Genomic DNA, 72,089 nt, shown 5'->3' with positions numbered 1-72,089 from the left:
ATACATGCACTTGTATAGTGGGTATATGTTTGTGTATATGCCATTAACCTGAACAACTCATTTTGCAATTAAACAGTGATGCTCTCAATTAAATTTAAAACTTATTTGTTTTCATGATTTTTTTTTCTTCCTTTTTCAATATTATTTTAAAAAAAAAAACAAGAACAAAAATTGTCCTTATGTTAAAATTAATGTTAATGTCCGATGCAGATTAAAAAATATTAATTTAATTTTTAATTTTAATAATTGAATTTTCTGTAAAAATAATTAAGGTTTCATTAATTTTTTTTTCTTGTTTTTCTGGGCGTTTTCAGAAATTTCTGTGTTCACATGGTGTTCTTACACTATACATTGTTAATAGGTCTTAAATTCATTTAACAAAAAAAAAAAGGTGAAAAATAAAGTGAACTGCTGCCATTAAATGAAAATGGAAATAAATAAATAAAATATTGGTTTTAATGTTATTAAACAATTTTTTTTTTATTTTGTATGAAAAGTAAAACCAAGAAAAATAAATACACAAAAAAAAATTATTTTAATTTTGATCCAATGAATTAATTGGAACGAACGTTAGGTGAATTTTAAATTGAGTTTTTGGTGAAAAACCAAATTATTAAAAAAAATTTTTTTTCTCTCTTGTTCTCTTACTTAAATTAAATGGGAAGAGTTAAAATTTAAGTGAAACGTTTTTGTTTATAATAATTAATACCATCGTTTAAGAATAATGAAGAAAAATTTTTTCTTTTTGTATATGAAAATTTTTTCGAGCACGAAATTAATATTAAAAAATTTAATTTGATTATTTTATTATTGCTTTTTTTTCTTAATAGTAACAAATTAAATAGATTAACTTTAATGGAAGAAGATGGTGGTGAAAACAATTGGGAAGAGATAGGTGAAAACCACAAATATTCTATTTGAGTGAAAACAGGGGAAAAACAAAAAACAACATTTTCAAGGATTATTTTTAAAAATTAAATTAATTTCATTTCGGTAATTATAAAAAGTTTTCTTGTGAAATATATTTCATTAAAAAATAATTAAAATTAAAATTTATATTATAATAAAGTTAGGTTTGTAAAGTAGCCCTCTTTCGTCTAACAGGTGCAAATACTGCTCTAAACTACACTGACATAGCAATCTTAAAAATGTACTATGTTGTACAAAAATATTTCGAAAATTGCATATATTTAGGATGAAGCAAAAAAAAGAAATTAAAAAATTAATAACATAATACCCGAAATTAAGGGTTAATTGTGTGAGTGAAGGATAGTAATTAGAATTTATGATTTTATGGCATTAAACGTCAGCTTTCTGCATTTTATAGAAATTCGAAACAGTTTGCAGTTTCGGGAATATAAAGTGCCGAATATTCAAATTTTTCGTATTTCAAGAGATGTTCCTTGAAACTTGAGGAACTTACAGTATAGAAGAAAAATAAATGATGGCAAAAATTTGGAAAAAACTTGCTTTAAAGAAGTACAAAAAATATCATCGACCTAGACATCAATTTGTAAGCATTTTATTTAAAAATTTTAGTTAAAACAGTGTTACTATACGAACTTAAAAATTAAATAAGAAAATTGTATTAAGAATTCCTTGTATAACTTTAGTAGGAATAAAAATATTAATTTTTATAACAATTTATATTTTAAATTAATTTTAAATTCAAATTTTCAATATTATTACTGTTATATTATTAATTAAAAATAAAATCATAAAATTTTAAATTAAGGTTCTCATATGATTGCCAAAGGATCCGATTAAAAAATTTAAATGTGTTTCTCATATACTCAAGTACTTTTTAAAATAATTTTACTTTTCAGTATTCGCCTTCATTTTCCTTTTAATTAATGTTAATTTTTTATTAATCAATTTCTTCATTTAATATTATACACTATTCTTTGTAAATAGTCCTTGTTAATGTCATGGAAAATAGTACGACTATTACTTTCATATAACTGAACTCAACAAGAAGTGAATTTTTATGTCACCATATTGATTTTGTTTATTTACTTTCACAGACATCGGTTTACTGGAATGAAAATAAAAGCAAAAATAGAGGCAAAAATAAAACAAAAATTGTTGAAATTAAAATTTTTGTTTTTCACCAATTTACCAATGGTTATTCACCCTTAGTAAAAATTTCGAAATCAATTTTAATAACAGAGAAATAAAATCAAGAAAAATAAAAATTATAATAATATAAAATTTATATAAAAGTTAAGGCAAAGAATTGAAATATTTACCATAATAATTTAATTATATAGAATTAAAAAGGACTCTATATTATGTACAGTGTTCATGCTCAGAATAATAAAATGTCCTCAATTTTTATAGTCGAATGAACTTTAATGAGATTTTAGGATTTTCATAATAGCAGACAATATTTGGTATTTTAAGACATTCTGTATATATGTGTATGTGTATATATTTACCTATGCAAAAGTCCAGATTGGAAATCATGCGATGGTGTTTTCATATATAATTGGTATGTATATATATCCTGAATATATAATATGCGTTAATAACAAGTCCTATCTTTTTATAAGTCCATTGTCACATATGGTGTTGTATAAATTTAGTCAGATGTGATCATATAATCAGAAAATCTCATATTTTATTATGATGATTTTTAATACAAAAATTATAAAGACACCAACTCTTTAAAGTATCATAATCTCCTTTTACATTTAAATTTTTAATTAGAAATTTTAAAGTTATAATATTCAATTAATTGATTTATTAGATCAGTAATTTAATTATTGTCAATGAAGGACACAAATTTAAAATTTAAAAAAGAAGTCATTATGGTTAGCATTAGTTATAATTCTTTTACCCTTAAATTTTAACATTTTAAATTTTAAATCTTGTATAGAATTGAGCATTAAGAAATAATATGGTTTAGTTTTAATTTTTGAAAAGTTGTAAATTCTAAAAATTTTAATTTGAAGCACGTTAGTTTCCGAAATTATACCGTTTACGAAACCGTTTATTGAAAAATGCATTAAGGAATGGGTTAAATCTATTCCATTATACCTAAGAATTTCCAAAACTTTAAGACTACCCAGTATTGTCCATATGAATTAAAATTAGTTGTAAAAGAAAACCTTACAAAATATTGTATAATAAATAAAAATGTAGAAAACTTTCAATTTTAAAAATGGGTCAAATAATATTTATTGTTGTAGATAAAATAAGTGCATGTACTAAAAGGATTTTTTAAAATTTATTTAAAAATTTATTATGTATACCAAATATAATATAAAAGGATGTTAATTTAAGGCAATATTTTCTTTCTATATCTGAAAAAGAACTATAAAAAAAATGCTGTTTCATTAGGATATATGAAGAAGAATTAAGGCAGTAAATGAATAACACGTTCTGGGAGAAAGTATAGGTATGCAAAATATAAACTGTACGAAATTTTGAAAGAAGACGTCCTTCAAAATCAAAAAAATTTACCATTTTTATTTTTATTCCCATTTATTCTTGTAATATTTACAATACGGCTATCATTGTTCTTAAAATGAATAATGTATGATCCTATATTCAAGAAAAAAGAAATCATCTATAATGAAATTTAAATTACATATTATAAAAATAATTCAAAATATGCTTGAAAGTATATTCTACTACTGAGTTCGAATATTTTGGACTGTAAAATGAATTCAAATATTAAAATATACATTTGAATAAATTTCATTTGAATTCTATGAATGAACTTGTATGTACAATATTATATAAAAAAAAGGAGTTAAAAATTTTTTAAGAAAACTTTTTAAAAATTTAAATAAAGAATTTAAATAACATATAGAAAATGGTTCCTAAGGAAATCTTGTATAGAACAAAGCATAACGTACATATACAGGATAATATTTATAACGTTACACAAAATCCATTAGAATTGCTAGAATAAGAAATTAACTAGAAAGAAAAAAGAAAATAATAGAAAAAATTAATGATATTTATTACACTACATATATTATAACATAAGAAGGCTTTACTTGTAACACACGATTGTTGGTCTTGCTGTTTCCAAAAAAAGAAACTATCAAAATATTCAGAACTGTGAATAGATTTGCTTTGGATTTCCTTTAAAATTTTGTGAATAATTTAGAAATATTACATATGATAAAAATTATTTATCATATACTCGACATTAATGGTAATCTTATACAAACAAAAATAAAAAATTTTCTAAAAAATCTGTAAGAATCTGAAAAAATATTCTTAGGTACGCAAATGTCTTGTGAAAATATTTTTCTTATATCATCAGTTGAAATATTTCATCCTAAACTTATGCAATTAAAAATTATTATTAAACATTTTTTGAATCAAACATGTTCAAGGTTAAATCAAACTGCATAATAAAAATTTTCTATTTGAAAGAATATTAATGACTAATATTATTTAAGTGTAAGTGGCATGTTAGGTCATTGACCTTAACACTATAAAACTGATATTTAAGATTAAAACAATTCTAATACAATAATTTAATAATAATTTTCGTATGAGAGAATTTAATTCTATAACTACATTATATTTTGTATTTCTAAATTTATTTAATAAAACTCAGAAATATCAAATTATAAGAACCATTATTCAATAATCCTTAAAAATGTGTATGAAATAATCCTTAAACAATAAGATGTTTTTAAAATTTTTCTTATACTTTCTATTAGAATATTTTTCTTTTTGCCATAATAATATTATATTGAACTAGTTCTGAGCCTTAAAACAAATTCTGCATAAAAATATAGCTACTCTTGTTTTAAAAACAAACAAGATAATTTATACATACATATGATTATTAACTGAACAGAACAATACTCAACTATATTATAGAAGAGTTAAAACAATTGGTATGATGACTTTGTAATTTATTGAATTTAAGTATCGTACTTTTTTTTTTTGTTATCCTTTTTAAAATTTTATTATTTTTGCCAACACAACATAAATTTTAAATTCCACTCCATGATAAATTGAACTCTTGTTTCGAATTTTAAAATGTGTTAAAAAATTTCTTAATATGTCATCTCATCACTTTATATTTGTTTAAAGGTTCTTAGCATATTTTTGAAAAAAATTTTTGGAAAAAATCTGAGTATTAGGTTTATTTTTGTATGTTCGTTGGTCCGTTTGTTTAAAAGAGGTCTACATTCTTCATGATATAAAGCTCAAATCCTGTAGAATTTTAGTTGTTATATTATTAATTTAGAAGAAAAATTTTTTGTGTACCTTTCTCCTCGTTGCTAGTCGTGATTAAAGCCAAACGAAGGGTAACCTTTAATGAAAAATTAAAATTTACTTCCTCTAACTTTTATGTTGAATTAAATTGACTGTTCCCTTTAACCTGTTTTTTGCTTATTTTACAATTAATGCATTCTTCTGCTGTAAATAATTGAGCCTTATACTTTTCATAATGCGAGAATAATATTAAAGCAAAAAAATTTGATGATAATTCGAAAATAATTCCAATTGAACATCGATTTCATTATTTAAACCTAAAGCTATATTTTAAAGCTATAAAATTCGAGTTCTATAAAACACAAATTGTTGCATGGAAATGTGCTTTTTTTCCCAAAATAAGGGTTTGACCGACTACAATGTTTTCTCTTCAAAAATTAATGCAAAAAATATTCAAATCTAATTTTCTATATATAAAAGTAGTTATAAATGTACCTATATTAAATTTTATTTTGAGAAAAAAAGGACATCAATATTAAGTTCTTTTATTGCATATAGTTATTTATTAAGGTTTTAAATTATTTGAGTTATTAAGGAGAGGATTGTTTTGTTATTCAAATTGTGTTTTATGTCCATATAATGTATAAGATCTTATATGTTGTATGTGTTGTCTAAATAAGATTACCGAAAAATCCTTTTTAAAAACTGATCACTTCTTTCTATGAATTTTTGTATTGTTGCATAAAAATAGGAATTTATCTATTGTTTTCTATATATTTGATATTATATAATATAGAATAATAATATTGTACATGTGTTATACATAAAATATACAAGAAAAAAATAGGTTTTTAATAGACAATGGAGAGATTTTGGTAAACAAAATTTCATTCAAAAATATTTTTATATATTTTAGACTTTTCTTTTATAATATTGAAAAAAAAACCATAAATATTCAAGGCAAAAAAAAAATATTAAAAAATAGAAATTGTAAAATATTTTCCTGAAAAAAAAAAATAAACTAAACATTAGGAAATCTTTAAAGTTCCAGATAAATCGCAAAATATTATTGTTCTGCAGTGTTTTGAATTGATGAATTCGTTTATTAAAGCAAGCAGGTTAAAATAGTTGGAATTATTACTTTTTTTGCACCAAGGAATAACTACTATACCAAGAACAATAAGAAGCAAAAGTCAGGAAGAAGAAAATTTTATTAAGTCTTCATTTTCATTCAGATTGGAAGACAATCTATAGTTCAAAGGATTTTCTGATGTTACAGAATTATTGTACAACTTATGCTTTTAGTATAATTAATATTAATACTTGGTAGACTGCACATAATTAAACAAATGGTCAATAATCAGAAAAATGAATGTCACAATAAATGGTCAAAATTCCGACAAAATTTCATGTTAATTTAATTTAAATGCTGCTGTTTTGTGATCTTGAGTCCTTGACTCCTGGCAAAGGATCGAAAATTTAGAATATAAATTTGTTTAATATCGATTATGGTAAGGGCTTATCAAAATTTAATTTGATATTATAGTATGTGATTATAGTATGTGAATAAATTAAAAGTTTTTGTATATTTTCCAAAGAGTCATTTGCTTTATACCCATTTTCTAAAAATTATGTGCTCAATTATTACAGTTGATGCCCTCTGATTGCCTTTAACTCGCCAATTTCAAAATTGTAGTAATACAGCAATAATGCAATGTTGCCACATAATAAAACAATTATAATTCATAACCTGAATAGGCCTAATACCCAGTACTATACTGTACTACAATTTAGAATTCTGAATATATTGCTATAAAAGAAAGGATGACCAAAGCAAAAATTATATTTTAACTGTGATCTATACATAAATTTTTAAGATTCATATATGATGCACTTAATAATATTTATAACACCGATACCAGTAACTAAATAAATGAAAGAAAAAAAATCATTTCTGAATGATGCCTTTGAATAATTACTGTGTTGAAAGATGCTGTACAGGAAAATAAACAAGGAATAAAAGAAAAAAAGAACAGAATTTATGAAATGTAAAAATGTTAAAAATTGCCCTAGTTTCAATGATTAGAATGATATGTGACAACAAGTTCTTTTTTTTTTTTTGTTTTCTGTTGAGAAAAAAACAAAAGTTTTATTACAATTTTAAATATTTTAGAAAATTTATGAAGGTAAGAAACATAAAAGATAGACTGACATAAGAGAATGTTTTTCTGTTGTTTTTCTTTTGATTTTTATTTCTGCAAGAATAATTTAAAATGTGTCATTTTTCATAAATCCCTTTTTGTTTTTATATCCTTATAATATATAATATAGGTTTTTGTACACACATACTTAAATGTCCTTTTTGTTTACTTGAGATGCACATATTATAGGTAAAATGAATGTGTAGACAAAACATTTTATTATTAAGAGCAAATATTATAAGAGTGAGTGTATATGTGTGCATGGATCGCCTTTCAACGCTTCCCCTTTTGTTGTACAAAAACAAGAAAAAAGAAAAGTTATCTTTCATCTATGCTTTTCTGCTTTTCTGCTCCTGCTTCCCTACTCTTTGTTTTTTTTGGTAAGCATTGAAATTTATGTCACCGTATAACGATAACTCTCGAATAAAATAAGAGAGGAAGACAATGTAATAAAATCGATAGCGAAGATAAATTCAAGTAAATTTGTCTTCTCTATTTTATTTATTTGATCATTATTACGATATGTCATTGTATGCGACAAAGTTAATTTTTTCTTAAATTCCTTGAAGATGTGAACAATTTTTTTTAAAGTTTTGAATAAAAAATTAGTATATATGACCATACTTGTGTATATGTTGGAAAAAGAAAATAATAGTTATGAAGAAACGAGAAATTTTATTATTTTTCTTTTGCGTATAATCGAAAAGTATTGATTGCTATTCGAAACTTTATTTAAAATTTTTCCATTTATCAAATAATAAAAGGTAATAATTTTTCGAAAGTTGAAGAATTTCATCAGGAATTTTAGATTTAATCCATAATGTTGAAAAGACTTCATAAAACTTTACCATAGATTAAGACAAAAGAAACGAGGGGGCCCAAAACCGCACTGTCACCTCCTAGTGGTGGGCCCCGGTAATGGCGGAGGATAAAGGGGTGATTCAAACGGTCAAAGTTACGCTCGTGTCGTGGTCATGTCTCGCGGCGAGCCTCTCACTTTGTGAGTTTCAGCCCTGTATCTATACATCAGCTGACGACAGGCGTCCCAAGTCAAGGTGAAGCATATGCCGATGACTGCGTGGCTAAGGGGGAGCTTAGTCGTTAGTATGCGGACTCTGGATACCAGGCCCCCTCCAGTTTAAACGAGTCTTCCCATGGTATGCCGGGCTCTGCCATGGGTGACTTTACTTTCCCGCGCTATTCGTGGGACCAAAAATGGAAAACATAAACAATAACAACAAAAACAACAACAACAAGAACAACAACTGTGACAAACACAACAACTGCAGCAACAACAACAACAATAACAACAACAATAACAACAGTGACAATTACAACAACAACAACAATACTAAGGACAACATTAATACAAACCCAGTTAGTGCTCAAGGGTCTTCGGAACCAGAGCTTCTCTCGACTGACTCGGAGGAGGAACTCCTTCTCACGCCAGTAGAGGAAAAGGCGGCGCCTCCGATGGAGACGGATAATCAGGATCCTCTTGGACTTATTATCCAACAAACTGAGGAGGACCTGAAAAGGTTGGACATCAGGGGAAGAAAACAATATTTCTCTGGTGCATCCAAGCGGCGTATCGCGGCTTATATCAGGGATGGCATGTCCCCAGAGGAAGCTCGCAGATATGAGAAGGAAAGGCTAGAAAAGCTAAGGGACTGCGGATCGGGTGTTGTGGCCGACCATCCCCAGAAGAGGGAAAGGTCGGAAAGCAACACCCCTGATGCAGGGCCCTCAAAAAAGAGGTCGATGAAGGGCAATGTTGAGGAAAAGGTCCCTGGGAACATTCCTCAACAAAACCCGAAAATGAATTCTTATCGGGATGCAGTAGCACAGGTCAAGGCGGCCATCACTCATAGACTGCATCCAGAGGAAAGGCTATCCGAAGTTCAGATGGGGAAAATCAAAGTAGCCATCATGGATGAAATGGATAAAGTTGTGGACTCTCATCCACAATTCACTGCAGCATTGCAAAGAGACGGATGGATATCCGTAACATGCAACAATCAACACACCAGGGAGTGGATAACCAGTGTCTGCAGGAAGATAAAGCCTTGGGACGGTTGCGACGTTGTGGTACTGGATGGCGACGACATGCCCAAACAGCATGTCTGCGTTACCTACGTACCAAAGGACGAGACAACCGTTAGTCTCTCCAGGGACAAATTTCTAAGTAGGATAGGGAAGCAAAATCCCGGCCTCAAGATAAGTTCTTGGAGGGTGCTGAGGACGGATAAGGAAAAGGACGGGGGCTGCTCCATTACCTTTTCCGTGGATGATTTCGGATTGGAAGATCTACGGAAAGCGGAGTTCCGACTTTTCCTGAATTTCATCCGTGTTACCGTTCGGGTTAAAGGAAGAAAATCCTCTCAAGGTGCTGGCGGCAGGGTAGGACGAAATAAAAAATCAATGCCCACCGCGACAACGACGAGCACTTCAGGCCAACCAAAAGAGCCAAAACTCATTGGAAAGTCTGAAGTCGCTCCGAAAATGGCGGCAACGGAAACGGAAGAACCATCGACCAGCACGCCAAATACAAGCGTCCCGGATGAACCAAAAGGGCTCAAGCCCATTGGGAAGCCCGGAACTGCTTCGGTATTTGCTGTTGGAGGGGCTAGCGTGGCACCTGGGACGGCAAAAGAAGCTGTGGCAGGGCAGGCGCCTACCAAGTTGTGTAAAAAGGCGGCATGGGAGGTAAGGCTCATGTAAAGCCTTTGTCTAAAGGACCAAAGCCCATAGACAAGAGCCGGAGGAAATGATATGGCTGTGAGGTGCATCCAAATAAATCTACAGTATGCTAGGGCATCTACTGATGTTCTAGCTCATAGATTTATGAAGGATCACCTCGATATTGCCCTTATCCAAGAGCCTTACATAGTCAAGGATCAGGTTAAGGGCCTAACAGGTGAGCTATTGTATGATAATACAATTGGGGCAGGCCTAGGGCTTGCATTTTGTTTAGTAAAAGGCTAACGTATTTTCCCATTCCAGATTACCGTCCTAAGGATCAGGTAGCTGCGTTGGTGAAGGTGAAGTCCTGCGGGGGCTGGACAGAGTTCATTGTGTGCTCATCCTACCTCCCGGGGGACTGTGCCCACCCGGACGAGCAACTGAAGGATGTAGTGGACTTTTGTGGAAGGAGGAACTTCCAACTTATAATAGGAAGTGATGCCAATGCCCACCACACCGTCTGGGGAAGCAGCAATATAAACAAAAGAGGTGAGTGCCTACTTGAATTTATATATAGCAATAAATTAATGATTGTGAATAAGGGCAATAGGCCGACATTCATAAATGCAATTAGGGAAGAGGTCCTTGACATCACCCTTTGCACTGAATTTATCGGCAGTAGGGTTGGTGGATGGCATGTCTCAAATGAGAAATCCATGTCCGATCATAGGCAGATTAGGTTTGATATCATGGTCTCCGGGGGCCTGGCAGAAGAAATATATCGGGTACCCCAATCCACAGATTGGAGTCAGTTCGAAACGCTCCTCATGGATGGAATTGGATCCGTTCCTGCTTCTGTCAGAACGGTGATGGATACCGAACTTGCCAGCGAGGCCCTGACGGCGGCTATTACTAATGCCTACCACGGGAGCTGCCGCGCTAAGCGAGGTGGAGCAATAGGAAGTGCCCGTGGTGGAATGAAGAGCTTTCAAGGCTTAGACTAAAGACCAGAAAGCTATCCAATAAGGCCAAGGCGTCGGGTTCTTGGGAAGAGTATAAAGACTCACTCACAAAATACAATAAAGGAATTAGGAAAGCGAAGAGAATCCCGTGGAGGATGTTCTGCAAGGGCATTGATGAACTCTCCAGGAGGGCGCGTCTTCACAGGGTGCTTTCCAAAAAGTATGCTAGCGGGTTGGGCCTAATGGAACGGCCTGATGGCTCCATGACTGAGAACGGAAAGCAGACATTGAAGCTTATGGCGTCAACGCACTTTCCTGACTCGGAGATTCTTCGGAATCACTCAATTGCGGTCATTGAACTGAGAGCATCTTGGCCCAGGAGGGATGTTTTCTCTTTCAGGTCCTTCAAATATCCAGGTGATGACGGTATATATCCTGCATTTTTGCAGAGGGGTTTCCAACATATCGCTAGAGCACTGTTGGAAATTTTTCGTGCCAGCTATGCGTGGGGTTACATCCCTCAGGCATGGAGGGTGGCTAAAGTGACGTATATTCCGAAGGTGGGTAAGCGACTAAGCAACCACCCAAGGTCTTTCCGTCCAATCAGCCTTACTTCTTTTCTATTGAAAGCAATGGAAAAAGTGATTGATAGATTTATACGGGACGATGCACTGGGAAGTAATCCCTTGCATGAATCTCAGTAAGCCTATCAGTCGAGAAGGTCTACTGTACTCGCTCTGCAGAGTCTGGTGGGGGTCCTTGAAAACTCGCTGGAGGTACGGGAGGTGGCAGTTGGCTGCTTTCTTGATATAGAGGGAGCTTTTGACAACATTCCATATCATGCCATCTGTGAGTCGTTGCACAAACGAGGGGTTGATGCGACGACTAGCAGATGGGTTAAAATGATGCTACAGGAAAGGATTATTAAGTCCACCATAGCTGGCGATATACTCATCTCCGCTGCAAAAGGATGTCCGCAGGGCGGGGTTCCTTCGCCCCTCCTGTGGTCCATTGTAGTGGATGATCTAATCGCTGCTCTCAGGGGCTCCGGGGCACGTGTCTGGGGATACACCCACGATGTGGTCTTCGTCGTACGGGAAAAATTTGAGAGCACTATTTCTGATCTTCTACAGCAAAATTTACGTGTTGTGGAAAGGTGGTGCAAAGGCGTTGAGTTAAATATAAATCCAAGCAAGAGCACTTTAGTCGCCTTCACCAGACGCAGAAGCAGGGATAGATTAACGAGCCCAATTCTGTTTGGTGAACGTATTAGTTACTCTAGGGAGGTGAAGTATCTGGGGGTAACCCTGGATGATCGTCTCTCTTGGAATACCCATATAGATACAGTTATCGGGAGAGCTACGGCGGCCTTGTGGACATGTAGGAGCCTCATCGGGGAGACCTGGGGAATTAGTCCCAGAATAGCACTGTGGCTATTTACGGCCCTTGCTAGGCCCTATGCGTCGATTGTATGCTGCCGTAAGGCTCAGCAGGCGGGTTTACGGGCCAGGCTGGAAAAGCTACAGAGGCTGTCCTGCCTGGAAGTGACCGGGGCAATGCGGACGGCTCCCACCGCTGCATTGGAGGTGATGATCGGATTGCCGCCACTGCACCTCCATATATTGAAGGAAGTTCGTCTAGTGACTTACCAACTTCTCTATGTTGAGGACAGGGCAGGGTTAAAGTTGGCCCACAGAATTCACAGAGACTTCATTGCGAGCGATCCGATTCTAAGAATAACCATGTCGGATACCTGTCTGCCGCGGTACAACTTCGACCACAGGTACAGGGTTCTGTTTCCCGATCGATGTGGTATGCAGATGGGTCCAAAACGGAGCCGGGTGTGGGTTCGGGCGTATACGGTGTCCGCCCGGACACGCGTGTATATGCAACTCTTGACCCGTATTGCACAGTGTTCCAGGCCGAAATACGTGCAATAGAGATCTGTCTGAGAATCAATTTGGAAAGGGGGTATATAAAGCACACCATCTATGTGTTCTCAGACAGCAGGGCTGCACTGCTGGCGCTTCGTTCAGCTCAGGTTACATCCAAGCTGGTCTGGAGCTGCCTTGCTGCACTTATGGAATTGGCATCGGAGAACAGAGCGACGCTCATTTGGGTGCCGGGCCATAGTGGCCATGCGGGCAACGAAGTTGTCGATGAGCTGGCGCGGAGGGGATCTGGGGCTGAATTTGTGCAGCCGCTGCCTTTCTGCGGTCTGCCTTTTTCCGCCGTGGGGGCCAGGCTTGCCTGCCTGCTCATCATGCGGAATGCGGCGGGACACGAAAGGGTGCCAACACGAAAGGGTTGCCATCATGCCGACGCTCATTTGGGTGCCGTGTTTTTTTCGGCGTGCTCCAGCGGATTCACCGCAGAGTTGCTGGGGATGAGCAGGAGCCGGGTTCGCACTATTGCAAATTTCTTCACCTGCATAGGCTGGGGAAGTCGGGCTCCCCCCTGTGCAGATTTTGTGGGGGTTGCGATGAGACCGCCGTGCTCATTCTCTGCGACTGCCCAGCACTGGCTGTTCGGCGCCGCAATTGTCTTGGACATGGGTCCCTAAGTGTTCGGGAACTGTTGTCCAACACCGGATATCTCCGGCTTTGTGATTGGGACGGGGATATTATAGACGGGAGAATGGGGGGGCTACAATAAGTCAAAAGTGGCTGCGGTGGCTTGGGGGGTTACTCCTGTTCCACTCGGTTCCCTTAGAATCTACGAGATCTACGAAGACAAAAGAAACAAATTAGCAAAAAAACTTAAAGCTGATCTTATTAACTATATGTGACATAGGTATGAATGATGCATTTTAAGCACTGCATGATTTAAATAGTTTCAAAGCAGCCCAATAGGCGGAACCAATTCAGCTATGGCATATATCAGAATGCATGTTTAGTCATGGTCTAAATATGACTGAAATAAGTTCAGATCACTTCTTCTGATATCTTAACGGATTATAGCCAATATGATAGCAGTTTATTTGTAGGCTGTGAACACGTTTTTGGTATGTAATTAAAAAAAAAATCGTTTTTTTCCCTATGCATCTGTGAATACCGGTCTCTGTATCAAGGGTCAGATTTCTCAGCTTTTATAAGACGAAACATAACTGAAGTTCAAATTCTTTCACAAAAAAACGTAGACAGGCTACAAATTTCTCAAAAAAAAACTAAGTTTGTATTATGGGTGACATCTAGTTGAATACAAATTCACCGTGATTCGTGAAGTAGTGGTAATAAAATATCACGTTTGTGCTAATTTGAGTACCCTTCAGTATAGGATGTCCTCGTTACATTAAACAATCAAAGATACTGCATACGGACTGCATAAATCTCAAACAGTTATTACTCCGGCATTACAAACACAATGTGAAATTTATAATATATTACGAAAATAGCTCCAAATAGAACTAAAACGAAGACAATGAGAAAAAGTTCGTAATAAACTTTAAATTTTTTTTTTAAAATATTGGAAAAATGTTTTTGGAAAATTAATTATACTGAAAAATTCTTGTTCGGAATTTGAAAGTATTTTGTTATAATTTAATTTATTAGAGAGCGTCATAATATTATAAAAGATGAGTAATTCAGTTTTTGTAAAAAATTTTAAAAGTTGAAGGTTTGTTTTTCGAGAAATACAAAAAGTTTTCATTCAAGAGTGTTAATTTCTTTGATAGTTCTAATGATTTTTGGAAAAGAAAGAGAGCAAAAGATAGAGAGATGAAGAGTGATTTTAGGCGGTAATAAACGACTATAAATTTCATTTTTGTGTTGTCAGTTTGATTGCAATCTAAACTTTGAAGTTTAAGGGCCCAAAAATGTCCATGCAGATTTTTCTCAAAAAAAATCATTAAAGTCAACATTTTAATATCAAATTTTTTAATAAGCTGAACGTGTTACTATTGATACTGAATAGAAACTTATTGTTAATAGAAACTCTAAAAAATTACAAAAAAAAAATATTACTCTTCAGGAAAATTAATCAAAAGTATTACGAAAATTGCAATTTTCAAAACTTATACAAAATCTTTTAATAAATTTCGAATTTATTTTGAATTCTGCATTAATTTTTAATAACATAAACTGTAAGTGAAAGTAAAAACTGTCCTCAATATTTTTTTCCATTTAAAGTTTTTCTATAATTATACCCGTACGAACGTATGTTCGAAGGGTATACTAAATTTGCCTTACCGTTTGTAACGCTAAGAAATAACGGTGTTAGATATAGACTCAAGTGTATGTTTTTGATCAGCGTCAAATTCTGAGATGATTTAGCTTTGTCTGTCCGTCCGTCCGTCCGTCCGTCCGTCCGTCCGTCCGTCCGTCCGAACGATAACTCAAAAACTAATTGAGCTAAGTTCACCAAATTTTCACAAATGATTTATTGTAGTAAGTGCCAGAACCCTATTTAAATTGGACATGATCGGGGTACCGGTTCGGGTAGCTGCCATACAACTTCAAAATTTATTTGGCTATATCTCAGAAACTATAAAAGTTATGGTATTGAAATTTCACACAAACGAATATATTAGTAGGGCCAATATGCCCCATAAAAGTCGTTGAAATTACTTGGCTCCTTCTGGTACCTGCCATACAACTTCAAAAATTATTTGGCTATATTTCAGAAACTATTAAAGCTATGGTATTGAAATTTCACTTAAACGAATATATCAGTAGGGCCAATGTGTCACATAAAAGTCGTTGAAATTACTTGGCTCCTTCTGGTACCTGCCATACAACTTCAAAAGTTATTTGGCTATATCTCAGAAACTATAAAAGCTGTGATATTGAGATTTCACACAAGTGAATATATTAGTAGGGCCGATGTGTCTGGTAAAAGTCGTTGAAATTACTTGGCTCCTTCTGGTACCTGCCATACAACTTCAAAAGTTATTTGACTATATTTCAGAAACTATTAAAGCTATGGTATTGAAATTTCACACAAACGAATATATTAGTAGGGCAAATGTGGCTCATAAAAGTCGTTGAAATTACTTGGTTCCTTCTGGTACCTGCCATACAACTTCAAAAGTTATTTGACCATATCTCAGAAACTATAAAAGCTGTGATATAGAGATTTCACACAAGTGAGTATATTAGTAGGGCCGATGTGCTTGATAAAATTCGCTAAAATTTCTTGGCTCTTTCTGGTAGCTGCCATACAACATCAATAGTAGTTTGGCACAACCAGTATTTTGAATAACACATAGTACTGAAATTTTGCATAAATTAATATGATAATACGGCAACTTAAAGTCATAGTCTGCCCCATAGTTAGTTATGGCACATTAGTTATTCGCACATAGGATAACAAATTCGTACGGGTATCACAGAGTTGACAAGGTCAACTCTATTTTTTTTCTCGTTTTTTTTTATTTTTCTAACATAATCCAGTTGTTATTTTCTAAAATTAAGTTATTTTATCCTACTTACTCCCACATGTTATCTATGTGTGTTTAAGTTTAAGAGTTTTAAAAACAAAAATTTTTTTCTCTTTTTTTTTCTTATTTTCTTTTTTAATTTAGTTTCATTAACTTTTACTAAACTTTGTTATCCTCAATTATAAATGAAACAAGGCAAACGTTTACTTTAAAGTCCTTGAAATGCCTAGTAACCTAAAAAAAAAAGAAAAAAAAAAGCATAAAAAAAAATAACGTAATTTTCTTTTTTTTTTCGTTTTATGTCTTTGGTTTTCCTATTTTTCCGGGAAAACAAAAAAAATTTACAAAAACAATGAAAGACAATAAAAAGCACTCTTGCAAATGTTAAAAAAACAAACCGAACGAAGAACATAACTGCAGCATGATGCTATGAAAAATTTATAAAACTTATAACGGGAACATTTCCCACATGGTCATCGTAGTCGTTACATTAATAATGTTAAAGCAAGTTGAAAAGAAAAATAATTTTATTTCTTTTTTTTGCATTTTTTTAGACTTCCTTACATTCATATTGTCCTTTTGTTTTAATTTTTTTTTATCTACGTACTCGTATATAATTTTGTTTATTTCTGAAATTTTATCTTAAATATTATTAACAAAATAAAATTTAAAAACGGTAATGAAACAAAAATGCAAACCTCAGTTCCCTACCCAAAGCTTCTGTACTTAAAATATTTTGTGGCTGAAAAATGAATAAAGTAAACAAGATTGAGTGCAATAAATTTTGAGTACTTATGTATGCATTTTATTATTGCATTCGATTATTAATTTTGGTTAAAGATTTGTGCTTTTGGATTTTGTGAAAATTGATTAATAGAAAAGTAGACAGTCATACGTTTGAGGAAAAGGCAACTGGCATCCATGACACATAATTACTTTATCACGCCTGAAATATGAAATTTGAAGCCACACTAATTATTTCGAATATTTTCGACCCCGAATCTTATTTTAACTCACAAAGTTAATCTTAGTTATTACCATCTAAGTTAACTGTTAGAATAATGTAGATCATATTATTTGTATTCTGTTGTTTGCTATGATAACAAAAGCCAATATAATATACATGCCCATATTCTGATTCAACATTTAGTCCTTAAAAACGATTATAATATGATTTATACCAATTATCTTGTTCTTTTCCATTCATCTAAAAGAAGAAGAAAATTTAACAAATATAACCAACTGAAAAACAAATTTTTTATCATGAATAAATGTAAAAAATTTCAATAATACCCGAAATAATGAAAGCACAACGGCCACAACAACACTAAAAATAATTTCAAATATACAACAAATTCTCAATGGTATTGTTATTTTTGTTGTTGTCATCATGATATTCGTCGGCTATATACCACATACAAAAATATACATTTTTGAAATACATATACCGAGAGGAAAGTACAAATCATATACACACCGACACCATTTATGTTACTTTATAATATATACATGTATATTGTATGACTCCTCTACTAACAGCGACACACCAAAGTTATACAACAAATAAACAGAATTTAGGGACTACAATATAAGAATTGTAATAATAATTGAGAAAATTTTATGCTTTCAAGATTATAATTTGTGAATTTTATGACTTTTTTGTTTCAAGTGTAAAAAAAAAAACACAAGTAAAATTGTTGGTGGGAAAAGTGGTATATTCATATAGGAACAAGTAAAAATACATATGAAACCAAAAAAAATTTACCGTGTTATAATTTGTGACCGGAAAGAAGGAAAATATTATATGAAAACAAAAAGGATGGCGAATAATTTGCGAAAAAAAAGGATATTTTTCATTTAATACAATGTTCGTTTTTGTCTAAAGGTGGGTATGCCATAAAAACTTGTATGATATGCAATATGCATGTATTATACATGTATGATAAAGCACTAAATGGGTATGATGAGGTAATGGAGTGCATGTACTCAATTTTTTTGTTTTTTAAATAGAAAACTTTAAAAAGTTCAACGTGTATGAAGAGTTCAAGTAACACTTTAATAGTAAGTATAACAATGTTGTGTAGCTGTCTATAAGTTCAGTGGATTTAAGCAATGAAAACTATTATTTTTTTTTTGCTTGCCATTTATTTTTCTATATTTTTTCACTTAAATTCATTACTTGTACCCTTTTTGTTTAAATGCATGACCTTTTCATTAAAATGAGGGAAAATTTTTATACTGCTATACACTGTAGAATTGTGGGTTACAATTGTGTTCATATATTGTTGGGGAGTTGTGGTGTTATTAACAATGCACTTAAATTTTCTGCATATGACATATTTTTTTGTTCAGAACTTGAACATTTGCCGTTATTGTTCATTTCTTTTTTTTGGAAGCATTTACGTTTATAGTTTTTATTCATTGTTATTTTCGGTCGGAAATTGTTTATTTTTCTTTATTTCTTACTTGCTTCCGTCTACGTAATTGTTATTACATAGGTATCTATATGCTGGAAATGATGGTCAGTTTAAAAAAAAAAAAACATGAATGTCCCTGGAACAATTGTTTTGTACTTTTTCAAAATAAAAAAATATAAGCAAATTTTTCGTAAAGTTCCTTTAAACTGTTATAAATTTGTTGAAAAATATTTGAATTTTGTAATCCAAATTTAAAATGTTCTTGTTATTAAAGCGAAAACAATCTTTTAACTGGATTAAGGGAATGGAGTCACAGAGAACGTTCAATATCAATGAAATACAAATACTTTGAATTATTTTGGAAATTATTTAATATGCGCATATTTAATTTTTAATATTTAAATGCTTAAAGTAAAATGTATTATAATATAATGCAAAATTATTAAATAGTTTGTTTTAACTTAAATTTTAAAATGACAATAAATCTAATTGCTACAGATACCTATATCTATATTATAATGACAAAACATTTTTATAATTTTAATACTCTAATATAGAGAATTAAATTTAAAATGATTCTTTTTTCTTGATTTGAAATGAAAACAAAAATGAGGAAAACTTTTTAATTCTACCATCCCTTTTGGCCTGTAATTGGAGCCCATCCACCATTTCCACTACCACTACTATGAATAGTATTACTATAACTTCCACTACTGATTGCATTACTGTATGCACCGGGAACACCAGCAACACCACCCGCACCACCACCGCCACCGTATGACGAGCTTTCAATAATTTTGTATACTGTAACTGGTGCATTTGAACCAGCACTATGTGTTGAACCAGTATAACCACCAGCATAAGAACCACCATGGGAGCCAACATATTCATGAATAACTCTAATAACTGTAACATCATCATTTGAAATTCCTCCACTTAATCCACCTTGAATTTCTTTAAAACCACCTCCAAATCCACCAGTTGGATCACCATAAATATTAACAATAGTACCATGTCCATCACCAGAAATACCAGCTCCACCTGCTGCACTATAACCACCACCACTAATAGCTCCGCCTGTACCATGTCCAGATCCACCAGCAATACCACCACTTTTAGGTATACGTTTTCGTAAAGTTCCACGTTCAATAACTTTACCTGGACCTAATTGATCTATAATGCTTATGTAATTATCTTCGGCACCACCACCAATTCCACCTAAACCTTTTCCACTACCAATTCCGGGACCGCTACCTAGTCCACTGCCACCCAATAGACCACCACCAGCACTTCCCAAGAGACTATTTAAACCAGCACCACCTAAAAGTCTACCAAATGTAGCAGTGGAAACCCCAATAAATGGGATAAGATAAATTAAAATCTGTAAGAAAAGGAAAAATTTAGATTATAATAGGAATTTAAAGTTAGTATTGTAGAGTAAGTGAGAATTTAACGAAAAATTTCAGATTGAGTTTAAGAAGGCATAGGGGCATTAGTATAAAACTTTGCGTTACGTATATGTGAATATCAATTTAAGCCCTTGAAATCACTTAATCTGAATTAACATTATGGCTTACTGTTTATGGTAAAATACATTTTATATTTTATTTTAATCAGGGGTACGATTAATTAGAGCTTTTTCTAGTTCTATAAAAGCAATTATCTTATTAATTAATGCATATTTTCAGGATATATTTTAGGTTTTGTTCACAAATATCTGCAACTTTGATTTTTAAAAAAAAAATATTACTTTTCGTTAACAAGCTTAACGACAAAAGAATTCAAAAGGTCGAAATTATTCATAGTTGAAATATTCCAATAATTTTCAAAGTGTTGACGTTATGAATTCTAAAATCTTATTATAGAATTGCATGGTTTAGTCTCATTCTTCTTAAATTTTTGTTTTTCTATTCATTCACATATAATCTCACTTTCGTTAAATTTTCGTTATATAACACAAAAAAAGTCCTTTTATAGTTATGTAATTTACAAACTTGACACAAATTATAATTTTTTTTAATTTCTTTTTTTTTTGTACCTTCATTTTCACTTTCTTTCAAAAAATGTTGAGAAAAAATAAAAAAAAAATTGACGAAACGAAAACCAAGCAAATACGATAAAATTAAATTTTAGATAAAAAAAAATATTAATATTAGTTAAAAAAAAATCTACACAATTTAAAGATCCAATAAAAACTGATAACCAATTCAATCGAAAGTATCTTTTTATACCAGAAATGCTTTCCTCTACAAATTTGGTATTTTTTTTTTTTTCAAAGACGAAGAAATTTAAAGTTTTTTTCTCATATAACGGTTAATAATATCGTTATGTCATTTCTTTTCTGTATTGTTTGTCTTATGTTTTTCTTATTATTATTTTGTTGATTTTAGATAATTCGTCGAATAAATGTATCTTTACAATTAAGATATTTCAAAGACATTCATTTTTTTGGCTTTTGTTTTTTTTTTTGTTGTTTTTTGTTAATCTTGTATATTATTATTAATAATATATTATAAAGAGAGAAAAAAAAACTGAAGAAGTTTAAATTTAACAAATGTTAAACTCAAAGTGGACTTTATTGGAGTTATTGAATTGATGTAGTAAAAATACTCTATAGAGAGTTGAACATACATAAAAATATCTTGTTAGTTGAAGAATCACACTTACATAAAATACAAAATTAGCAATTGATGGCTAGATTTCATAGCTGATCTTAATCTAAAATGTGTTTCTCCTTACATTGAAATTTTGAAAGGGTTAACTGTCAAACGAACGCTCACCGAGCATTCATTTTTTGACATCTATTATCGGTATGCAGTCAAAAAAAAATAGTTATTTATTCGGATTTCATTAACTAGATCATTACCCTCCCGGAAAACGCACGGTTAACCATAAATGCAGTTCAGAACTTTAGTAAAGCCGCATTGTAGTGAATGGTTTTTGTCTGCAGACATGGGTGATGTAGATCTAGTGAATACACGGTTCAATATAAAAAAGACTCCGCGTTCTTTAAGATGTAACCATGGATACATAAAAAATTGGCAATGACTTCATTTCGGAAAGTGAAAACTAAATTTACAACTATAAATCACAAAAATTACATTCTAAATTCAAGGTAAACGGTAACACTTATTTTGGCGCTTTTTTCAATTTTGCATTTTTTTTTTTGTTTGTTTTTATTATTATAGAAGTGGAAAAGGAAAGGAAATTTTTTGAAAAATTTTCAATTGCTACTTCAATTTTATTATAAATTTTACGAACTTACACTTGATTCAATGGCTATGCATCAAGGTAAGTTACATGTGTTAGAAAATAAATTATGTTAGTAGAAAAAGAAGAAGAAATTCAATGTTTACGATGATGATTGAGCGCTTTTTCTTCAAGATTATGTAGCAAATATACATAATATGTATATATATAATTTATAGAGTGTACATACACACGTGTGTGAAGAGAATATTGTATTGTATAGATGAGATATTTATTGACCTAAAGGGCATCATTATCAAAATTTAAAACGATACACGAGTAAAATTTAATATATATGTAATAGATATATAAAATATATTTGTAAATATATCAAAATTATTGTAATGATAACGTTTGTTTTTGGTTTTTTTGTATTTTTTAAATTTATATCTTTAATAGTTGTAATAGTTTTGAATTCGAATATTGTCTGAAATGAAATAGTATGTGTAATAATAACATGGGAGTTTGTATGTAAGTAGTGTTACTAATAAAATATTATGTGCTAGTGAAACTAATAAGACTTACAATATTCGCAGGTTTACAACTCTACAAGACAGCACCCAAACGGTCTTCTCCTAAATTATATAGTGTAAATTTTTCAGTTTTATCTTTTCAATTTGGGGACTAGAAAAATGGTTTTGTAATTTTCAAATATCTTATTTTTCTAATGATTTTTTTAAAATTGTTGACATCCGTCAGAGCATCGGCATAGAACTGTCATAGTTTCTCTTTGTCGCATTTTGTCATTTGCTAATTGTTTTAATTATGCCAAAGTCTTGTCATCCTCCAAAATAACTTTCTGTACTATTCTGTGTTAAGTCTTGTTGATTTATGGGTAATTGTTTTTTTTGCGTAATATTTGATGCGAAATTGCAGTTCCGCCTAATAACAAGCATAGTCATCACATTCTTTTTGTTTGCATCAAAGTATTCATTTGCAAATGTTCACAATTTCATGATGGAACTGTGTTCAGAAGAATTTGTACACCTATCCGGGACATAAACATATGAATATCTGAATGTTGTTTATGATAACTTGGCACGAGTTAAAAATTTTATTTTTTGTTTCGGCTAAAAACGCATTCTATTCAATTCGTATCTTTCGTTTCTTCATTTATAGTAATAATTATAGAATCGCTCTAGGCAATTGAATTTAATAAAATCATCCATCATTGTACCATTTATTAAATTCAGAATTCGTTTTTATTTTTGCTGCTTATCATTCGATACAAAGTTTTTATTGTTGTTTAAGTTTTTGCTAAACTCATTTAAATTTAAGAACATCCAATTCGGCTTGCATATCACCATCTAAAGTAGCTTGTATCCATCTTATACCACCTAAAATATCTGCTTGTATGTCATCTAAGGTAGAACAATGTCATGTAATTCAGTTCTTTTGGACGAACATCGTAATCTCTTGCAGGGTGTGTTTATAATTTTTTTTATTTTTATTTTTAAAAATTGCGTTGCCTGTTAAATTAGGGAGAATAGAGAGAGAGTCTTGGCAAACATAGGAAATAATGCGTGCAATACTCTCTATTTCTCTCTCTCGCTGTCGATACTTTGATTGGTCATAAAGCATAACTTTGAATTTCATTATGATTTTGCGAAAAACTTTTTTTAACAAATTTTTCAACATTAACATTAAAACTTTGTAATAAATAATTTATAATAATTATATTAAAATTAATGAAGTTTTGATCTTCATTTTTCGACAAAAATTAAGAAAATTTTTATTTCTTCTCTTTCTTTCAATTACGTCATCATTTTATATTTCCTAAACCAAGATATTTTAATAAAAATAAAAGAAACTGATAACTAAATTATAAAAGCATAACAATTCAAATTATTTTTTATTATTGCAATTTCATTCAAATCACCTACAACATATGGGCAGTTCAATATTTTTCTATGGGTACACAAAACTCCAATATACACATACACATTTATATTATATATGTATATGATGTTCCCATTTGAAAAGAAAGAAATTAAATTACGATTTTTCGCTGTTTGATAACATCGAAGAGGAGAAAATTTTTATTTGAAAATTTAAAGTTGAAATGGTGTAATTTGCTGCTGTTATTAGGGATGCTAGTGGTGCTTCTTCTTTATGGATGTACTAAACGTTTTGTTAATGAATTTTTAATCTGTCAATATTTGATAAATTTGTATTGTACGGTTGTAATGCAAAAACGTGCAATAAAAATTTAAAAATTAATTTTTTTTTTCTAATTATACAATTGAACATTTACATATGTATGTACAAAAACAAGTATTTGCAGTATGATACAATTAAAATGTTAAAACTATTAATCATTATTTCTATAGTTAATATTGTAATTCTTATATGTATTTTATAATTTCGTATAAATTTATAATGAAAAATTTGTAAAAAATATTTATTTTCGATATTGAAGATAATCAGCGGGGGCAAAACTGTATATAGCGAATATTTTTTTTTAAAAGAAAATAATGAAATTTGTAAAACTATTACAGAGAACCAATTGGATATTCAAAGGTTATTAGGTATCTGCTCGAAGATTTATTTGTATGAAATATCACTGTAAGAGAGTATTTAAAATTAAGTAAGAAACAAAGATTTTAAAATGGTATTCCATCATTTGGATTTTTAATTTAAGATCAATATTCTGTTAACTACCTAAGAGTTATTAGAAATATTATTTTTAAATACATTCATTCAAACACTTTTATGTTGGAAGAAGTTTTAAGCCTATTTACTTGTACTTTATACATTTTTAATCATATATTTCAATCATTCATTGCAGCATCATGAACTTCAATCAATATTATAAGAGGATTACGTTACTTTGGTGGCCTATATAGTTATAAACTGATAATTCATTTACACTGTTTCATTTCTCAACAGATGAATTGCGTTACTAATTGCCAAAATTTTCAATATGTAGATACAATAAACGTGGATAAATCAACTATGATTCCCAATTAATACTTCAATTTCATATTTTCATATTTGCTTGTTATATGCTGATTTTAAGCTGCTTCATAGAAAATAACTGTGCAAATCTAAGAGCTATATAGAAATTTTGTGTTTCTGACGATTAGGACTTTGAAATATAAAGAAGAAGACCACAACAATCAATATACGATTACAAACAATTTCAATAAAAAATAAAACCCAAAAAACCAATAATAATTGACTTCAAAGCAACTTTTTCTAATTTTTGGGTATATTTTTGCCACCTTTTGGTTGTTTTATTGGTTTTGTTTTTGTTATTTTTTATTTATTTTTAATGTTACACCTTCTTATATTTTCATTGTTATTATTATTGTTTTGTTGGTGTTCTCAAAAAATTAATAATAGCTTTAAAAAAAAATTATTATGAAAATTACCAAATTGAAGATTTATTATTTCATGTTTTTTTGTAATTTCGAATTATTATGTATAGGTAAAATCAATATGATGAATTAATGATTGAATTATTATTATTATTGGCTATTCGTAATGATTTCGAACACAATATTCAATATAAATTTCTTTATTTTCTATATTGCATTACCTATGTGTATATACGGTATATAATAGTGTTATGATGACATTAATAGTTAAGAGTAATGATGGACTTAAGATTATTAGATAATCTGATTGCGGGAGAGCCTATTTTTCAAAATAAAAGGTAAAATTAGAAAAAAATAATTAAAAAATTTTTATTATGAAATTTTCGAAAAATTTTATTATTTAATATTTTTGTTGTAAGGTTGTACAGTTAAATAATGATGGTATGTTAAAGTGTTATTTATCAAAATGAAAATTATATATTGTACGTTATGCCATATATATATATATGTATGTTATAATAGGTGTGAATCTTAGCTTGCTCGTATAATATAGAAGCGTGTATTATACATTATTACCTATAAAATTTATAAATTTAATAAATGATTTTAAAATTAATGATTATAAAATTAAGATTTAATTAATTATTATATTTTTTTTTAAAATTAATCACCCAAAAATCACGATTTAAGGTAAAATATGACGTAAAAATGAAGTCTACATTATAAATGTAATATTGACGTGTTGGACTTTACACTTATTATGTCTCATCAAATTTGTCTGGTGAAAGAATGTTGACTTTCTATATTAATATATGGGTCGACTATATCGAAACTATAGGATGTTACTGTTACTGATAAATGTAGACTTTGACCTGTTCTATTTTGTTCAGGGTATTTTTACGATAATATTTATAAAATCAATTTTCTAAATATTTTTCGTAAAAAAATATATTAAACAATATTATTAATTTTAAGATTTGCGATAGATTGACAAATTACAATTTTAAATTCATGTGATTCCAAAATCTAAATAGATTATAACTAATTTAGATATTCATAAGAAAGTCCTTTTTCTGATGTTTCCAAATTATATTTAATAATGTGGCTGTTTTACACGGGCACGGAGTTATACTTAAAATTTTTAGATTGACTTTAAGCCACTGTAACTTTGAATCTGTTGAACTGTGAACATGATCTTCATACAAAAGTTTTGTCTACTCATAAGGGCTTATACAATGGTATATAGAAGTGCATTTGGATTGGAGACACCCTGTATATGTAAAATTTAAATCAAATTTAATAATTATAAAACGTTTCGATACTACCGTAGTAAAATATATTTACGATAGAAAAATGCTGTCTTTATTTAAAATTAATTAAATACTAGGTTATCTTCGGACCGCAGCTGTAACCAAAGTTTTATTTTTAATATTATGTCACTTATTAATTTGTATTTTACGGCAGATTAGTCATACCACACGCCTAGTTAATCAAATGTAACGAAAATGTAGTTCAACTTTATCATTATGAAATCACGTTGGAACCCTATATGATGAGTTTGCCTGCTCATGAAATTTTTTTCATCAGTCTTATACCGTTATAATACCAAATTCTTTTTAATTCTTAATAATTATAAAAGACCTAAAATATTGAAGCAATTCAATAAGGGAAATTCTCAAAGTTCAATATAACATAAAAGAACCGATTATATAAATTTATTAAACTCTTTTTTTATACCACACACATACTCTAGAAACACCCACATTGTACAAATAAATTTAAAATCGAGAAAAAAAATGAATTATCTGCCATTATAATGTCATGAAATTTTCTTATCTTCAAAATATTATGAAAATTTATTGATTTTAATTTTTTTATAATATTTTTTATGAAAAATTTATTAAATATAAAATTACGAGTATTATTATTTTTTCATTATCTCATTATTTTGAATTTTTATAATTTTTGATATAAAAATTAACATTTATTTGACATTAATGTGAAAATATTAAATGTGTATGTAATTATTGTTAAAATTTTATATCTCCAACTCATATATTAATAAAAGATGAAAATAATGTCAGAGCACGTAAAATTAATAAAAAAAAATTAAATAAAAATTTACTAATTTAATAATAATGATTGCCAACAACCTAATGAGCCCTACTGTAATTTTAATCGAAAAAAAGAAATTCATTGTTTAAAATGTTTAATCAATAATCAAAAAACCGGAATTAATACCGCCTTTTTAATTCACAAAAAAGAAAAATTTAAACTGGTTTTTCTTTATTTTTGTAACTAATATTTAATAAATTATAAGTATAATATTTATTTTATGCTTTTGTTCCAGTAAAATAGATTAAAAAGTATAGCATTAATAACAATCAATAGCGAGTGGTCGGTTTTAGAGCATAAAACGGGGAATAATAAACGTAGATATTCAACTATTATATTCATTATTTATAAACATGAAAAATGTGAGATAACAAAAGATTTTTATTACTTCAAAAGCAAATATAATACACACTTCATGCACATGGACACTTCTGTCGGACAATAGCACTTGTATAGTTGTAGGTTTATTGTAAAGTTGGGTATTAGTTTAGTTGCACAGTAAATTTTTATTAGTCGATTTATTGAACCGGGTAAGTATAGGTAGCTATAGATTATAATTTTTCTTGTCTTTATAACATTTTCATTACTCTTTTGGATTTTTATCATAAATAATAAATAAATTTACAATCAATATGAGAAACTTTGTAATTATAATGCGGCTTTTGTGTAATTTATGATTGGTTATTTAAATATAATACTTTACAATAAGTAGGTGCACTAAGAATATAAAAGATTGTTGCGAATAAACTATTAATTTTCCATTGTAATAATGTTGATTCCATTGATTTTAAAAAAAGAAAATGAGGTCACACCCCATAAATATTGCAAAGAAAATTCAATAGTAATACATTTTTCCTATAAAATGTGAGTTTATATAGAAGTTCTAGGAGTTTAAATTGTTTGTATTTCCTATATTAGAAAATAACCATCATATTATTCAATAACTTTCATAAAAGCCATTTACTCTCATGACTCATTCATAATTTTGCATTTATTTGCAAAGCATTGGAGCCCTTTTAATTAGAAAAGTATAATTATAAAATAAATCAATAATTAAATTAACTGTTATATAAAGACTGTTATATAATTAAATGAACTGTTGTGTTGATTAAATGAATAACTGTTATATTTAAACTGTTATATAACTGTTATATTTATTATAAAATTTTAATTATACCATAACTGAAATATTTTTTGTCATGACGGTCCATTTTGAAAAATTTAGGTATAATAATTTAAATATTTATTGAAATTTTGAAAAAAATCTGACACCGTATAACATAATTTTATTCCTTTAAAGAGTTAAAGAGATTTCCAAAAGCACGTTTACTAACTGTCATACTTATATAAAATGCATGCGTGTGTAACTAGAATACTTATAAAATATCAATTAGAAATATAAAACCTAAAACAGGTATTTTTAATTACTTTTCAGGTAATCAATAATAATAATCCATAAAATCCAAAATATAAATACATACATATGTACATATGCATATACGTATAAATCAAATGCTATGATTATCATCTGAGTTACACGCTTCTTCTCATCCAATAATAATAATAATAATATTTTGTTTATAGTTTTTATCTCTAGCTGAATTACAATAAAGTAAAAGAGAGGAAAAAAAAATAAAAATAAAAAAAAAAACTTTTGAGATTTATAATAGAAAAATTTTCATTCATTTGAGGCGATTAAATTGACTTTTATTGGTTTGAGTATCGTACTTATGTTAAAATAATATACATATGTACATACACATCCGTATGAAAACGGTATTGTTATTACGTCATTATGAACTTACTCAATATATTTTGTGTTTTATGGTCACGCATTTAAAAGTTCTTCTATAATAACAATTATACGTACATATTTTGATTTATTATAATGTTTATGTGTATGTAACAGAGACGAGTAAAATTTCAGAGCACAAAACATGTTTTCTTACAGATTATTACTTCAAACATAATTTTTTATTGTATGTACGTAGGTACTTGAATATAGTATTAGGTTTACTGTTATGTCATCAACGTGGATAGTTGATATACATTACTTAAAATAATATACATTATGTCTATACTGTCTCTGATAATATTAATTATATGAGAGAATAAACAGTCTATGATTGAGTTTAATTGAGTTCGTGAAGTCTGAACAGCAATAGTTCTGTTTTTTAATTTGTTTTCTTTCCATATTGAAATTTTTTATCATTGCTAGTTCCGAAAATTTGAGAGGGAAGTAAACAATGTTTTTCTTTTTTTCAATATTTAAATTTTTTTTTTAGGTTTGTGGGGGTTTTCTCTAATATTATGTTTTCCATTTTTAGTAAATTTGACATTTTTATTTTTATTTTTTGTTATAAATTTTTTTTTATTTTTTTGTTTTGTGTCAAAAACACAATGTGGACTCTTTCATATAGCACTTTAATATTGGAAACTCTTATTAATGAATTTATTTTTGTTTTGAATCTATTCAAAATAGATATGTACATATGTATGTATGTAAGTTAATAGTATTGTATGAGCCATTGAAAATAAATAAAGAGCGTTAGTGTAAAAAATAAATTTTGATATGATTAATTTGAAATTTCTATATGACAATATAGTAAATTCGAAATATTATATTATATTTCAGTGGCTCTTAATGTGTGTTTCTTGATTAGCAAATTATTATATAAGAATGGGATATAGACGTCAACCGACTTGTTGCGATTATTTCTATATTCGTGAATTTTCGGTTTACCAACATCATAGAGTAGAAGTCAGAACCTAAAAGTTCACAATTAATTATTGAATTTTATTAAATACAATAAATTAAAGTTAATTGTAATGATTTACGTTATATTTACTCCAATATTTACGATAAGCAATAGGAAAGATTTTATATAGAAATTCGAAATTAAATTCTTTATGATTAATATTAACAATTCATAGGTGATAAAATAAGACGCCATGGCTCAAACTTGAAATCTTATTACTTTCGCGTCATATTATGTAGTAGCACTGTTTTTAAATTCAATTAAATTTCAGCAAGAATACCTTAAACACTACATTAGAGTGTTGTTGTACCGATTTATTCATAAGTTTTAGTAAAATTTCTGAATTGAATCCAAAAATCTTATTGCTATTATTTAATTTGAAATTTTGTATAATATGCGAACAAAATTTCTAATTACCGGACACCATTTAATAAACAGTTTACGAAACACTGATTTTCAATGTCTTTTTTATAGACCAAATTTTGAAAAGCATCAAAATTTTTTTTTGTTTTGCCTTAAACGTATTCATATAATTGATTTCTCGCATATATTAATGATTTTTGACAACAAATTTGAATGAATTATGTTGAGATGGTTATAGACTCCACCACAAAACATAACCAATATTTTTGATATATACGCATAGTAAAAGTTAACACCATCTTTGTACAATCATTCAAACGTAAATGTTATTATAATTTATTAATTTATTTTTTATTTTTTTTGCTGTGTCATAGTATCTTATATCTATTTTTATTTATTTTTTTTATTTATTGATTTCATTTAGAAAAAAAACAAAATATTCATTAATTTTATGCAAAATTTAACAAAAAATGCTGACTGGTCTTTAAAATTTATTCAAATGACTTTTTATGTAATAAAAAAAAAAAACCAATTTTTTTTTCATGGTGATACTTTTAGTGATGGAGCATTTTGTCACCATGTGGTATAAATATATTAATTTGTACTATTGTATGAATTTTTGAAAATTTATTTGGATTTAAAAGAGATATGAGGATTTTAATTGAAAATTTGAAGTGATGTTGTTGTGATATCCCAAGAGGTTCTAATTGTAGAATTAAACAGTTTCGTTTTATAAAAGGCTTAAATGAATGTTTTGAGAATTTCTAAAATTTATAATGAAGTAAATTTGTAATGTTAACTGTAATGTCAATTACTATTTTCTTCATATTTCTTATACAAATTCTAACAATTTTTGCAAAATTTCAAGCTATAAGAATAAGATTGTTGTGAATGTTTACGATTCCATGTATGAGTAAAAATTATATAAGCAAACTTCATTAAAGAGTAGAACCAGAAAAGAACTGTTAACTTCACGGAATCTCTGTTCATACTCAAGTGCTTACTTATACGGAAAATACTGATGTATAAGCTCAAAAAAAAAATATACAAATGTTCCGCTCGTTTAAATGATTGCTCGCTTAGGTGATTCGTTAGGTGACTCACTTAATACAAAAGTCTTCAATAATTTCTTTTTAAAAATAGAATTTTGTGAATGAATCTTACTCATACACGAATCCATTCGTAATAATAAAAATCTTATTCTTGTCGCCTAGAACTATGCAAAATTTCAGTATGAACAAAAACGGGCTTTTTCTTAAATTTTTAGCGATTTTTCTACAAAAACTGAAATTCATTGTCCAACCTATTCAAAATAATATTGAATACACAATGCCCCATTCTTATAAATTTCAAAATTAATAAATAGTTATAAAACTATTTTTCTACTACATTTATTATCGATAAAATAAAATTTCACCAAACATAAAAATATTTAAATAATAAAAAGCAAAAAAAAAAATATGTTTTTTTTAAAAAAAAAAAAATTAAAAATAAAAAAATGCAAAACCAAAATATTTATAAGTGTCGCAGAACATAACGAAATTTTGATATTTTTAATGGCCGGCGTTATGAATGTGACAAATACCGGAGAAATTTTTCATTTCCGCTTTTTTTTTTTGTTTTGTTGAAATTTTGCTGAATTTTAAATTTTTATTATTTTTATTTCATATTTTTATATTTGAATTATAATCATTATTTGTTTTTAAAAAATAAAATATTCATAATCGAGCTATGTGATTTTTATTTTAAAGAAACTTTTCTAATAATTTTGGAATTCGAGTTATGCCTATGCGTATGAGGTGATTGTCATAAATATCGAATAGATGTCAAGGGTGCTATTGTTATGCGAATTTATCTAATGATCATAATGCGTAAACTTGTTATAAGATTACAATTTTATAATGAAATGTGTTGTATGGCATAATGGTGATGATGGGAGCCTTAATATTTTTAAATTTAATTTTTTTGCATCTTAATAGAGTAAATTCGAATATCTTACGCTGGAATTTGAGTTTTGAATGGAATTTATGATTTTGCTATTTTTAATATCCGTTTCAAATATGTGGTTATGAAATCGTTTTAAAATCGATAAATTAGCCATAAAATTTATATCCTATTAAAAAGTCATAAATCACAAGGAAAATTTTTTTTTTTAAAGCTTCAAATATCATAAAATATTAGCCACGATTTAGAAATTTTGGGGTTTTATTACCAATTTTATTATATACGCGGAGTGCTTACAAAGATTTAACAATAGTTTTAAATTAAGTAAGTTTTAAAAATTTAATTTTAAAATTTTTAGATTTCATGAGTGGCTGTTTTTCTGTAATTCACTCAATTGCTTTAATTTTAAGAATAAAATTTAAATTTAAAAGTAGCATTCCTATTTCTCTTGATGCTTAGATTAAAATCTCATTTTATTAAAAATTTATATTGTTTTTAAAATTTGTAAAAGGTAGGGTAATTTACCTCTAGGCTTTAATTTTGATAATTATTTTATGTTAATTGGAAATTTGCCTAAGAATAAAATTTTCCCATTCACTTACCACTGCACACATTATGACGAAAGATTTTATCAGAGACATTGTTCTAAATTATTCGTATAGAAAAAGTTTACCATATAATCTGGGTAAAATTAAATTATATTTCGTAATTGTGGAGTTAAACTTCTCACATGACCTATTATTACAATTTTTTTTTTAAATATTTTTCCATTTATCTTTGTAGATTCAAATAATAAATAAATTTATAATTATAAAGTAATAAGGTAACTTGCTAAATTAAACGTAATACCGGCGTTTAATTTAATAAAATGTTCTTGGAAAATAGTTACATTTGCCTCGTTCTTGTTTTTTTTATACATGCCATAGCCTAATTAACAAACTTCCTGTTTTTTATAATTTCAGTAAATTTCTTTTCTATGTTATTTTATTTTCTCAAAGGGTACTTTTTAAAAATAAATTTTATTTAGATTATAAGGTCAAAATCTAAAATGTAGCAATACTTTGATGTTTTAAAATGAAAGAAATAGATTTTTATATTTTTTTCATAGGATGTTCCGGTTTTTTTTTTGATTACAATTAAACTTTTACAGCAGATAATCACAAAGATAAGGAGGAGAGTTTGAAAATTGTGAAGATATTTTTCGTCTATTTTTTTATTTCATTATTGTAAGCAGCTTTGTAAATTTATGATCGCTATACTTACTCTCTCTCTCTCCATAGTATAAGTTTATAGTAATAAAATATTGGGAATAAAATGTACTCCGTAGTTCATATATTACTCTCAGTTCTTTAGAATGGCACTCAAATAAACAAAATGAAAGTCAAGTCCATATCCAAGTAATTTACAATGTAAAATATTTTGCGCTCTCACGTCTTATAACTAACAATAATTTTATTTTGAGTTTAATTTGTATTTAATATAAGGCTACATAATTAAATTTTTTCTCTCAATCTCTTCATTCAATTGCATAGGTTTTGTATTATCATGAACTTATACTTTTCACCCTACTTGACTCAAATACTTCAAGACTGATTGGGAAATTCACATCTTTTAAACATCATTTTTATATAATGAATTGTGAATTTCTTATATAATTATTTTTTCTAATTAAAAACGAGAACAGGTGTAGAGTTGATCCTTTCAACTCTGTGATACCCATACGAATGAAGGTACAATGAAGAGCACCAATAAGTCTTCAATAAGTTCTGAAATAATACAAAAAAAATTTTAAAATTGTATGATATAGCTTTCATAAGCGCTCATGAATTCTTCTCTTCTGTACTCAAAGCTTCTACCAACTGTACTCAAAGTAGTTTCTAAGATATAACCAAATAACTTTTAACTTGATCATATCAGCAATTAAAATATAGGGTTCAGGCATATTATACTACATAATAAATCATCTGTTAAAACTTGGTAAGCTTAGCTCATTTAGTTTTTGAGTTATCGCTGGGTGACATGATTAGATCAATTCAGAATTCGACGATGATCGATAACATACGATCTATTGATCTCCAAATAATTATTGCCTTTTGTACTAGGTAATTTTTTCTAATGCTGTAATAAATTAAAATTACAAAATTGTAATTTTTTTTAGAATAACTTAAAATTTTGTTTTTTAATTTTTTACAGTACTGAAACCAAAAGTGTCATTTTGTCAGAACTATTTTATTTTAATATTAATTTATTATGGTAATTTTTTAATACATTCATACATAATTTACAAAAAATTGCAATATTTCAATTTATTTGCTCAATATTACGAAAATTATCTATAAATTGAAAAAAAATTTCAATAATATTTTAAGTTTATTACTTTTGTGATTATAAAACTGACTGAAACTATTAAATTTCATTTGACCGAATTTTACAAAATAATTTTCATAAAAAAAAAATGGTATTTTTGAAATAAAATGAAAATGAAATTTAAATTTCAAAATAATAGCTGTTTATTATAGTAATAACAATAATAACAATAATAAAATTTTGATAATATCCGCGTCAAATCACATAGAATCTAATTTATTTTAAATAAATTTAATTTTATATTGAATCTAATTTTTTTACAGAATTTTAATTTTAAGTTTTGAATTTCAAAAATATTTTTTGTCATGCTTATTTTGTAAATTATATAATTTATTTAGATAATTTTTTCTATAATAAATTACATTCTAAATATGGTGGACAGTTTGAATACGCTACCTACCTATGAATATTATATTATTTAATTTAAATGCATTCGACTTGATTTTTCAATATTGAGCTCTTTCAATAAAATCAAAAAATTCAAAATATTTGAAATTATTTAAAAATTATTTTAATTTTAAATTGTAAGTCTACTGATTTGCTATAATTTGATTTGTTTTCAATTTTTAGCACTTTTCCAAAAATTTTTTGAAAAAAAGTGCTTATTAGTTTCACTCTGTCCGTCCGTCCGTCCGTCCGTCCGTCCGACCGTCCGTCCGTCCGTCCGTCCGTCCGTCCATCTGTCCGTGTGTCTGTTTACAAAACTTCTACATTCTTAAAGATAGAAAGCTGAAATTTTATACGTGCATAGATATTTACTAGAAACTTATTTTCGTAGAACAAAATTTTTACCTATCTCCCCCCCTCTAGAAGTTATAACCCCCCAAAGCCACAAAAATGGCCCATTTTAACTATTTGTTACAATGAAACCATAAGCATTTTTGAAATTTTGCAAACGCAGAAAGGCAGCGGCTTGCTTCCCATAGCGCGGTAGACTATAGTTAAACTTTAGAAAAACAAAATGGCCGTTCAAATTTACCGTTATCTAAAGTCCTTTTTTTCCAAATTTTTGATGTCGCTTTTCTTCTAGACCCCAGCCTGTAGAAGCTTGAAATTTTAGGAGCTTTTAGAGATTAATAAGTAGTTGATTTTGTTAGAAGAAAATTTTTTTCCATCTCCACCCCCTCTCAAGTTATTGCCTCTTGAAATTTGTAAAATTTGAATTTTTGACACCTTATATTTCCGAAACCGCAATCTTTTTCAAATTTCTATAAACGCAAAAAGCTAATGGTAAATTCCATGACATTAAAAAATATAATTATTTTTTTTAACTCACACAATTAACCCTTAAAATCGAGCATTATGTTAACCCCCCTTTATATTAATTTTTATCTATTTCAAAGACTGCATAAATCGTTCATCCTAAATATATGCAATCCTAGAAATAGTTTCGTTTATGAATGAAAATAATTTTAATAGTGTGGTGGATATACATAGATTGTTTTTAAAAGCAGTATTTTCACTTGTTGAAGGGAAAAGTGCTACAATACAAACCATTGGTTTGACCCAACTTTATTAAATCTGAAATTTTCATTGAAAAATTTAAATATGAATTCAACTTAATTATTTTTAGTAAATAAAACAAAAAAAAATGTTTTTAATTCAATTAATTATGCTTGGAATTAAACGTGATGTGTGGTAAAAAAAAAATTGCAAAAAAATAACATCGAATTATTTAATTAAGAATATTCCAGGGAAAAAATTTAGGAATATTTTTTTATAAATTTTTGGCTAAATACATTAAATTTGTTCATTTTCTTAAAAAATTTTGATGTTATTGGAAAATTTCCAAAAACTCTTACAGTCAGTCTGAAAATCTTAATTACCACAAATTTTATATAAGTTCACTATTTATAACATAGTGTTGGTGTTAATTTCATTTTTGGAAATTATCGAATGGAAAATTTGTGCGTCAATAGCTTTAATTAGAATAATTGCATATGTGCGGTTAGAATAATTACTTGCAAAAAAACATTCACATAATTATTCCTACATGTTCATTATAAAATTGTCATATATCAAATATAGTAAAAGAATAATATTACACCAGACACTTTCACCTCAGCATATATACATTAACCTCTTAAAAATATTATGTATATTTCTCTAAATCTTCTATATAATAACACACACAGAATAATCAACTGTTATACTGAGTATATAACAGAATAATCAGAAACAAATCACATTTAAATTTGTTTTAATTGTTTACTAAAATTTACTAATATTAACAAAAATTTTAGAGACTGTTATACGAACATAAACTTTTTATTACAGAGTTTTAGTATAACAGTAATGGTTATTATAAAAGATTATTATATATTGAACTTATAATTTATTTATATTATTCTTATTTGTCTACTTAACGGCAAGTGTGAAAACAGCTAAACACATGGGTAAATTTTGAAATATTACATGAGTTTGTAGAAGGTGAGACACTGTATTTTGATCTTCCGTAAATATTTAAATTTTGGGCTATGATTAACGGTTCCATTTATGGAATATTTTCGGTATGTTGATTATTTATTATATTTTAATTGCTTCTTGCTAAATCATGATGCTGATTCTTATTCTTGATGCCAATGGTATTTAGATATTTTCGCATTGCAGCTATTTCACAAATATTTTGTATTTGAACTTTAGATTTCTCTTATTTAATATTAAATTAGTTGTATTCAAGATTATACTTCAATGCTATTCAAGTAGATTTCTTCAATATTAAAAATCTTTCATTATAGCTTCGTACTTTTATTTATTTGGTTTGCATTTTATATAACCAAACATCATATACCATTTTCAAATATTAATTTAAATATTTAAAATGTTCAAAACCTTGAGTATACACTAAAGGAAAAATGAAAACTCTAGGCTGTTTACAATTTATTATTATAGCTATACAAAAATAAAAATAAAAAACAAAAACGAAAATTTAATGGAAAAAAAAAAATCAAAAATCCTTATTCAAAATAAAATAACATATTTTTAGGATCAATTGAATTTCAATTTAAAATTCCATTTAAGCATGGCTAAAGGGGAATAATAAACGAGACTGTTTAACAAAATAATAATATAAAAAAAAGGAAAAGAAGGTGCACAAAAACAAGAAGAAATGAAAAATTTCGCGTCTCGCAAAATTTTTCTACCCATACAATGTACATGCACATTTTATATATACACAATTTTTGTATTTCTAAACCCCTCGTTCTCTCTCGGAGAGCGTTATTTTCATTACCTATGAGAATTTTACGTATGTCTCTGAAAATCCCTTTGAAAATTTACTAAATGGGAACCCTTTCTCTCAGAAAAATCTTTTTATCAAAAATGTTGGCTCATATACGTGCAAAATTCTTTTATGAATATTTTCTATAGATTGATTTTCTTGAAAGCCTCAAGGTGAGTATTTGTAAATTTGTAAAAAAAAAAAAAATTTTTTTTTCAAAAGGAATACAATCATACCTGTTATTGATTATTAGATTTTAAGATGATATTTTTATACCCAAAATTTTGAGGTTAGGTAATGCAAAATTCAATAAATGAATAGAAAATTCAAACAATGAAAAAAAAATAATACAATTGAAAAAATCATTGAATTGTGCGTTTTATATTATAAAAATAAAAAACAAAAAAAAAGAAAATAATAATGGCGGGCTTAATGATGTGATAAGTTGAGAGGAATGAATTCGTTTGATCATAAGGCGTTTATGTCTGTCAAAAATATTCACGTTTCATAAAAACTTTGTGTTTGAAGTCTTTAGACATGCAATGAATTTTTTTTAAATAAAATCTAAAAACAAATTTCTTATGTTTTTAAATTATGGTTCTGGGAGTAAGAGTTCAATGTCAAAAGAAAATTTTGGAATATTAAGGTGCGTTTCGAATAATGAATGTAATAATAATTTAAAATACGAATATTAGACTTTTTTAATAAGATTTTGGATAATTATTTCGATATTTTGGATATAAAATAATAAGGAATGTGTTCACACACAGATGAACGTGCGTCATAAAATTGCTATAAATGCAAATTAAAAAAATATCACGTATATTTCGCATATAATTAAAACTTTTTAATTAGAAAATTGAAGATAAAATTGGCATTATTTCAAGTTTCAAGTGATGTTTCAGAAATATTATGTAATTTTTCAGATGAAGAGAACCTGAATTTTATACTCTTTAAAGGATAATTATCATCCCTTTTTTCTGAATTTTTATTATAGTTTTATTTGTTGGGGTTTTGTATTATTTTCTTATCATAATTGCTATTGCAGCATTTTGAGAACTCTTAAAATTTAACAAATTTAAGAAATTTCTATCGCATAGAATTTAAAATATTTAAGTAGAACGTTAATTAGTTGACAACAAAACAATAAGTAAAGAATATTATTTGCATACCTACTAAATATTTTAATTTCAGTTACTATCGTAACTGAAGACGAGACTTACGACCTACACACTACTATTGGGTAGGTCCTTGTATTCATTTAAATTTAAAGAGAAATTTACAAGTACAAATTTACAAGATTTGTACAGCCGTGTAAAACAAGATTTGATTACTATTGTTAGTTTGTAGTATGTGATGCTATTTTGCATGAATATTTGGGGATATTTTTTAGAGATAGAAATATGATGGACTACTATTCACGTTTTTAATTTCTATACGAATTTTAATTTTATTTTCTATAAGGAATTATCGAAATACTATGCTTGCTTTGTGACACTTATGGGATGTCGAAAAGTATTTCCTTAATAATTTGTTTATGTTTGCTAATAATATTATGTTGTTGGAAGGTAATTTAAACAGAAACCATTCTGTAATTAACCGTTAATTAAAAAACATTCGAATAATTAATTGAAACTATTGAGAGCTTGCAATATTTTTGGAAAACTCCAATATTTTATGACATTTCCGGGTAATTCAAAAGCATTCATTAATTTTGTGGTATTTTAAATACTTCCTTATTTCTCATGAATTTAGTAAATTGTAATTACATTTTCTGTAATAAGTAGATAAAAGTTAAATAATTAGATTTGAGATGATTTATATTGTAAAGAAAACTCAATCTTCTGAAAAATCATTGAAATCTTACAATAACTGGTGGTCATTGTATTGCTCGGTTATTTTGTTATAGTATAAAGTATTTTTTATTTTGCTAGTTGCAAGTACTAGTTAAGATTCTATTCATATTTGATCATTAGGCGTTTAAATATTTTATTATTTGAAAATTAAAAGTACTAGTTATCATAATAAAGTAATCTCATAAAAGTTAAATGAACAAAATTTAATTTGTTATCAAATTAAAGAAAGGAATCTTAAGTCTTAATTTTCTGAAAATTTCTTTCATGGACCACATAACTTATCTTAGTAAATTTTTTAGAAATATTGCACGAAAATATTATAGATTTCCCTTTTAATTTTTATGCTTAATGTTCCAAATAACATAAATTAAAAATGCATCAATTCATACAACAATTATAAAATATAAAATAAAATTTAAATAAGTATGAGTTCAAAGAAAAATTTTTCCGAAACAAAAAGATTTTTAACAAAAACAAAGAGAAAAATACAAATAAACCTCTATTCCACTGTCATTAACCTAGACCAAAAACTATCACAGGAATTATAATAAAGTATATACATATAAAAATATGAACAACTGGAACAAGAATACAGCAGGAAATACGAATTTTATTCTATGCTAAAAAGAAAGAAGAAGAAAAAAATTAAAATTCTAGAAGACTTCAAAATATCTAGTGCACTATTATATTCTTTGAGTATTAAAATGAATTACAATAAGGAAGAGGGCGGGATATTTTAGAGTTGCAAAAACAAAAACACAAATAAACTTTTTATACAAAGTCAACAATTATTATTGTGGAGCAAAAAATCAGTACAAGATTTTTATGAAGAGGATGGAAAGAGGATGGAAAGAGGATGATTTCTTCCTTTTTTTTTGCTTTCATTTTATCATAATAAAGAATTTTTTTTTTCTATTTTACGTAAATTGCAGAGGTTAATAAAAACACAAAAAAGTAAAAAAGTCATTAACTTTAAAAGGAATTGAATTACGACTAGGTTTCTCTTTCATTTTACGAGTTTAAAAAAAATATTGTTTAAATAAAGGGAAAATAGAAAAAAATAAAAATAAAATGAACACTTCTGTAAGCATTAATAAAAGTGGAAGTTAAAATGGAACAATATTTGGAATTTCGCTTTCAAAATGCAAATTGTACGGGGAAACTATTGCATTTACTTTATAGTATTTTGTAAATTAAAGAGATCAAATTATTTTTTTATAAATCTTGTAAATACTTTCAATACCTTTATAGTACGAGCAATATACAGTGCCCTTTATGAATAATATGCACTTATAAAGGAGGATAAAAATAATATTACGTCGTTGTGCCCGTTATACTCAAATTAACTTTATTTAAATTATTAATTAACCTGAAACACTTTAATAATAAATCGAAACTACTTTGTTCAATTTCAAAGAGAAACTATATAGTGCTAAAAAATTGTGATTGTTTGAGTACTGAAATTAAATTTCTCTTTAAAAAGAAATGAGTTACGAGTTACGATCATGTTTTTGCATATGTTTCTCATATTATATTTGAAAGAGAAATAGAGAGTGATAGAGAGCGTAAATTTTTCGTGACTTATTTACATTTCCAATTTATTCTTCGAACATATTATATAGGTAATATTCGGGAAGTATATTTCAATTTTTTTCATTTGATATTTTTTCACTCAATTTTTTCAGAAATTTGAGTGAAAATATGCTGAATTTATTCGTTTTCTATTAGAAGAACGTTACATATTCTTTTCCGTGAAAGAAAAAATGGAAGATTTAATAGTAGAATTTAATATTATGTATTTTAATTCGATTACTTGTTTTTATTATAAGAATCACTTGAATTATCTGCTCTACCACCTTAATGAATGAATTTTCAAATATTTGCTGATCTTTCAACAAAATTATTATCACTGTATATTATAGATAAATTTTTTTCAATTGAATATTAAGAGAGGAAAATATTTCTTTTTTTTTGTTTTTAAACATTAGAACTCAAAAGTTTCGCGAAGGAGAAGCAAATACGAATTGAAAAGTTAAAGGGCTATAGAAAATTTCATGTAAATGAGCTGTATAATCTGAAAATGAATTGTGGTAGAATTTAAAAAGTACAAAAAAAAAGTAAAAAAATAATAAAAATTTCAATTTAATTACATTCAATAAAATTCAGGATGAAGAAAAGAAAAATTATGAGATTTTTTTTTTGTTTTCTTTTTGTTTTTCTTTAATAATTTCATGTTTTTTGAAATTTTTCATTTTCATTCAAAAATGTCTGACAATTAAATTTTAGTGTGAAATTTTTCTCTTCGCAATTTTTCAACTATAAATTTTCAATAGAAATTAAAGAGAAATAGAAGAAGAAGAAGAATAGATGTTTGTTTAATTGTTGTTGCTTTTATAAAGATTAATGGTGCTTCAAAATACAAAAATAGAAAATAATAAAGAGAAAATGAGAGAACGAGTTCCTTATATACTTTGAACACCCGCTAATAAAAAAAGTGATTTATGATACTAAGAATAATTATATAAGAAAAAATTTATTTAAAAAAAATTTTACACTTTTATTATTATAAGTGTGAAAAGTTGGACAATAAGTGTTTTAAAGTGCTTTTATATATTATATAGGTATGTATGTGTTTATAGGTATTTGTTCAATCTCTTAGAAATGGATTAATTTAAGAGAGATTAAACGAAAAAAGAATAAATAAAATTCAAGTGAAATATTTTGAATACAGGGAGTTTAATGTTATTAAAGGTGTTGTTAAACGCGACTTTTAAATAATATTAAGATCACTTTAAATATAATCACTTTAAATATGTATAAAAAAATCTTCGAAATAAGTACAGCTTCAATGAAAATTTCAATTTTTGTTGCATTTTGTTAATGGACAAGATTACTTTATTGTATAGGTGAGTTGAAATATAAATTTTTAAGAAAATAAATTTTGTCAAAATCTCAGATGAGAGTCAAAATATTTTTCTAACACTTTAATATGCTTTTTTCTCAAATAAATTTACTGCCATGGAAGTATAAATTTTCATCGAATTTGAAGTAGTCATCGAATACAAATTTTCTGCTTAAATTATTCAAATATTATTTTTATATTATATCAAAAAACGTGTCTCTCACCTTTTAATACAAAAATATAGTTTTCAAAGATATTTAACAAATTTACGTAAAAATTTTCATAACTATATTTTCATCCTTTATATAGGCTTACATAATATAATTATTATTTTATATGTGCAGTTTTTAAGTTTACTTATGTATATTTGTATATCATAATAATTTCTTACAAAAATATGACATGAAATTTACATCAAAATATAATCTTATATGTGCAAATATTTGCAGTTTTATTGTAAACTGTTACATTATACAACATCTACATATTGTTATGCTTGAATGCGTATAAATTTACATACTTATAATAATAAGATTTAGAATATTATAAAGATAAAATTTTCTGTCAACAAACTGTGTGTATGTTTGTATAAATAAAATCTTATAATGTACATATTATTTTTTTTTTGTTTTTTTAACGTTCAAAATGCGATTAAAATAAAAATTTTGTGTTAATAGAATAAATATTTTTATATTGGGGCAATTTTATGTTTAGATGTATAAGTCGTTATGTTAAATATATAAAATTGTTTACATTTTATGTAAAAACCATGCTTTTATCTGCGTTTTACATAAAATTTTCGAGTTATTTACGTTTAAAGTAAAATATAGGAATTTCTTAACAAGTTCGAGTTATTTACGTATAATGTAAAATATAAGGTGTTGTTTAGGTTTTATATCAAAAAACATGCTGTTATCCGTGTTCTATATAAAAATTTTAAGTTTCTTACGTTTAATGTAAAATATAAAGACTTGTTTACGTTTAACGTAAAAAATGTGTAACTATATGCGTTTTATAAAAAAATGTTGGGTAATTTACGTTTAAAATAAGGATTGGTTTACGTTTTCGGTAAAAAACATGGAACTATATGCGTTTCATATAAAAATTTCGATTTATTTACGTTAAGTGTAAGATATATGGAGTTGTTTACGTTTTATGTAAAAAACATTGAACACTTTGCGTTTTATATGAAAATTTCGAGTTATTTACGTTTAGTGTAGAATATATAGAGTTGTTTACGTTTAATGTAAAATATATGGAGTTGTTTACGTTTAAGCTAAAAAACATGGAACTATGTGTGTTTTATATAAAAATTTCGATTTATATACGTTAAGTGTAAAATATATGAAGTTGTTTACGTTTTATGTAAAAAACATGGAACTATGTGTGTTTTATATAAAAATTTCGATTTATATACGCTAAGTGTAAAATATATGGAGTTGTTTACGTTTTACGTAAAAAACATTCTATTATCCGTGTTCTACATAAAAATTTTATGTTTTTTTTACGTTTAATGTAAGTATAAAGAATTGTTTACGTTTAATGTAAAAAATATGTAACTATGTGCGGTTTATACGAAAATTTCGAGTTATTTACGTTTTATGTAAAAAACATGGAACTATGTCTGTTCTATATAAAAATTTCGATTTATTTACGTTTAATGTAAAATAAAAGGAATTATTTACGTTCTACGTAAAAACATGCTACTATCTGCGTTTTATACAAAAAAGTCTGAGTTATTTACGTATAATGTAAAATTAAACCGAATTTTTTAAAATTAAACGAAATCAACTTCATTTGAATTTTGTTAAGAAATTTCGAAGAACTTTTAAATTGCTGTATAACCCAAAATTTACAACTTTCACTGAAGGATTTATGGAATTCAAGACAACAATAATAACGTAAACAATGATATATAAAAAATAAAGAACAAAAATATTACAATTATTTTTATTCTACTCGTTTATGGCGATATCGAAAACAATCAGACTTGTAATATCCTTTAAAAACAAATGTTCTTTATATATAAAAAAAATTAAAGACTTCATTCTTGTTTCGGAATTTTTTCTCAGTATCCTTTTTCCATTTCTCCTTTTCATATTGGCGTTTTGTTTCTGAATATTATATGCTTCTATAGTGTTGTCGTATAATCTATACAATTTCATATAATCATGTATGTTGCATACATATAGGCGTAGGTTCATATAATATTTGTACGAGTAAGTATTTTGTTTTATTTTTTTTCATTTTCACATAAAAGCTACACGCAAAAATTCACGAAAATTCGATTATGTTTTACGACAAGCATAAATCTGTACATAAATCATAAATCATGTATAACTTATGTTATTGAGATAAATTAAACCCATGCATCGTATTATAATATTTTGTTGCTATATTTACAAAATAGCTTCTAAGAAATCAGATTTAATTTTTATTTGTTCTGTCTAGCCATTGGCAGAAAACAAAAGGCAAAAACCTACTAAATTTTATAACTTTTCATTTATGATATCGAAAATTACAGCTAAAGAGTAGAATAAAATTAACTCAGAAAATTATTTGTTAAGATTTCTGGTTGGGTTTTTATTGATTCGTTATCAACTTATTTTAATTATCGACCATTTATTTTTTATTACTTGAATAAATGTTTATAAATTTGTTAATGTTGTGTAATAAAATTACTGGATCACTAAGGGTACAGAAAAGGGGGCTACTTCATTTTAGGGAGCTACAATATAATCAATATATTAAATACTGAGTATATTAATGAAAGCGAGGTCTACTTGGTGAAATCTAACCATCTTATGTGTTTATGTATAATTATGTGAGAATATTGAATTAGTTTTTCCAATACGTCATATATTTTCTTACTTTTCATTACTACGCATATTAAATTTTTCGTACAATATTCCGTTTTTTTTTTGTAATTTTAGAATCACTTTTGAACCCATTTTATTATACAAAATAATTGGCAACTCTATCGTTATTATCGAAAATGTAACTTGTTATTGCCAACAAAAAAAATTTATTTTTCTGATGACTCTTATAAAGGAATGGATTTTTTTTTGTAAAGGATACTTGAAAATGCTCTTTAACGTTAATAATATGATAACGCCATAATATTTTATAAAATGGAAAGAAAATTTAAAAATTTTCTTGAATCATTTAAGGGATATTTTAAAAGGAGTTTTAATAGGATAAGAAGAATAAAGAATTTTTAATTTTTTCTTTTTTTTTTTGCCTATATCGCATCTTTAAGGTGAAATCAATTAAAAATTATTGTATTCGTTTTCCAAATATATAGAAACTTTTTATGTTGTAAAGAGTCAAAAATATTTTAAAGCAAAATCATTATTTGTTTGGTAATTTAAAATAAATTAAAAAATATTTACAAAGATCGAGATATTTTAGATTTTTAAGGGTAGAGAAACAAAAGCAAAAAAAAAAAGATTTTAACCCATTTTATGTAAATTCTTAAATTTCTTAGAAAAAGGATCTTAGAAGAACTTTAAAGTCAAATGACTTCGCAATTATTCTATATAAGGGAAAATAATCCTTAATTTATATTTATTATATTGTTAAATATATTGTTCTACTGACCTACTTGTAAGTATTTTACAATTCAAGTGTTCTGCTGGAAATAATATATTTTTATTAAATTTATAAATCGTATTCAATAAATTTCATTTACGATATACTCGTAACATGTTGAAATTCAAAAAAAAAAAAATCTGATGTGATCAGTTTAGAACCGACCGCAATGTGTATTATCCAGTTTAGCGAAATTTCTACTGAATATTATGAAGACTACGCCTCTTAGATATTTCTTTCCAATTTTAAGGAAGTTAGTGAGCAAATTTTTTAGATAGATATGGGCAGGCAGACAGACAGACGAACCGGAATCGCTATAAAAATAGTGTTTATTTACGCTTTTCGACCATGGAGAAATGCTCACCGAAAACTCGACAACTGAAATTTGGCATCATCACATAATCTCTCTTATTGCATGCATTGCGAATGGTAATTATTTGAAGAAAGTTTCATGAAAGGATTGAAAAAATTCAAAATATAAAAGGTGTATAACTCCCGGCCATTTTGAAAGAAAAAATTTATCGAAATCGGTTCTGTGAGTTACAAGATCCCAAAGAAGATTCTGTGGGAACTTAAAAAAATTGAGTATACCCATTTGATATGCTGTTGAAAATTCGTTTAAAATTCGGAAGAGAATTCGGAAGAGCTAAGCTTATCTAGTCTCGCTACGTTCCCAACTCCGAAAAAGGTTTCTGGAAAACAATTGGCAGTAGACGTCGAGAATCTGTTAAAAAATTTGTTTTTTAATTTTTAATTATTTTCCATATCATTGTATTGCAGGACATGAGCTCATCCACAAGAGCAGCTTACACAAATATTTTACAGTTTTTAATTGACTTAACATAATTGAAATGCTTACTTACACGATCTATTATATTATTGTGCTTACCAAATTAACCATTTTCAATTTATTTGATTAAGTTCAAAAGCAATTCATCAATTTTTTGCTATGCTTAATGGTAAAGAGTTCCGCTTTTATATTTTGATAAGATAATCAATTATAATAACATGGTATTGATAGATTTTCATAATTTATATAATAACTTTAATTGAATGCACGTGATTAATTTTTTTAAAATAAATTTTTCCTCTTAAATATAATTTAATTATTGAATAATAAAAGTCAAATACATATGAAAGAACACCAAAGAGAAAAAAAATTAAAAAAAATAAAAATCAAATTATTTTTTTAGAGTTTTAAAAATGAAAAAAAAATAATTTGCTTTCATTGAAGTTAATCCATTCATTTTATACAAAATTAATTTATTTTTTTTTTCTTTATTACTTACTATTCAATTTTATACATTCAAATTTGAAGAAAAAAGGAAAAAGTCCTTTTCTTTTTATTCCTTTCAGAAAATATCAAATTGCATCTGAATTATTTACTGAAAATCTCATTTTGATCTCATCAAAATATTATTCAATTATTTTTGGTAAAATTTTTTATTTGAAAAGTTTTTCTTTAAAAATTGGAAATAAATCTGAAAATAATTAGAAAAGAAAAGAAAAAATATTAGCAGAAAAATTTCAAGGAAAAAAAAAAGGTTCCTTCATTCATCATTTTTTACTTCCAATCGGCATTTAAAAGGTGGAAGTATGAAAACCTCGTTTTACAAAAATATTATTTTGCTAACGATAGCATTTAAGAGAGTTGATTTTATACTTTCAATTCTTAATAACAGATTAGTAACAACTTTGTACATGCAGCACGTATAGTATGTTACCTCGTTATACTGGAAAAAAAGAGCTTTTTCTATGTTCATAAGTCTATTTTTTAAGATGGATCCCCTTGAGATATGCTAAGTGAAGTTTATAGGAACTAGAAAAACTTGATCAAAATCTAAACGCCAAAAGGAGTTAATTTTGATCCTTTTGTCTCAAAAACTCAAAAGAAGCTTCGGACTACCGTATCAGTAGAGTTGTTATAATTCTGATAAGTGTTGGACTTCGTAACTTGAGGTTTAAATATGTTCTCGAGAAAATATCTTAAAAATAAGCGTAACTTTGCTAAGTTTTTAGCAAATTAAACACCTTGTGACTGCCTGCACTAGGCCAACAAGAAGTTATCGGAAATTCTCGTAGAAAAGCCTCGTAGTTCTGGCATAATCAGCCCTAACAAGATAGTAATTCTTATCATTTCCCCGTACAGCAATGTGTCAACGAACCCAACACACAATTACTTTGCATACAGTGCACAATCTCCTAAGGACATACATGCACCAGTTCAATAACACTGACCCAAAAGAATAGGACTCGAGAGGTTCTCATTTCTGGTGCACTATCCACAAAATAACCATGTCTCATCAAATCGAATTCTGCATCTCTGAACAGCCCTGGAACCTTACTTTAGAAATTTACACAGTTCATTTATGAATTTGTTTCACAAAATATTATAGGTAAGTTTTAAGTTTTGTTCTATAATGAAAAGTTTGTAAATTTATACTCTTATTTAATTTTAGTTAATTTAATTTCAAAATCTTATTATTTTTAATAAATGGTACAACTTCTTATCATTAAAGTTATATAGTTGGATATTAATTTTAGATTCGATGACGGTGCCATGATTCTTAATGTGAAATATCAAGCATAAATGATTGCAGTTCAACAGTGCAATCTTTATTGTGGATTATATATGTTATTGGAAGAGTGCTTTTTTCAATTTAACAAAAAGAAAAGAAAGAAATAATAACAAAAAAAAAAATAAATTAAAAAAATACAACAGGATTCATTGAAAAAGGATTTATTTATATAATATATGAAATAGGATATTATAAAGTTTCTACAAATAAAAATTTTCTTTTCTCTTTTTCTTTCTTCTACGTTTTCTATGTGTTCTTGTGCAGTAAATCTCTCTAAAGTAATTATTTAGTGATGATGACAATAATATTATGTGGTTAGGAAAAGTTGAAATTTGTAAATAGATGAATGAATTTGACTCCATTCTATATAGATTTCAATTTAAAGAAAAAGGGAACAATAAAAGGATCAAGTTAAATTATAAATTAATCACCATGAATTTAATTGTTGGTGTGTTCTGTTCAGAATTTTTAATAATAATTGCCATTTTCCATGTACTAAGTTTTATGATTGTATACCAGTTTTATTACTAATATTAACATTTTACATGAAATTTTATGACTCTGTTCAAATTATTGGGGGGAATAAAATTTAACTTGTATAAAAATTAAATATTTAGTCTATATTCGATTTAGTATACGATTTAATTAACTAAAAATCTAATTATATTTGCATTCTATTTATGACTACGTAACGTGATAGTAATTAAGTCTAACTGAAATCATTAGAAATCTCTTCGACATTAGAGTGCTTTCTAAATTGTTTTTTCATTAACCTCCATAGTTTACATTAAAAATTACGAACTTAATATTATGCACAACAATAATGAGATTTTTATTTTATAATAACAACATTAAAAATCACAACTCATTAACACACAATATTCAAATTATTAGTGAAACGTGATCTTAACATAAATAGAGGTTATTTACCTAAAATAGCTTATATAAAATAAAATTTTAAGTGGTTTAATCGACTATCTACAATAATTTTCAAATTTATAAATTTTTATTTCGAAAAGTGGATTTAAATTTTAGTCAGTGTTAATACAAATTTTGAGTACTGTATGGACGGGAACGAAATTTATAATTTTCCGTTTGGTGACTCTGATTCAGATCGTTTGATTATCACAACGGCAAGTGAGAGATTTTGCAAATTTTCAAATGTTTTGCTATTTATAGCATATGCAGTCATTGTTTATTGTCTGTTAATAGTCTGAATATTAAAAATCATTGTTTTCTCTTTTGATGTCGTGCAGCAATATTTGTAGCATACTCGTAGTAATTAAAATAAAAGAGTGAGAGCTTGGAAGACGCAACATGAATTCTCGCTTTTTTCCAAATTGAATAGAATATAAAGTTTCAAACATTTGTTAAAATGCAATGTACCATAGTGGTAGTATGTGCAAGTTAATTTCCAATGTTAGCAAAATTCTCTATTAAATTTCCCTTTCAATATTGCACTCTATTTATGCAAATTCTTTTTTTCAGTCTTCCCTTCGTGTTACAGCAATAATTATTATTTTTATTAGCAATTCGTTTTATAATAGTTATCAGTTACTTAATTATTAGTAATACAAGTTTAACAAATACATTTGCTATAGAAAATAATTATAATTTGCACGATATTCCAAATTTGTTATTTAATTTTTAATACAATGAGAAGAAAAAGAAATGTAGGCAAGATTAGTGTAGATTAATTTACTTGATTAATGTAGATTAAGCTTAATTCTTTTTACACTGAACAAAATTTTTAGTGTATACCAATATTTTATAGATTTTAGTGATCTTACCATATGCTAGGTCACATTGTTTTAGATAATTTGTCTCTTTAGAATTAATCGAATTTAGGACAACTTATTATTGATCATTCTTCAAGGAAGTAGATAAATATAATTTCTGGAATTTATGTAAAACATCAAGTATTCTAAACTTTCTTTGTTATCGCGTTGCAACACTTAATCTTAAAACGCAGTGATTACATAGAAATTATTAGTGTATATAATAAAATTTAATGTATTATACCCATGTCTAACGAAAATGAAATAAAATGGCGCCTTATTTTTTCAAGTTTTTTTTCATTTTCACATTTAAATTATTTAATATTCACAATTTATTATTGGTAAAATTCACATTAAATTTAATTTCACTGCAGTCTTTTGTAAATATATTTTATTTTTTTTCATAAAAGAATATTGTTTTAAAAATTATTATTTTTTAAAAGTTTTATTCTAGACAAAAAAAAGAAAATATTCAAAACCTTAATAAATAAGGTGAACAAAATTCCATTTAAAATTTATATTATTTTTATTTCAAAAAATCCAAATAAATTCTATGCAAATATGTGTATGTCTGAGTATCTCTATTCAGGGGTGGCCAGACTTGGTCATGGTAAGAGCCAAAACTCAAAATCTTGAATTTTTTGCGAGCCGCAATGATATAAATTATAAATTATGTAATATCTGGCTGAAAATGTCTTAGTCCTACAAATAAAAAAGAGTTAGAATTAAAGAAAAAAAATATGATATTTTTATACTTTACTGGTTGATGCATGTGGCTTGGATTGTATTGCAAATTTCTGAAAATCTGGCTTATAATTTGTAATATAAAAACGTAGAGTATTCGGAAACTCAGACAATTCAGATTTTGTAAAATTTGACGTTTAAGAATTTACCAATATATACAAATTATTTTTCTATACGTTAAGTAAGCGTTGACAAAATTACAAAGTGTGGGAAAAGCTATACTGTACTGCGTTTTTACTTTCAGTCAATTTTCTATAAAAAATTTTTTTTTTGGGAATATTTTTTTTTCGATTTGAGCTGCACTAAAAATATTTGTTAATTTTTTCTTCGAGAGCCGCATGAAATTGGTTGAAGAGCCACATGCGGCTCGCGAGCCGCAGTTTGGCCATGTTTGCTCTATATATTTACTATCTGTCTTGTTTGTTGACCCATATTATGTATATATGTAGGTATCTATTCAAGTAAATGTACGCACCAGCTGTATTTTATTTACTAAAATAATTTTGTATTTTATTTTTTTTATTAGTTTTTAGGATCAAAATTTTATATACCTTTAATTCCTCCTCCCTCGTCCTTTTTTTTTTACAAGAACGAAAGTTTTGGTAAATTTCATATTGCATACATTTTTTATTTGTATTTTACAAGAATAATTTAATGCAAAAGTTTTTGTCATAACCCATCGTATCCCATTTTTTTAAAAAAAAGGTATTTTAATTGGAAAGGGATAGAGATATAGATATTCATTTAGGTTTTAATATAATTTCTGAAATATAAAAAGGTATGGGGTGAATCTAAATAATAATGTTTGTACCTACGTATTTACTTAAAAGAATATTTTGTGTAAAATTATGTTTAATATTAATAACGAAAATGGAAATGAGGGGGTATGGGGGTATTCAATTATTCAAAAGGGGTAGAAAATGATTGGTAATAAAAATATTATTAATGAAAATAGAAATAGTAATATTATTACTTTTTTTGAAGCAAAATTAAATTATTATGGTAAAATTGTTATTTTAAAATTATGGGTATAGAATAATATTTACTTTGCAGAGGGTTGTTTTTTTTTTTTGGTTTTCATATTGCGATTTAATATTAATACAAAATATGATATAGGTATAGAAAATTTTAAATGGAATTGGTGCATAAAATCAATTCAGCTATGTGCGCGTAATAAATGTATTGTAAAAAATAATTTTTTTTTAATTTTTACTACATATTTTATAATTGCCAATTTTATTTTGTATGTATATGCATGTAAATAGAATGAATTACAAATAATTGTATATTTTTGAATTAATGTTATCATTTTACAAAAATTTTAAAATGCAACAAAGTTAATTAAATGTAATAAAAAACTATAAATATATTATTTTTTCACATTTAATTGAAATAATAAATCTTTTATAATTATTTTTTGACCATAGAATCGAATAATACTTATATATTTTTAGATTTAATATATTTTATACCATAAAATATTTTTAAATGTTTTAGCAATTAAAATTTTCCATAAAATTTAATAAAAAATTTATTATACTAGTACCTATATAATTTTTTATATTAATTGATTAATTGCAAAAATATTAAGTTGAATTTATTTGGAAAATTGAAAAATTCAATATGGTTTACAACATTAATATTATATAGCAAAGATTTTTTAATATGATTTTATGATTTTTAAATTGAAAATTTAATGGTAAATAAAATTTAATGGTTTTTTAACAGGGATATTAGTATATGAGTAATTAAATTTAATGAAATCTTTCATATTATTATCGTCCTTACGAGGTGATGAGAGAGAATAATTTCATGTTATTGCATATATTTTTATTTTAAAAGAGGTCCTTCGATTCATCTATAGCCATTTATTAAAGTTTTGTTCATTTATTTTAAATTTGTTGTATACTAATCCATTGTGTACCAATGAATTTTCTAAATGTAACATCAAATTTTGATTAATTTTCTTGAAAAATTTTTATTTGCTCATAAATTATCGGTGTTTTAAACAATTTTCATTTGGCATATCGTGTAATAACTGGGCATATTGGAACTAAAATAACTGTTACTTATAGATAATTTCTTTTGCGTGTTCTAATTATATTTTACGGGCTCGAATGTAGCTAATCTCTTTTTCTAAAATTTCAATTGATATGAACCATATTGGAACTTTATTGGTAGTAAAAACACACCACCCTAGAGCAATTTATATCTTAAAATATGCATTAACAATATACGATATTAAAAATTTACATAAATTTCATATACTAATTATTTAAATGACAAACCATTTTCAATTGCTTACTTTTTACTTAACAATTAATAATGAAAAAAGAAAATATTCAAATTAAACCCCATAATATTTCCGATTGTACTAAAGTTAAAGTAAATTTACCAAGTTTTGTAAATATTTGTTTACAAGTTTTTCCACATAATATTTGTATTGTACATAAAAAGAAAATTTTATTGATCGTATAAATGGGATGAAGCAAAAAAAAAATCTCTCAGTTAATAAAAGTTAAACTAAAATTTATTATACTTTCAATTTTTTCTTTACATATCGCGATTTAAACACTTCAGTAAAATTTTCTATTAAAATATGTTTGAAATTTTTTTTTTTAGCAAATATTTATACTACATATGAATGAAAATTACGATGAAATCAAAATAGAGAGGAAGAATGCAAAAGAGAAGCACATAAGAAAAACTATTGACATTTTTCATTTACACCAAACGACACTTTGAATTTTTTTAATACCCATAGCTTATAATTTCAATATTAACAATGTTTTTACGTAAATATTCATAGTTCAACCAATTCAGCATATATCTACATAATGATATGGATATGTGCATCTATTTGTTGCAATTGCAGTTTTAGATTGTTGCATCTTATACAATATTGAATTCATATTTTGTTGTAAATGTGCTGCTTTGTATTTGTACAGTTATATTTGTTTATTATGCAAATTTGAGTAAATGTGTACTCACTAGTAAAGTATTGTACTAGAAGTAAATTGTATTTATGCAATATATGTGTGTATAATGCTGTATAACATGTGTGTATGTAGTATATGAAATGAATAGAAAAATGTTAAGAAAAGCTAAAACTATTTAAATGAATGTATAGTGCATTTTAACGATTTTTAAAGGAATTTTAAAGGAATTTTCAAATTATTTTGTTACAGATATTTAAAAAATCTGACTTTATATTTTAAAGAGTTGTTAAGCTGATCAATTTCATAGTTTCTCTTTTATATTATAATATGTTTATGATAGCAATGAAATGTCTTTCTTATTATTTGAAATTATTTTCTCATTAAATGTATTCGTGCAGAAAATTATTGTGATTGTAAAATGCTCTCTCTATATAGACTACTCATTGTATGGAATATGTCAAGAAAAAAGTTATTCAACTTAGAGGAGTTCTGTGTCCATGCTTCATTAAAATATGAAGAAGATGTCAGCATGTTTGGAATAAATATTATTATAACTTTAATTTCGTAATGCGAGTCTACTTGATAATATTTTAGTCTTTGAAAAATTTTAGTGAAATTTTTAGCGATTATTGTTTTGAGGCCTTGTTTTAAAAAATTGACTCTGAAAATTTTATTCTGGTTTCAGGCCACTCAGAACAAAGAATTCATGTAAAAGAATGTAAATTCCAAAGAATTTTTTCTTAATATACATATGAATGATAAGAGAGAAATAGGGAGAGTACAATTACTACCGAGATAATACAATTGTGTCAGTAATTGTTGACATTAATAAGATTCTCTTACATAAAATACTTTTAATATTCTTGATTTATATAATTCAAAGTCCTCTGAAAAGATTTTTCATCTTACAAGTATAATAAGTATTTAATTTCTACATAGAACTTTTATTATAAATAACATGCTAGAAAAAGATTCATCATCATAAAATTATAATGATCCCTGCTGAGCCATCATATTAACGATGTAATCGGCAAAATTAGCGAAATATAAACGATAAAGCGCTCTCAATTCGTTATTCAAACTGGTTTTGCAAATTATAAAAATAAAATTTCTATTACTTAAATTCAAAAAATTTTCTTTTAACAAAAATATTATAAATGAAACAGTTTTGGGGGGTGAGGCATCATTCTCCTTATACGTCTATTATGTGTTTAAATATTTAAAGAATAAAGATATTATAATGATAGTAAATGAGCTCATCCGAATCTAAATTATTCATAAACATTATTATGAGTAATAAGAAAAAAACTGAGAATAAATTATTAGGTAATTTCAACATGGTAAATGGAAAAAGGAGAAAGATATGGTTTAACATTTTTGTTTAAAAGAGGAAATTTTTGTTAAAAATTCTCAATTTGTTTGTAAAATGTTATACGATAATATATATGAACCGGCTATTCATAAAATGCAAAACTGAAAAAGGTGAATGGGAAGATGAAAATTCGTAATTCATCTTTAATATAGGTAGAACACGGTATTTATATGATCATTTGCTAATGTGGGTAGACAATATTTATTTCAATAAGACATGGAAAATGTTAATTTGCTGTGATAAACAAAGTATGGGTTTACAAAAAATTATAAGAATACGTGTAGGATTAAAAAATTAATCAAAATCATTTAGGAATAGTTTTTGCTTCAGCTATAAGAAAAGTTATAATTTTAAAAATATTTAGATATGACATTCTATTTTATTATAGTACAATATTGGTCCACTTAGGATACAGATTTCTCGGGGCCATGAGCTTGAATTCTCATGAATCGTTGTGCTTGACGGACCTGCTAAAATTTATCTAGAGTCTGAATGTTGAGTTCTAATTTAATTTTAAAAAAATTTTTCTTAATGAATAATTTTGGAAAAAATTGCATATTTTTAGGATAAATTCAATTTTTAATGGAATATTTTAGTATTTTAAAATAATCGTACTATGGTCTAACTAATTGTGGCTTTGAAATTCACATGAAAAGTATTTGAATTCTAGAATAATATTTTAATGAATCATTATTACAATTATTTTAATTTAATAAAATAAAATAATTTAGAAATAATATACAACTAAATTTACCAATGTAAGTATATGATATTTAAAATGAATGAGTAAATAATGTATATGAGGGTAGAAAATTTTAAATGTGGGTAAATAATGTGGTTAATATTAAATCATTACTGTAAAATTATTTGGAATAGAGAATAAAATTGTTATTGTTAAAATATTTTATTGCATAATTTGTATAATTTTTTTTTTTACATTTCTACCATAGTAAATATATTGAGTTAATAAGAAAATAAATTTTATATGTAAAATTTTTATGGTAAATTGAAAATTTTTTGATAATAAAAATTATTTTCAAATTTTTTTTTTGTAGATTTTGTAATAAATTTAAATTTTTTTTTATTTTATTGTTACTCTCGTAAATTTTAGAATTATTGTTGTAAATTACAAAATTACTGCTGGAAAAATATCCAAATTATATTATGTTAGGAGAACGATAACCTCTGTTTCATATTATGGTTGTATATTTTAAAAATTGGTTTATTATGCTATCTTTATGTCCTTTGATTCATTTGTAGTTTGTTCTAATACAATTTCCTGCAGTTGGAACAAAAAAAAATTTATAAATTCAACAAAATGAGGGGGGGGGGCCGGGATCAAAGTCAAAGTAGTAAAAAGCAAGTACCTACATATTATATAACATGTTTGATAATAATATAAAATTAAATATTTAGAAGGTATTTGCTTTACAGGAGTGTGGTTTTTTCATGATTTCATGAAACTGGCTACTTACTGGAATCTAATTCATAGCAATACAAATACTGAGGACAGCATTTTCTTCGATTAGCTAAAATTAGGTATCTCATGATATGCAACTATGTATTATTATCTTAGTTATTAGTTTAAAATTTCGTGAATCAAATGTGAGTAATGCACTCATGAAGCAATCATTTTTATTAAATTAACTCTTGTAGTCGATGTTTTTTAACTCAATAGCTTGTAAGAGAAATATTTATTCAGTTATACAATGAATAAAATTAAATTTTGCTAGGAAATCCAAATTGTGATTGAATAATTGCTAAAACCATTCTGTTTTCATACATAAAAATTTATTTTCCAATTTAAAGAATATTTTAATTTGCTCCCATATTATTTTGTTTAAATTAAATTTTATTTATATTTAATTACATTTGATATTATGATTAAAATATCATGTATATGTATACGAATATATCGAAATTAGTTTAAGTATTTTAATTTGAATAATTCTAATTTATTGAAGTGAAAAATAATGTCTATTTTAATATTATTGTCATTTTACATTTGAATTCATTATAGTAATTTGTATTTAAATAAGCGAATTTTATCGAATGAATTGTCTGAAATGTAATTTTAGTAAAATGAGCTTGGACCATTTAATTAACTACTATGATCCGCACGATATCCGATAAGGAAAGTATTTTAAATGTGTCACATGTCGAGTTTTCAATATGGGAATTAATTTTTCTATGCTTGAGAAACTTAAACAAACCAGATGCTTGTATTCGCGTTTTTCTTTTTTGTACTCTTTTATGCATATCTTCAGTTGATTTGAAATTTTAAATACGTCTAAGAAAATTATTATGTAGTAAATGAAAGTGATCAAGGAGTTAATTATAGAAAATTTCCTAGTGAAATTAGTCGCCTGGAATAAAATGTTTATTAACGACATGGAGACAATATCAAAAAACCAAATATTTCGGCTTAGTAATTCTTTCGGAGAGCAATATAACGCCATGTTTTTTTGAAATCGGATTACAGGAACAGAACTTTTACGAAAGTTTAAAAATTAAGAGCTATTTTTAATATATCTAAAATACAATACGACCGGTTGTGTTCTAGCCACATCAAATTGCTCTTTACATAGTAAACAAATAAAATACAACAGAGTAATTACTCCATTTACTCATTCTTTCATTATCAATACGGTAATTGAGTTTTGCAATGAATAATTATTTTCTCTTTATCACTTCACATATTCTTAAAATATTACTTTTTTTCCTCTTCCTTTCTCTCTCTCTCTCTCTCGCTCTCCCTCTCACTTTGTATCTATTTCTCTTTCTCCCGCTTTTCGATATATTAAGTAATTTAAAATAATCAATTTTCTGGCAAAAATTATCTTTAAATAAATTCAAAAAAGAAAAATATATCAATTATAAGGATGTAAACCAAAAGTTTATTGAACTTTCCAATCCAAGTGAAAATTTTCTTATACATTAATATCGTATTAAAGTTCTTTTTTTTTTTAGCACGTATAAAAAATGGTAAACTGATAATATGCATTTGCATGTCCTTATTTATTCATAAATGTGTAAAAAAATCTTTTTTTGCCTTGATTTTTGTTCTCCTCATAATTTTTATCATAATATTATTATTTAAATATGAAAAACAGAGAGACTATGCCATAAGTATAATATTAACAATGCTCTCATGTATGCAAGCTATCATGTACATTAAAAAAAAACGAGTACATACAGCAAAGAATAAAAGAAAATTGAAAAATTTTTTCGAATATAATAAAAAATTTTTTTTGGGTTTTATTTTCACCCTATAGTCATAATTTACGTGATATTATCCTTTTTTTTTTGTTGCTGTTTTTACTATTTATACATTATGCATTGCATATTTTTATTTACTTATTCTCATTTTTACTTGTTTGTTTTTGGTACGTTTTTTTTTTTGGGGAAATTTACAAATATAAATTTCCAAACATCTGACACATCCTTAATAAACACTTCAACAGTATATAAAGTATTAAAAATGTTAATAAAAGCAATAAAAACTATTTTGAAACTCAATAAGTTTTCTTTTAATTTTATTTTATTACTTTTTTTTCTTTTCTTTTAAAGAAAATATAATATTGACCCAGGTAGCAAAATTTTAGAAAGGAAATGAAAAAGATTTGCAAAAATATAATTTAATACTTGATTTGATCGTCAATTGTTTATAGTCATATAGTTGTTGGAAAATTGAGCATCATTTAGTTTTGAAATTAGACATTAGTTAAGCAAATTATGACGTATTTTCCCACCCAGATTATAATATGTTAAGTATTTATAATTAATATTGTAAAGTAATAATTATTTAAAATTTGCCCCACTAGATTCGTTTCAACATTAAAGCTACAGCCACCAATAATAATTTCATGGGCACATCATAAAATATCTTCAAATTTCCCGGAATTATTTTGCACATTAGGTTACAATTTTCAATAAAATAAGTATTCTATTCAATCCCGTAATTTTTATTAATTTTTTAATCGAAAATGGGCTGAAAATTAATTCGGCGTCCTTACTATTCTTCATAAGTACACATAAATTTAATCGAAAATTTCTCCCAACTGTTATGTTAATTAAAATTATCTTATAGTTTTATTGATCCGTCGCTTTTAAATATTAATTCGAAGATCTTTATAAATTAACTAATTGGGATAATTGATTTGAGTACATTTACTTTATTTATATATTATGCTTGAGTATGTCTTAGAGCGCAATTTATGTATTTAATATTGCTCATATTTTCTTTTATTTAATTGAAATAAAATTATAAATGCTTTTTGAAACTTTATTTACTCTATTTGTATTTAGTAGTATCCTTTTTTTTTTGTTCTGCTTTTTGAAGTCTTCTATACAGTATAAAACCCGCCTTCATAAACTTTAAATAAAAGAAAGAGCCTTAACTTTTCCTTGTTTTTCTTCTTACTTAATTTTCTTTTTTCAATTTTTTTTCTTCTTGTATTCAATACTAAAAGGAAATGGTTATTTATTACTTACATATACTTAAAAAAAATATGAAAATAATACGAAAAAGAATTCATATTATCCGGTCAAATATTTACTTCACATATTATTATAAAAAGAATATTAATATAAATATATGTGTGTGTGTATATAAAAGATAATTGTAGCAATAATGTAACAGTAAAATGTATTGATACTTCATTTGGGAGTAAATTTTAAAAAATTTCGAAAAATAGTGCTTCACATTTTTATTTTGTTCGTTCGTCTGTTTATTCGCCTAATCTACAAAATTTTAATTATCCTTAAGGGGTGGACGACTGAAATTTAATCAATAAAAAATTACTTCGCAACAGAAAGTAAAATCTGTGCCTATCAGCACCTTTTTTTGAAGGTTTCGTTTTGGAAAAAACAAGCAAAATCTATCTCTTTTTATCTCAAATATTTTTGAGGACTATAAAGTCTACTAAATTTTCATATTATCCTTTTTAAATTACATAAGAAAATTCTTAAATTTAATTAATTTGCAATTTAATTCTATGACTATAGTAAATAATAATTGTTTATACTTTTCTCCCTAGAAGTATGCAACTACAGAATAGTACTGGAGTATGAATTTAATAATTTGTTAAATTCGCGGAAATTTTCCATAAAATATGCTTGTTTTGAATTTTAAACATGTAAGAGAAATGTGCTTTTTTAACAGGTTTGACCTCTGATTCGATCCGAGTTTATGCTTTCTTAATATTACAGAGAAAAAAAATTTTTTTTCTTCCCAAAAAGAAAGAAGCAGTTAAACGACGAGCTTTTATTTATTTAAGATCTACATTATAGAATGTAGGCATACTAATAATTTTCAATATAAGTACATTTTAGTATATAGATAAAGAGAATTGAATGATTTTGGGATACACTCAAAATGTTACCATAGAAAATCTCCTTTTCTCATATTATTATTAATTTTTTTTTTTTCAAATTTCACTCACAATTCCTTTATAAATATATGAACGAGCTAGATGAAAAATTTAATGTTGTACTTAAAATTTCAATTTTTTTCTTTGATTTTTAGTTTCCAATCAAAAAAAAAAATAATAAATTACATTTCCGTGAAGGGTTTTTCATCTCCCATATACACTCAATACAAAATTATATTTATATAGAAAAATTTTAATACTCTAAGGATTTTACATGTTTTATATAATTTTCATAAGTAGACAATAACAATATGTGAAAAAAAAATAAATAAATTATATGAAAATGAAAATTTAAAACTAGAAACCCCAAAAAAAAAACTAAAATAAAAAAGAAAAGAATCGCCTAGTCATATCTTTATTTTGAGAATTTTACATAATATTTTATAATTATATACAAGGATCATTGAGATTTTATGCTATAAACCCGTACGCTAGACATTACACATTGTCGTATATTACGTATTTATGTATTTAAATATAATAATGAAATTTCATATTATAATAAGCGTATAAAAGAATTCAATAGAATCGTAGTATATGAGAAAAATGGCTACTTATATGTAAATGATATTATTATATACAAGTATTTTATATAACAAATACATAATATTAAAATTTCTATGATTAGAACCTTAAGTATATTTTAGTTCCCAAATATACCATAGTAATAATAAAAAGAAATCAAAAAAAGAATAAGAAAGAAAGAAAAAAACCAAAAATTTTAACAAGCACTAAGGGACCAGATTGCGTATATAATATAGTAAAAAATTCATTTTAGAGGAAAAACGAAACAAAAAAAGAAAAGGACTATAACATTCATTTCTTTATAATATAAAAAAAAAGGATACGAAATGTTTCATTTTTCTTCTTTTAAACGAGATGAATGTAGAAAATGAAAAAAACAAAAATAATCAAAATAAAAATTCGGGTATGAAACTATGAGAAAATAGAGTAATGACCGACCTTTTATATTATTGTAACAGTATCAATACGATTGACCTATGTTATCTTAAAAGGATCAAAAATATTTTACATTATTTCGTGTTTATTATACAATTTTCTTGTTTTTTTGATATATTTGATATAATTTAATCATAATCTTTTTTAATATAATTCAATCCTTTATTTTTGAGTGTTTTTCTGTTTTTGTTTTTGCAATTTCCTTACTAATATTTTTAATATTCTATATTATTTGAGGACACAAGAAATCAAAATAATAATAAGGATTTTTTTTCTTCTAAAAATTAAATGTCGTATCCAAAATAATTTTCTTGTTATATTGTTTAGTAAATAATAAACTTCTTGAAACTTCATTAATTCTGAAATTTATTAACAAAATTTGACTTAATTTTAAAAAGGATATCATGAATATTATATTGTAATTTTGTGTCCTGTTGATATTCTTGATTAATTTGAAGGAGTGAGCAGAGAATGTATGCCTTTTTTTTTATTAAGAATTTCAACCTATAAAATATAGTGTAACATAAGGCTTTTGCAAGGACGAATTTTGTTAAATTTTATAATGATTGGAAAAATAGTAATTTCCTGAGTGAAAATTGTTGTGATAGAAATTTAGTATTGAAGAGAATACATTGATAATTATATGAGCTTTGAATATATGCTAAAAGCTACGGAATCTTATAAAATAACAGAAATATTTTCATTTTCATATTTTCAGTAGCTGCACATTATTTCCTATCAAGAAATAAGCCTTTCGTATTATTTCACATGGTTAATGAAGAAATACAATAAATACGTAATTAGTTAGCAAATAATAATAGACAATATTAGTTTAAAATGATTATTGCATTCTTAATAAATAAATATTTATGGTAAAAAACACAATTTCAATATAGAAATTATTTCTCAATATAGAAAGCCTGTTTAAACAAATAAAGTTGTTTTTCAATTTCCGAAATAAGCATTTGCAATATAATATTCATTAGTCTATGTAAGAAAGCAATTCTATTTAATAAGTCCCAATATTATTGTTGTTTCAATAAAATGCCATATGAAATAAGCAGTGTGATGATTGTATTCAAATATTATTTTTTGAAAGCAGGTGATGGTGTCAATTAAATTTTTATAATAAAAAAATTTTGGTTTCTGTTATACAAAATTTTTAATATTTTTAATTTTTTATAATTAATTTCTCCATTACCATCATAATTATTTAAAATTTTCAACATCATTCGTTTTCATTAAAATTATTAGTAGAGCAGCAATCGGACCAATATAAGTTTTGTACTATCTTGTACTACTAAAATATAACATTAATAATATCAATTAAATTTAATAAATCTTTGGGAAATATTAACAAACAAAATAATAATAATGAAAATTAAATAAATTTTTTTCATATATTATTTTGAATTGGATTTTTCTTAATAAACAATCATCATAAATATTTTAATTTTCAGTTTAAATGCCGAAATATTAATAATCAAATAAATCTAAATTAAATTTTTCTATGAATTTATTCAATTAAGTACAATAATAATTGGGGTTACAATTATGTTAAGTGTATAGACTTACTAACTAAATATTTTTATTAGTTATCTAGTTATGATTATAACTTGAAGCGTTTTTCATCAAATATTAACATTATTGTATTAAATTCGAAGAATATTATTCCATTAATATTTCCATGTATTATGGGTTGTGTATTTAAAATTAAACAAACTAAATTTGTGCCAAATGATATTTTGTTGTTTTCCATGTACACAAATTCACAAATAATAATAACATATTTGTACTGGAATTTTTAGCGGAAAAAATAAATAAATTTTAATAAAGTGTTAATTGGGTCACACATTCAAATGAAAATATAAAAATCATATTCAGAAATAATAATATGAAATATATGTAAATATTATGTGTGTATACAGCTATTTAAAAAATAATAATATTAAAAGAATTTCCTTGGGTAAATTAGATTAACACAATATTAATTGGTCATAATGAAAATTTTGCTTATTTTATAATTTTAATAAAAATAATTTTTATAGAGTTTAAAATTTTGTGTATATTTAAAATTTCCAAAATTTAAATTCTAGATTTAATCTTAGAAAATTTTATGAAAATTTCAAAGCCATGTGGAGATTGACGTGCCTTCGGCAGGACAATTAGGCCGTCTAGATGACTGTTTAGGAGAGAAATACTTCAAATTTTATTTTAACTTAAACAAGAGTTAAAAAGGATAATTTCCAACCCAAGATGGAGCAAAAATTTGTTTTGAAAAACTGTCAACTTTGTTCAAATTTCTATTTTGACATTGTAGAGATTTTCCAGCTAGATTTTTTAATAAACAATAGTATAGTAATTTGTATTTAAAATTAGTATTTAAAATAAGTTTTCAAATTTTTCATATAAAATTTCGAAAAATTTGTCAGCGCATTTTCATTGTGTCGGTGCAGTATTCATGGCACACGTTTCAATTCTTATAGTTTTAAAGTCAATTTTATTAAGAATTTAGCAGAAAATATTGGAATTGGACAAGGCGAACAATATTTAATTGCCAACTTTGAAGGAAAATTTATAGACGATTTTCGAATTTATTTGGTATAAAAATATATTTTTGTTTTTTATCTCATTTTGGTGATATTTACATTATTTTTTTCTCCAATTGTAAAAATACAATAATTGCCTAAATTAGAAATGAAACATAATTTGAATTTAGAGTTTATTGTTTAAATAAAAGTCAATTATTTTTAAACGAAAGAGAAATGTATACCAGACCATATCGAATTCAGTTAGTTGAAATTTAATATAATTTTCCATAGTAGTACTTATGAATTTAATGAAATTATCATTGTTTTGAGGAAAATGGAAAAACGAAAAAAAAAAAAAAAATAATTGAATTTAAAATTTAATATAATTTTCTTTTATTATTCTTGTTGCCCGAAGTCAGTTATTATACAATTTTTAAGAAAATATGGAAAATATTTTCTTCTTGTTTTATTTTTAATTAAATTAAAGGAAATTTTCGTAAAGTAGATATTCAGGAAAATTCTCTACCAAAACAAGAAAATTTACGGAAAAATTATGTATTTTAAACAGAATTCATTATTTCTACAATAGTTTAGACCAGGCATGGGGAACCTGCGGCCTTAAGGCCGCATGCGGCCTTTTAACTGTTTTTTAGTGGCCTTTGTCCTTAAAAAAATTTATTTCTTATATTTCTTAAAAGTTAAAATTTTGCTGCCAAACGAGGCTGGAACCAAATATAAAATTGTTATCGAGCAACAAACAATCACAGAAAAGTCATTGAAATAATGAACCATATTATTTTATTAATAATGTACATACTTACTTATCTATTTTTATTTATGAAATAAACTGTTTTATGTTATTTTTTATATTCTGACATAATTTTGTTTTCATCAACCTACACAAAGCAAAAATTTATAACCTTTGGACTTTTTTTAAACTTTGCGGCCTGATTGACTTTGCATTGACTAAAATTTGGCCTTATATAGAGAAAAGGTTCCCCATCCCTGGTTTAGACGGAAAATCGATTCAATATTTTCAATTGAAAACATACTACACTAACTGACCTTCTTCAAAACTTGAAATATTGCTGGCTTATGGTTTTATAGGTTACTAACAAATACATTAATGTTAAGTAGCTGAAATATTAAATAATATTTTGGTTGGAATATTTCGAAAATTGAGGAAAAAGGAAATTTAATATTTTTAATTATTAGGAACTAAATTAAAATTCTTAAAAATCAAATAATTATATTTTCCATAAAGAATATTTGCATTTAGTAAATTGATTTTTTGGCAACAGCATTATATTTTTATTTTAAAAGATTTTATTTAGTACGAAATTTTCTGAAGTATGAACAATATTTGAGGGATATTGAGTGTATCTAAAGAAAATTGAGTTGTGTATGTTGTATAGAAATTTACCCATAAAATGTAAGGTAATGGCTTTGTTAACAATTTGTTAACAAAATAGACAAACGAAATGAAAAGTTATGAAATGATACAAAACAAGTAACATTGAAGCATGGAAAATTTTTGTAATTTTTGTTGAAAAATGATAGGGTTCCATGATTTAAGAATATAAGACCACAATATATGAAATTTATTCGTCGTTTTTCTTGCCAATAATTTGATTTTCTTCAACTGTTTAAGAAAAAAATAATTTGGTTCATTTCTTTAATTTTTTATAAATTCAAATTTTGAAAATTTTATGAGACCTTCGTTTCAAAATAATTTTTTCTAAATTGCAGTATTAAAATTTTTCAATAATTTTCGTGTATTCCATATTTCATATTTAATTTATGGTGGAAAATTTTCACTTGAGTTCAAAATATCTTAAAGGCAATTAAATGGTACAGTAAAACCTCTATATGTTTTTCCCTACTTTAACGAGACTAATTTCATAACTCGACCAGTGTTTCACCGGCCTTATGCATTAAGTTCGTTTATTACACAAAAAAATACCTCTTTAAAGAGACCACCTCTATATTCCTTAAGTTGATCGCTATGTTTTGCCATTTACATATTATTATTAAGGAAAACACTGTACTTAAACAATTAAAAGAAATTGCCATCTTCGTTTTTGTTCGGTTTTGTTTTCTTGCCTGTAAATTGAGTGGTCGATTTACAGAGGTTCTACTTTTTTTATTTTTAATCCTTAAAATAAATCATATTTTGATATTAAAGTTGTTGAAAGTTTTAAGAAGGAGCAACAATTTCTATACAAAATTAAAGTCTATACAAAAAATATTATTGAAATTCACTTAAAAACAAAAATTGAGAGTAAAAGTAAAAAATAAGAAAAAAAAAAATTTTTTTATTCAACTCGATTTTCCATTGCTTTGTTTTTTTTTTTTTGGAACTTTTGGAACAACAAAAAATACAATGTCTGCATACAAAATATCTTATTATTTTTATTCAACCGAAAAAAAAATACTATTTGAAAGCATTTTGTAGTAGCAAAAGAACTGTTTCATCTCATCCAACAGTGTGTGCTCACACTCTTATAAAACAAACATTATCATATTTTCATGAAGTGATCAAATCATTTTATCTCACCCATATCTTATGACCATATCAAACACCTTTTATGAATAATATCAAAGTATCAATATTATTTTTATTGAATTTTTGATCTAAAAATTTCTATAAGCAAACATGTAGTTTACAGATTCACATGTATGTATAGGTGCTTGTTAAATGTTTGTATGTAAAATTAGATAATGTTCCAGTTTTTATATCAGACTTGTCGTTTATACTTTTTTTTTTTCTAAATTCAATAATTTCTGTATATTTTTGTTATATAATCATTTTCAATTATAATATGACACAAAACAGCCAATTTTAAATTATGTCAACAACAGAGCATGTAATATTTTAATATTCTAAAACATATCATGTGCATGTATACATAGTATACATACATATACATATATTTTTAAATATAAAACATATAGAAAAGAATATATAATATAATTTATTGAGGGATGATGTTCGTATATTAGTACTGGTCACCGTTGTGCTACAGCTACTAAATATTTTAATTCAGAAAATTGAATATTCATATTTGAGAAATTGTCCCCGCAGATGACTTTGAAGTTTGTTTTAAATCACTTCTGTTCTAAATTAGGGCGATATTCATGTTCTTTCATCAGAGTTTTTTATTAAATTGTTAATGACATTTGCGGACTTAATCAATGAAATTACTAAGATCTAATTTATATTTAACAAAGCAGTGACGAGTTCTACTTTCGAGTAGCTCTAAAGAGTATTTGACTTTAAATATTCGAGATCTAACCAATTAATAGTGACAGTCAATTAATAGTTTGCTTGACAATATATTTTTTTCCCATAGAAATGCTGTTAACAATTGAATTAAGAGATCGTAAATTTTTATTCTCTAGGCGATTATTTTGAAAATAGAAAAGTTCTATTCATGCATTTTAGTGCCCTTCATATGAAACTATAAATATTTGAAATCAAGTCAGAGGTTTTTCTTTTATAGAATATCGGACGTAAATACTAGACTACGAATTAGTCAATTTTTACTTAAACTCTCTAACATCTTACCCATCTCTTTCTAGAGACATTATTTATTTCACTTCACTTTTAATACACATGTACTTAAATAAAAAAAAAGAAAAACAAACTAGAAAACAAAAGTAAGTAGAAAACCGAAAAAACAACAGGTTCCAACTTTCTCTTCACATATAAAATGTTTATAATACGTAAATCTGTTTTTCTGATGAATGTCAGTAGGGCTTATCATATAAGAGAACAAAAACCAAAAAAAAAAAAAAAACACAAAATAACAAAAAATTTAGTACATTTATGTGAGAACAAACAAATATTATGTTCTCCCATCCAACACCCACACAAACTATGACATACTCACATCTATATACATTTTATATATGAAGTTCACGTCAATACAATATTTTGGTCAAACAGATCACGTTCACTTTTTATTAGAAAAAATAATTCCCCAGCTGAGCCATCATGGATATTGAATAATTCTTTGAACAAAATGAGAACATTATTGAAAGCATTGAAAACAGGAAAAAATATGAGAAAAAAAGAAAAGAGAAAAATAATATTCTCTAACATATACGAGTAATAATAATAATAACAAAAATAATAATAAAGAAAAAAAGAATATTAGATAATAGGAGACTAGTGCGTTTGAAATAGAAAGAGATAGAAAACAATAACCCAACAACACTCATCACAATCATCATCATCATCATCATCATCATCATCATCATAAGGAAAATCAATAAAAAAAGTATTATACTAGAATTATTATTATATAACACTGAAAGTTCTCAAAAAAAAAAAAAAAGCATTTTTCTCTGAAGTTCATCATCGTGTTATCCTTTTCGACATATTATACACTTAATAACAATAATAGTCATATACTATTGGTTTTTAAATTCTATATATGTATTATGTAAGTATAAAAGTTTAGTATATTAAATTTCTGATGATTCTTGTAAGGTTCTTTAATATTACGTGCTTGTGTTTATACAAAATATTTTTATTAAAAACAAAATGTTATACTTGTAGTACTAAACATAAATTTTTATAACTTCTAATAGATGATCAGACAGCAGCATATAATTATATAGAACAAAAAAATTTCTGGTGAAGTCCGTCCTTCCTAATTAAAGGCTTTAAGAATGCGAAACAAAAACAATATAAAAATAAAACTCTTGAAAAGGATAACAAAATATTATTAGTGATTTAATGTGAAGACTTTTTAAATAAATTGTAGTATATGTAAGGGTTTATATATTATATGGTGTTTGTTGTCTGGATATTTGATGTCCAAATTTAATAATTTTAATAATGTTATATGTGAATTAAGGTATACCTATTCATAAAATTACATAAAGGGTATACGACTTTACCTATTTTTATGATGATATAATATTTTTTTATGTAAATTGAAACCGATATATTATTATAGAATCCCATGAGGATAATGTCAAAAATTAAATGAGTTAAAATGATAAGGGCATATAAAAAAATTTATTTTGGGTCAAACAAAATTGGTCTGATATTATAATTTATGGTACAATTGAGGTAAATTTTTAAAATGTTACAATTATTTAACATTTCTATACTTGTAATGTGATTTTAATTCAATTTCACACGAAATTTTAGATTTAATTGGATGGTAATGAGTGCTACAACACTGACTTCAGCAGAAAACAGTAAAACATGTTCGAAAATACTGTATTTTAATTTAGAATTGTAATCTAATCAGAATTGAAATAGAGCAGAAAAATTACTCCAAACTAAAATGATCATAATCTAGTCTAAGATGGTGGCAAACTTGGAGAACTTATTGAATGTCTGATACTTTGTCTTCATGATTTTTTGTAATAGGGCAAGTAACCTCTCATTTTTCCATTTTTATATCGAATTAGGAATTCGTATTAGCAATAATTTACAATAATTTTAAAAATTTGTCATAGTAATTTAATATTCTAAAAATTCAAAGCTACAGCTCTAAATTAAGCAAATGTTTCTCGTACGAAACTCACTTACGAAACTCATAAGAAACCATGGCATACAATAATATCGCACGATATAAATTGCGCTTATTGAAATTCGAATTGAAGCTAATATTTTCTATAATATTTTCTTATTTAAAATTTTAATAAAATAAATAATTTTCCAATTATATCAAGTAATTTTCCATGTTAAATTTCAATTTAAAATTTTTATTAGCAATACCAACGAATTTGGATATTAATACAATCGCCTTAAGAATTTCACACCATACCAGATTAATTTTATACTGGCTGTAATATGATTTTTAATTAATAATTTTAATGCTATTGTTAAAATTATTATGTTTTCTAAATTATTATATTTTAAAATACTGCTATGATTTCTAAAATCTACCGTGAAAATCTATATGAAAAACATATTTTCATTACATGGAGCAGCTTCTAATACAATAAGGTATTGAAAATAAATTTGGGTTTAATTAACATTGTTATATAAATTTAATAATATTTTGGGGTAATTTTAAACAAAAGCACTGTTAAAATAATTATCCTAAAGGAAAAGGAATAAAACCATATTCATATAATTTTGTAAAAGGAAATAATTAAGTAGTTATGAACAATCATAAAATATCTTATTTATTAAGAATTTTAATCATCAAGGAAATATCATTAAATCGAATAATAATAACAAAGAAAATTCGGGAGATATTGTTCTTCAGTTAATATACGAATATAATTTAACTGTGTGGTTTTTTCTTCCTACATTATTTTATTGTAATTTTATTTACTGTTAACTCCTTTTACAATATTTCCTTAATTTCCAAACAATATACCTTGAACACCGATTAAAGTTTATTTCCTGGTACATTTTTTTTTTCAATTTTAAAAATATTTGTTATATAATTGACATATCGAAGTTCCTTTCCAATCAAAAAGGAAGTCATAACAAGCCTTCATAATCATCATTACATTAATGACACCATTATTTGTTATTTCATTCGAATTGGTTAGATTTCTTCCTTTCTTTCTTTTATGGTAATAAAATTTGTACAATATTGTTCATTGATTCTTTATAAGCTTTAACATGACAATTTGGAAAAATTTTAAAATGATTTCCATAATAAGTGCGAATAAAAACAAAGAACCCTTTAAGTTTTACTCATTATTAAGAAAACTCGAACAATTGGAAAATTTACACATTTTCTTTATAAACACGGTCTATATATAATACTTAATACAATTTATTTACTCACAACAATTTATTTACAATTCCCAGTTATTTTCAGTGTTCAGTAAAAAAATTATAAATGCTTGTCATTTTACGTGTCCCGTTATTTTTTCACGAAAACTCAACAGAAACTCGTAACTATTATTTTTTTGTTCCAGCTTTTCCTTATATTTTGTATATTGAGCATATACATACATTTTTATATTATTATTGTTTGTGTGTGTGCATATTAAAGGATTGGTGAATAAAAATTGTTTTAACGATTGCAATAAAAATAAGTTAGTAAAATTTTATTTTTATTTTTATTTTCATGTTATTACACAAAAAAAAAAATAAATAAATATATTTCCTGTGAAACAAAATAACAATAATACCTCTGTACTCAATATACCAGTTAAAATGGACACAAAATATATGATTATTATGTAAGAGATCTTATATTAAATATTGCATACCTACTTGTATAGTGGTAAAATACATTCTTATAATATTAT

At 26.3% G+C, this 72,089-nt stretch overlaps 1 protein-coding gene across 1 annotated transcript; it reads right to left on the bottom strand.

Annotated features, from left to right (window-relative positions):
* Positions 1-19,457: 19,457 nt before the first annotated feature.
* On the bottom strand, positions 19,458-67,411 carry LOC129605148 (uncharacterized). The gene is made up of 3 exons (XM_055514727.1): positions 67,408-67,411; positions 23,360-23,439; positions 19,458-20,210 (listed from the first exon to the last, which is right to left on the bottom strand). Exons 1-3 carry the CDS (start codon positions 67,409-67,411, stop codon positions 19,458-19,460), a joined length of 837 nt encoding a protein of 278 aa, XP_055370702.1.
* Between the last annotated feature and the right edge of the window lie 4,678 nt (positions 67,412-72,089).

This window comes from Condylostylus longicornis, unplaced genomic scaffold (assembly GCF_029603195.1).
Source record: "Condylostylus longicornis isolate FDR11 unplaced genomic scaffold, ASM2960319v2 ptg000013l, whole genome shotgun sequence".
In the NCBI taxonomy this organism is placed as follows: domain Eukaryota; kingdom Metazoa; phylum Arthropoda; class Insecta; order Diptera; family Dolichopodidae; genus Condylostylus; species Condylostylus longicornis.
Note: the sequence above shows the minus strand (reverse complement) of the source record. Positions and strands in the feature narration are given on the sequence as shown.

What these genes read in the sequence shown, in the direction of transcription:
- LOC129605148 (XM_055514727.1), bottom strand. An exon ending in ATATGCAAGCCGAATTGGAT is followed by an intron (nt 20,211 to 23,359) that starts GTTCTTAAATTT and finishes CTTTTCTTACAG; the next exon opens with ATTTTAATTTATCTTATCCC.